The sequence below is a fragment of the Sinohyriopsis cumingii genome, chromosome 2 (assembly GCF_028554795.1).
Source record: "Sinohyriopsis cumingii isolate HCF-2022 chromosome 2, ASM2855479v2, whole genome shotgun sequence".
NCBI lineage: Eukaryota > Metazoa > Mollusca > Bivalvia > Unionida > Unionidae > Sinohyriopsis > Sinohyriopsis cumingii.
In genome coordinates, this window is record NC_142962.1 from 153,338,104 (window position 1) to 153,410,192 (window position 72,089).

General features: G+C 38.1%; 2 protein-coding genes and 1 long non-coding RNA gene across 5 annotated transcripts; 2 read left to right on the top strand and 1 right to left on the bottom strand.

The window, feature by feature from the left end:
- The first annotated feature begins 502 nt into the window (after positions 1 to 502).
- LOC149806129 (gastric triacylglycerol lipase-like) lies at positions 503 to 22,965 on the top strand. Of its 2 annotated transcripts, none has more exons than XM_089951020.1 (8): positions 503 to 853; positions 4,168 to 4,276; positions 4,639 to 4,843; positions 6,707 to 6,950; positions 7,925 to 8,080; positions 8,368 to 8,439; positions 11,275 to 11,346; positions 22,683 to 22,965. In XM_089951020.1, the coding sequence occupies exons 1-8, from the start codon at positions 713 to 715 to the stop codon at positions 22,917 to 22,919; spliced, it is 1,236 nt and encodes a 411-aa protein (XP_089807146.1). In that variant the 5' UTR covers positions 503 to 712; the 3' UTR covers positions 22,920 to 22,965. The 2 variants fall into 2 exon arrangements, with proteins under 2 accessions (XP_089807146.1, XP_089807145.1); XM_089951019.1 differs by having other exon boundaries at positions 518 to 853; positions 4,168 to 4,285.
- On the bottom strand, positions 12,641 to 23,718 carry LOC149806130 (uncharacterized). The gene is made up of 2 exons (XR_016419858.1): positions 23,464 to 23,718; positions 12,641 to 13,019 (listed from the first exon to the last, which is right to left on the bottom strand). It is a non-coding gene; the product is annotated as an uncharacterized LOC149806130 (long non-coding RNA).
- A 5-nt stretch (positions 23,719 to 23,723) lies between these two features.
- LOC149806131 (gastric triacylglycerol lipase-like) lies at positions 23,724 to 41,569 on the top strand. Of its 2 annotated transcripts, XM_089951021.1 has the most exons (8): positions 24,091 to 24,603; positions 26,308 to 26,419; positions 34,765 to 34,966; positions 35,087 to 35,330; positions 36,764 to 36,919; positions 37,572 to 37,643; positions 38,206 to 38,277; positions 41,244 to 41,569. In XM_089951021.1, the coding sequence occupies exons 1-8, from the start codon at positions 24,472 to 24,474 to the stop codon at positions 41,484 to 41,486; spliced, it is 1,233 nt and encodes a 410-aa protein (XP_089807147.1). In that variant the 5' UTR covers positions 24,091 to 24,471; the 3' UTR covers positions 41,487 to 41,569. The 2 variants fall into 2 exon arrangements, with proteins under 2 accessions (XP_089807148.1, XP_089807147.1); XM_089951022.1 differs by lacking the exons at positions 24,091 to 24,603; positions 26,308 to 26,419 and adding an exon at positions 23,724 to 23,826.
- The last annotated feature ends 30,520 nt before the right edge of the window (positions 41,570 to 72,089 follow it).

The window sequence follows — 72,089 nt, forward strand, 5'->3', positions numbered from 1 at the left end:
TTAGTTTAGCGTGTATATAATGAGTTTCCAAGTTACATGGATGTATGCGGATCGAAATGAAGCGAATAGTCGCCATTTAAATACCCGCGTAATCAAATTTTAAAAATGACACCTTTTACAGAAATAGTCGTTACATGACCAGTAAGATTTGTACTTGAACATTATATAAGCTGTTAGGAGCGTGTCGATGTGTGCAATCGCTTAATCTCCTCCAGAATTTCATTAAAATCGGGTAATAACAGACGGCTTGAAAGTCAAATATCTGCAACAAATTGGATAATATTGGTGTCATATTGGTCACACTGTGTATTATATTGCCATTTTTTTCGAGTGAAGAAAAAGTTAACTCACACCATTGCCTCATCTTTTTTCTTGTACCTGATGTTAGCTTACAATCGATTCAGGCCCCAATCATTTTATTTTGGAACGGGGTGAAGGTGGGCGTACGGGGATCTAGGGATTCCAAGCCTAGCCTAATTTTTTGTTGCTACTTAAACAATAGCTTTTGCTACGTATTGTGGGAAATCTTGTACCTCCTCGGAAGATAAAATAGTCGGTATATTTGCTACAGTCAGACATCGCCTCAAGCCCCCCTCCTCCATCCGTTGTACGATATGCGAGTACATGTCATATCAGTTAAACAGGCTATCGTGCTAAGTATCTTATAAGAGTGTAACCTTGAACTGCGGCCAATCATTTGCCACGAGGAACCATGAGTATTGCAGCGATGAATGTAATTGCTTCAATTTTAATAGTGTTGTCAGTGGTTCATAAAAGTAATTTGTTCAAATTAGATAATGAAGATGCTCGATTTGGAAAAGTAGAAGTTGATCCTGAAGTTTCGATGAATGCGGTAAGCAACTTTTGAATCCTAAATATGCATGTACTTTATATATATTATTACTTCCTCAGTCCTTCCTATTTAACTACGTACACACAAACCTACTTTTTTATACCCTTAACTACCTATATACAGATCTATCGATCTATGTTTTTTTTTATTATATATATTTCTCTTTCTGTTTTATACAACTTGATTTTTAGACCACCGTCTTCTCCGTATAGGATCACAACTAAAAATTCCGTAGATTCCGATGACATATTTTAATAAACTATCAACTTTTTCATGCAAGCACCGTCACAAAAGGTAATAAATACCGAAAGAAGGCTGACCAACAAACGCAACATCCGGACTGACATGCGTGAAGCATAAAAATGTTTCTGGGTAGATTAAAACTAAGTTTTTATTGGTCATGCTTCCCGGTATTACCATCCTATTTACAGTGTGTAAACATTGAGAAGTGCAATTGTATTTACAAAGTACAACCCATTTACAGTGCGTGTAAAGAGAGAAGTGTAATTGCTTTTACAAAGAACACAAGATTTACAAGGAGAAGGAGCTTACGAATGACTAAGATTGTCAATCAAAGTTTCAAGCATACTATACCGTCTCTTGAGTTGACTGAGGTGGCCTAAGTTTGAGTTTTGTACCATTACAGTTTTGATATGAACCGTTGTGTATAGAACATCTAATCAAGTGTGTGTGTGTGTGTGTGTGTGTGTGTGTGTGTGTGTGTGTAATTTGGATTTTGAACGTAACTTTAACAATTTTTCAGTCATATTACTACGATGTATGCAGTGTGGCAGTTTAGAATGACGTCTAGCACTGTGGCATCAAGCCTCAGACATGTAGCATGATGTCCCACCCAGTCATATTATTCTGACATCAGGCCGACCAGTCCCAACACTAACCTCTTAATGCTGGGCGCCAAGCGAGGCAGCTGTTAGTACCATTTTTATAAGTCTTTGGTATGTCTCGGCCGGGGTTCGAACCCGCGAAATGCCGCATCCGAGGCGGATACTCTAACCACTAGGCCACCGGAGCGGTTCTAATCAAGTTATTTAGTACACGATAGTACATAGAGACATAAGATTACAATGTCCAATAAATATAGCGTCCAGAGCTCAGCAGCAACCATACAGCTGGATATGGATTGCTATTAGATCAGTTCACGTAACCAAACGGACAACTACGTCATCTAGAGACCAGAGCATAAGGGCTACCAGAGTGCTGCATCTCAACTACAATTTGTTGTATCCAGATAGCCCCAAATACAATGTATTGTATCCAGGTAGCCCAATGAACTACTTTACGATATAGTGCGTAGAGTCCAAGGGCTACCATAATGATGTATATGGGCTGTTATATCTTGTAATTAGGTGACCCAATAGACTATTACATTATAGTGTGCCCAGATCCATGGCGCTACCATAATTTTGTATCTGGGCTACTGTATGTTGTATTCCATTATCCCAATGGACTACTTCTTGATATAGTTCCTGGAGTCCAAAGGCTACAGCAATAATGTATCTGGGGCTACTATGTCTTGTTTTCAAGTAGTGCAATTGACTACTACATGATATAGTGCCCAGAGCCTAGGAACTACCTGAATGATAAATGTAGGCTACTATATGTTGTATTTAAGTAACCCACTGGACTACTAATGATACAATGACGTGTTTTAAAATTTGTGTATATGAGCTCCTTGGACTGTACATATTTTATCATGATTTCTACGCTGAGAAGGTCTTGGATGTTTTGTTTTCTTTTTTTTTAATGACTTTTGGGAGATTCCTGCTTGGTACTATATAGCCAGGATCGTGCTGATGTGCCACTAAACCACATACATACATACATACATACATACATACATGCATACATCATACATACATACATACATACGCTTTTTAACAAAGTTCTTTTCTGACCAAGCATGTAAAATGTGTGCTCTGGATGTTTATCTTATCATATACATAACACGTCCTATTTGTATTGACCTTGAACATTTCGATATTAAGGGAAGAGGCTCCACAGTGGGAACTTCAAACGGATTTTAGTAAATAAAATTGTAACTCATTTCTTAGCAAAACCAAACCATCAAGTAGATAGATAGATAGATGGATGGATGGATGGATGGATGGATGGATGGATATGCCATCATTATTCAGGTCTGCAGCCCCCAAAAAATAAACCTAACCATAAAAGTCATTAGTTTGGAAAGCTGGCTGTAATGAACAAGCAGTCTTTAACTATATGTGAGGATGTACTCTTCAAACAGGAAATGAAAAATCCTTTCTTTAAATTGTATGAGCTACCATTTTGTATCAATGTCAATGATATCACTATGAAAATACAAATTTTGGTGACCATTCTTACATGAATTTTAATTGTACTGTAAAATGAAAAATCTAATTGCTTCATTAAAAATTATAATGACCGCGTCCCTCAAATTTAAGTCAGTTGTATGTTTGTTCAGAGTACGAAAAGTTAATTGCATATTTAGAACAATAATTGACATATACTACTGGACTGAGATGAGTATATTAAGGCCAGTATATTAATTTAGGTTTCACCTCATCAAATCCATTTCCTTTACCTCAAATATAAATATCAAAACAGGAAACAATTAGGGTGTTGTATTTGGTCATGGCTGCAGACTTTGTATTTCAATGACTTTGAGATTAAATATTTCATGCATGACCTATAAGCATGGCCTAAAATCTGAAATTTTTCGAACCCTCCTCATCAACGAATATGGAATCCTAATGTGTAAATACTTATCGTGGGAATACGGAATCATCCTGCGGCAATACTTACTGTGGGAATGAGGAATCATTCTACGTCAATACTTATTGTGGGAATACCGATTCATTATTCTACGTCAATTCTTATCGTGGGAATACGGAATCATCATGCGTCAATACTTATTGTGGAAATGCGGAATCATTCTACGTCAATACTTATTGTGGAAATATGGAATCATCCTACGAACCTCAATACTTATTGTGGGAATACCGAATCATTATCTACGTCAATTCTTATCGTGGGAATACGGAATCATCCTGCGTCAATATTTATTGTGGGAATACGGAATCATCGTACGCCAATACCTACTGGGGACGTTTATGTGTTAGAATAACAAGTTTGTTTGTATCTGTACTACACTTCATGCATCGTTTAGTTTCTGAATGGAATTTTTTATTAAGCCAAGTGCCCTCGAAGTTTAAAACCATTTCTTCAGAAATCACTGTTGCATGTCTATTATCCCAATTTTAACTTGAAAATTATGTGATTTAATTTGAAAGCTTTTTCTTCCATTCTGATAGACACAGCTGATAACAAGCAAGGGATATCCATGCGAGAATCATTATGTCACAACTGAGGACGGCTTTGTGCTCAATCTTCAGAGAATTCCACATGGAAAGAAAAACACGGGTAAAGAAGGTATGTGTGAGATAGATATTTAGACGGATGGATGGATGGACATACACACATACATACATACATGCAGATAGATAGGTCATGAAGCAGACAACAAATGATGGTGTAATGATAGTATGGTAGTAATGGAAAAGAGTGAGAGAGCGAGCGAGCCAGCGAGAGAGAGAGAGAGAGAGAGAGAGAGAGAGAGAGAGAGAGAGAGATGTGAACACATTTATGAATCATACGAAATATAAACGCTGTGGTGTTATAGAAGAAGAAGAAAAGACGATGACAAGTGAAGATATATTGTACTCAGATATGTACGTGTGTGCATGTGTGTTTGTCTTTAAAAATATTTAAAAAATCAATTACAGGGAAGACAACCAAACCAGTAGTTCTCGTGCAGCACGGCCTTCTGGCCAGCTCTACATGTTTCTTGGAAAATTTGGCGAACGAGAGTCTGGGCTTCATCTTGGCTGACGCAGGCATGGACGTATGGTTGGGGAACAGTCGAGGGAACTTCTACTCCAGGAAACACAAGACTCTAAAACCGTCAGATAAGGAGTTCTGGGCATGGAGGTTGGTACAAATTGACAAACTCGTGCTCATTTTTACGCACAGTGAACAATTTCAATCATTTGGTGGAGTTGGCTGTTTAGTTGCATTTTCATAAGCACATTCAAATGTTGTCACCAATGATATTGTAACACGCAAGAGGGTCCCACTGCTGACCGAATCAAAACAACTATTGCCTGAATCTGGCTTGAAGTCCATGTTTTCCCTATTAGGGACCTTAAGACAACAATCGTTATCAAATGAAGGGTTCTTAGGCGCGTAAATACTAAAAATAATTTTTCTTTCTAAGTACCCAGTGCCCTCACATCCCAAAACTTTAAACTGATATTAGCATGAGTTTTTCTTTGCTTCACGTTGGTAAGCCTTTCCAAGCCGACAAGATTGGTACTTTACCTCATGCTTCACAAAACACCACCCAAACACGTTGCACAAAGAAGTATTCATATATCAAATTATTAAATACGTATACGTTAAAATATCCCGAGAATTTCTTACGTTAAGAAACTTCTGAGGGTCCATTTTACAAAACAGATCCTACTGTGCATTATGCTTGTCTGCTTTTAGAAATTGGCTAACTACTCGGTTTGAGAAATATCTTCCCAACACATACTCCCCATAATCAAACAAATTAATCACTAAAATCTAACAAAGCTATTAATAAATGCAGACGTAAATTCATGTAGCACGAATCCTAGGTTTTTACAATATTGTATGCATGCTGCATCCGATTCTTTACTTAAAATTAGATATGACATATATTACAAACTTTCATTGGACTAAAGTAGAACTGATAAGGTCACCACAAACTCTTTCACGCTAAGATCTGACAAGGTCATGTTTTGGTGGTCGCTCTTGTTGCAGCTTTGATAATTTTGGTTGAAATCGAGGTCCATAGCCGTTCGTTTTATTTTGCCAATACATGTCCATCACTGCTGAGAAACAAAGATTGAAGCTGCTTTTAAAAGGAATTTTTTGACTGTTCCATAAACTTCATCATGGAAATAACCAGAACATTATCCATTATATACATTTGCCCAATTTCAGCGTAAAACATGCAGAGATTTGATTTTAGTCAGATTGTTGCTTGTTCCAAAAATTTCGAACATGCCTGATTTTTTTTACGGTCAAGTGTAATCACCCTTAGGTAGAATCATCGATTGACATTTGATAGAGTTTGCATGATTAGAATCTGTTAGGGACCGACCTTTTAGTTTTCAGCCGATTGTTTTTTGGTGGTGAACTGATTTTTTAGTGCAAGCCAGAATATTTTAATTCATTTCAAGTCATGATACTATATTTCCGCTAATATATTCAGTATATGTTTTTTATTTCTGTAAATCACAGCAAGAATAGTTTTAGGTCATTCGAGGACCAGAAGTTTTGCTTGTACAAAATGCAGCCCCACCCTCACGCTCTGAAGTTAAAAATGGTCTGCCCATTCGTATTCTTTGTTGAATAACCAATTACGCTTACTTTACACTGAACTTATATTACATACTCAGTATCGCCATCATGTATTCCAGGAATTCTATTAAATTGCAACACCAGTCTGCTTTGAATAGCTTTAGTTAGGTATATAATGTATGCTACTTATTATTAGCATTGTACTCCACACTTAACAAGGGCGTCGGAACTAAAAAGACCGCTATGACCACAACAAAGTTTTGTAGAGAGTAAATGATGTCCACTCCTACCCCCGATTTTGACAAAGTGCCTCTGCCCCGAAACGGCCATCCAAATGGGCATTAGAGATTGTTTCGAAGCCCTTTAATTAAGTTGATATAATACTAGAAATGCAAAACTATTTTCATTAAACATTTAGTTATGATGAGGTTGGGATTATTATCTGTTATTTTTCTTCTGAAGCTGGGATGAAATGGCCAAATACGACATGCCCGCCAACATAGAATACATATTAGACTTAACTGGTGCCAAACAACTCACTTACATTGGGCATTCTCAAGGGACGGAAATGGCCTTCGGACGACTTAGTGAAGATGCGGAACTCAACAAAATGATCAATCTCTTCGTGGCATTGGCGCCTGTTGCAAACCTTGGCAATATAAAGGGACCTGTTAAGGTCTTTGCTCCGTATTCGAAGGATATAGAGGTAAGCACGCGCGCTTCATGCACACGCATGCATCAAAACAAATAGACATGTAATATTTCGTTTTCTTCAGTTATAAGTCAACGGACAGCTTGTGCATCAAGAGAAACAGAAAAAATACACTCTGGAATGAAATGATTATTGTAAAAATATCACTTATTTAACCCATGTATTAAAAAATTCGGGGATATCGTAATAGCCTCGCTCGCCATCTCTCTCTGTCTCTGTCTCTCTCATTTTCCCCTAAACCTCTTCTTGTAATTTCGCGAAGCTTTGGAGTGTGCTTCCCCAGGCGTCTTTTTCTACGATAGGGGTGTCATCTTTGGATACCTCCTGTGGGTTCCATAGAAGGGGTGACAAAGGTCAAAGATGTGTGTGTGTGTGTGTGATTTGGACTTTTAACACTAACCTCTTAATGCTGAGGGCCAAGCGAGGCAGCTGCTAGTACCATGTTTTAATAGTCTTTGGTATGACTCGACCGGGATTCGAACTCGCGATCTCTCGCATTTTCCAAACTTTCTTACCATGCTTACTACATGCAATCATCGCAGGAAGACACGTTATATATTTGACGGATTTTACATCATGAACTCACTTCTAGTGTGGGCATTTGCGAATGCGAATGCGAGCCATTGCAGGTGCTCCAGTTGTATGATACTTATAATAATTATGTAAATTCGTATGAGAAAAAAGTTGAGACAGATAGATTCGGACGTACAGAGACGGACAGACAGACGGACGTGCATGATTATGTCTCGGAGTCACCCTGTGCCACTTTAAGTGTACAAACTATTTCAAAGCTCGTAGATTCGATATACTTATAGGATATTTGTAGACTCAATAATTTTAAATAAAAGCCTATTTCATTAACATACTTCAGCGAATAATGCAGATGAATACAGCGAAGAAATCCTGACCATATGCAAATATTATAAGGGGCTATGAATAACAGTAAAATGAATTTTAATTTTTTTCAGGCATTTTTCGACACATTAGGAATTTATGAATTCCTGCCGGATACGAAGGTCAACCAATGGCTTGCAAAGAACTTCTGCGACAAAGAAATCCCTGAATTCTTATGTGAAAATGTCCTGTTCTTACTATGTGGATTTGACTACAAGGAAACAAACATGGTATTTTGGACTAAATAATGTATTGGTTCTCAGATAAAAATTTTGGGTAGTCTACGATTACTAAAACCGTTCCAATTATAGATAGTGGATAATCTCCTCATAAATATAAAACAGCAAAGAACATAAATACTTTTCTAAAAAGATGGATAAAGCTATTCTACACAACGCAGAAATTGTGTCAAACAATACCGCTATGAGATTTTCATGAACGTTGCATTGTGATTTCCACGCAGTAAAATATGTATTTTTTTCTTCCCAGGTATCTTTGTATACTTTCAATATTTCAGAGCCGTGTACCAGTCTATGTGGGACATAACCCTGCTGGAACCTCTGTCCAGAACATGCTGCATTATGCACAGGTAGAAAAGAGAGAGAGAGAGAGAGAGAGAGAGAGAGAGAGAGATTTATATATTTAAATGCGTTGTGGGGAACCGGGACCCTGCAACGACTGTTTCTTTTCCTCCGTATTTAATGCGGCCTTGAATAGATGTATCATCAGTATTCAAACGAAAAGTCACGTATTGTATCCAATTTTCATATCTTGCAAAAACAATTTAGGAATGCCTGTAGTGCAGGGAAAGTTAATTAATTTATCATATAAATTCTTTTTGTTTTTATAGTTAAATTTTTCAGAATGTTGATACTTTATCTCAAATTTCAAGAGTTCATCATTATTATGTCCAATTATGGTCAATGTTTTTTTGTTCTACATTATTATGTACTATTATGGTCGTGTTAATTTTGCTCCTCATTATGTTCCTTTATGGTCGTTTTGTTCTACATTATTATATCCCATTAAGGCCAGTGTTAGTCTTTTTTTTATACATTATTATGTCCCATTAAGGTCAGTGCTAGTATTGTTCCACATTATTATGTCCCATTATGGTCAGTGTTAGTCTTGTTCCACATTATTATCTCCCATTAAGGTCAGTGTTAGTCTTTTTGTACGTTATTATGTCCCATTATGGTCAGTGTTAGTTTTGTTTTACATTATGCGTCATTAAGGTCAGTGTTGGTCTTGTTCTACATTATTATGTCCCATTATGGTCAGTGTTAGACTTGTTCTACATTATTATGTCCCATTAAGGTCAGTGTTAGTCATGCTCTACATTATTATGTCCCATTATGGTCAGTGTTTGTCTTGCTCTACATTATGCGTCATTAAGGTCAGTGTTAGTCTTGCTCTACATTATGCGTCATTAAGGTCAGTGTTTGTCTTGTTCTACATTATTATGTCCCATTATGGTCAGTGTTAATCTTGTTCTACATGTTTATGTCCCATTATGGTCAGTGTTAGTCTTGTTCTACATTATTATGTCCCATTATGGTCAGTGTTAGACTTGTTCTACATTAGTATGTCCCATTATGGTCAGTGTTAGTGTTGTTCTACATTATTATATCCCATTAAGGTCAGTGTTAGTCTTGCTCTACATTATTATGTCCCATTATGGTCAGTGTTAGTCTTGCTCTACATTATGCGTCATTAAGGTCAGTGTTTGTCTTGTTCTACATTATTATGTCCCATTACAGCCAGTGTTAGTCATGCTCTACATTATTATGTCTCATTATGGTAAGTGTTAGTCTTGTTCCACATTATTATGTCCCATTACAGCCAGTGTTAGTCATGCTCTACATTATTATGTCTCATTATGGTCAGTGTTAGTCTTATTCTACATTATGATGTCCCATTATGGTCAGTGTTAGTGTTGTTCTACATTATTTTATCCCATTAAGGTCAGTGTTAGTCTTGCTCTACATTATTATGTGCCATTAAGGTCAGTGTTAGTCTTATTCTACATTATTATGTCCCATTATGGTCAGTGTTAGTCTTGCTCTACATTATTATGTCCCATTAAGGTCAGTGTTAGTCTTGCTCTACATTATGCGTCATTAAGGTCAGTGTTTCTCTTGTTCACATTATTATGTCCCATTATGGTCAGTGTTAATCTTGTTCTACATTTTTATGTCCCATTATGGTCAGTGTTAGACTTGTTCTACATTATTATGTTCCATTAAGGTCAGTGTTAGTCATGCTCTACATTATTATGTCCCATTATGGTCAGTGTTAGTCTTGTTCTACATTATGCGTCATTAAGGTCAGTGTTAGTCATGCTCTACATTATGCGTCATTAAGGTCAGTGTTTGTCTTGTTCTACATTATTATGTCCCATTATGGTCAGTGTTAATCTTGTTCTACATGTTTATGTCCCATTATGGTCAGTGTTAGTCTTGTTCTACATTATTATGTCCCATTATGGTCAGTGTTAGACTTGTTCTACATTAGTATGTCCCATTATGGTCAGTGTTAGTGTTGTTCTACATTATTATATCCCATTAAGGTCAGTGTTAGTCTTGCTCTACATTATTATATCCCATTATGGTCAGTGTTAGTGTTGTTCTACATTATTATATCCCATTAAGGTCAGTGTTAGTCTTGCTCTACATTATTATATCCCATTATGGTCAGTGTTAGTCTTTCTCTACATTATGCCTCATTAAGGTCAGTGTTTGTCTTGTTCTACATTATTATATCCCATTATGGTCAGTGTTAGTCTTGCTCTACATTATGCGTCATTAAGGTCAGTGTTTGTCTTGTTCTACATTATTATGTCCCATTATGGTCATTGTTAGTCTTGCTCTACATTATGCGTCATTAAGGTCAGTGTTTGTCTTGTTCTACATTATTATATCCCATTATGGTCAGTGTTAGTCTTGTTCTACATTATTATATCCCATTAAGGTCGGTGTTAGTCTTGCTCTACATTATTATGTCCCATTAAGGTCAGTGTTAGTCATGCTCTACATTATGCGTCATTAAGGTCAGTGTTTGTCTTGTTCTACATTATTATGTCCCATTACGGCCAGTGTTAGTCTTGCTCTACATTATTATGTCCCATTAAGGTCAGTGTTAGTCATGCTCTACATTATTATGTCTCGTTATGGTCAGTGTTAGTCTTGTTCTACATTATTATGTCCCATTACGGTCAGTGTTAGTCTTATTCTATATTATTATGTCCCATTACGGTCAGTGTTAGTCTTATTCTACATTATGTCCCATTATGGTCAGTGTTAGTCTTATTCTACATTATTATGTCCCATTATGGTCAGTGTTAGTCTTATTCTACATTATTATGTCCCATTATGGTCAGTGTTAGTCCTGTTTTTACTTCATTACGATTAATTTTATCTTTCAGTCAGTAAATTCAGGTTTATTCCAGAAATTCGATTATGGTTCTGCAGATGAAAACATGCGACATTATAACCAGGTAGGTCCTAGCAACACCGTTTAATTGCTTACCTCATTGCTGAAATTAAATTCTCAGATCGATGCAAAATAAGGAATCATAAATCCAGATATGCCATTCATATCAATAAGTCCAAGAGAAGGAGGGAATTTCTTTAAAAAACAAAACGCTGACACGATCAAATGATATTTAGAGAATGTCAGTGATGTGCCCGGACTATGCATCAAAACGTGATTTCTTCATATAGACAATGGGCAATAACTCTTGCCTATTATTTTCCTTGCCACCGCCAGGTGCTGAGAGTTATAAGCTGTGCGATATTGAGCATGGATGCTCGTATAGCGGGTGCTGGAGGGTTGGGTTGGGAGGTTTTTAAAGCAATGTGATTGGGTACGTATTGTCCTTGAAACACACTGATGTTAGGAGAATAGGTAATAGGAGGAGGGGATGCTGATCTTGACTTATCTCTCAGGTATCTTTCCAGGAAAATGTTGCTCGGTTCCCCATGTGAACAATAACCGTTTCTCCTTACCGATATACAGCACAGCCTAAGGTCGCATGATTGTGACGTTTATGCTGTTAAGAAGACAGGTATCGAAATATTCTTATCTACAAAATTCACTGTCGAATCCAGTAAAGCCAACAGGCTATGTTGACTATTACATGGGTCTGATGGTCATCTGGGCCGCTGACACAGGATCTACCAGATCCTTAGTTTGTCTCTACGAACCTAAATCTCTGAGATAAAAACTGTATACGGCTGACTCTGCATGCCAGCCAACCGCTTCTACTATGTCTCGGATAGAAATTTTGCGTTCCAACTGAGGCTCACAGAGATCACTCTAATCTCATGAGCTGAAATCTTCATGAGACGACTTTGATCTTGTGATATTTCAGAGTAGGTTCAGCGTAGAACCTACCTCAGCCACGACGACAGGGTTTCAGGGGTGATATCTTGCTTTCATGCTTTCACTGGAAGAAAGAGTCGTTGCCGCGTGCAAGGACTTGCCTTCTTGCGTTTCAAGAATTGTTTGAGAGCACGAACATGGTGTTGCATGGCTGCTGTTCTCCATTTGTCTATGGAGGAGAGAGAAATGTGTATGACAATTTTCTGATTGCCCATTGATTGTAACCTAGTTGTGGCGTTTGATAGGGTTGGGGAGGGGTGCTTCCAATATATTATTTAAATTACCATAGAAGTTCCACATCGGGCTCGATTTTGTAGGGAGTGGAAAAAGTGATAGAGAGAGGTAAGGCTCCGAGCCCCCAGTCAGCAATGCCGACAGTTAAATTATTGAGAACACAAAAGGTGAAATTAAAAAGAAAAACAATTTAATACAATTCAAAATTCAAATGATAATAATTTCCCAATCACTCTTCTTCCTCTCGACCAAGTGATAGCCTATTGCATCCTTTGATTTATAGTGTGAGAACGCGTTTCCACCTGTCCTTGTTTTCTACTCATCTGTATCTCTCCTATCCCACCAATTTCTTCTGTCTTTCCGACTTCCTTCCTAACTTCTTCTGCAAGACTGCTCCTTCTCCAATTCATCTTCCTCGACTCCTTCTCCTCCTTGACTCTGCTCTCCAACTAGCCTTCGATTCACAATCGACTTCTCCACTAATCTCGATTCCGTCTCTCTCCTAGAGACTCGGGACTAAACCACACCGGAAGTCTGTCCCCTAAAAGCTTCCTGTGAAAACACAAGGATGTTAGCATATTTCCTTATCCATCTCGTCTCAAACTAAGCCAACAATCAATCGTCAGATAAAGGCTATTACATTTTTCGGTCACGCATTCGTGCACATCGCAATACCCATAAGTTCTTAAATGGTAAACAACGTCGTAATAAAAGCACAGTATCAACTACTTATCATACAGACATCAATAAATTGCGTCACATCAGTATATATATTCTTAATCTCATTATACTGAACAATAGCACAGCAATCAGACACATTCTGTACATTACACTCTCACAAGTGTACACAAATATTCAGATATCCATATTAACTAATTTTACACACTGCAACAATTTTCGAAAGTTACAATTCAATTCAACAGTTGCAAAATCTAGAATATCATATGATTAAGTGTACCAGTTTACTACGAAGTAAACAAATACTGAATTGCAATATTAAGTCTAACCACGAGCTAGCAATCTACATAATTCTTTACATAATCATAGCTCATTTCTCAAATATGCATGTAAATTAAACACTACAAAGGTAATTCTACGTACTAACGATTCTAGTAATGAAGTATACATACTGCACATAATTACAATTACAATGCCATAATAGTCTGCAACAATGGAGCAAATAATTCACTGACCTTTACGAAGCTTTGTCTTTCCTTAGAATTTCCTAAGTTTTCCCGCCAATTTACGAGTGGCTTTCCGGGAGTTATTGCCTTAATTTTCGAGCACGATGTTTCACAATTACTGAAGTTTCTAGTCTAAATTACTCAATTAAATTCGGATTGAAATAGTGACCACGCCCTCTCTCAATTCCGATTGGATATCGATTCTGCCCTGTTCTATTCAACTTAGCAGACAATGCTCCTACCGTCTGTCAACGTGGTGAGATTTACGACACCAATAAGGGTCCTTTGTTCTTGAACAAAGCTTTCAACGTCCACATGTGATTTTTGACACCCAACAAACCTGGCTCTCGTAACAATTACGAACAGGACCACTATAGCCGCGGAGTCTAACCTATATACATAGATTCTAACCAATTCCTTTGTCCTTGACTTACGTAATCACGGGCATGCAACGTGACACTAGTCTTGGATACAAAGCCTGGTTTTGTCACGACCACCACTGAACCATTCGGATCAGAACTGAAGATAGTTCGGATCAACTGAAAAGGTATGTAATTCGTTCACCCTATATATTGACGTTAAGGAAACATGTTTTGTATGATAGCTGCTTCGGCGAAGTGCGAGCTAAAGGCTCGAACTTATTTGAATTGAGTCATGTTTAGCTCCCAGAACAGATTCCGTTTGGGAAACAGGGTGAGTGGAGTTGGTCGCCGATTTTAAAAGTGGTTAACAAATCCGATAGATCTGTATCATGACCGATATAGTAGCCTTTGATAGTAATTGGAATCAAGTTTTCTCCTCGAAAATCCAGAGAAAAAAGTAGGTCAGTTGGACAATTGAGACATTAAAAGAGATAATGTTATTGATTTAGCACAATTCCTTGAACACCTGCATTTTTTCCCTCACAAGCCTTAATATAGGAGGGCCATCTTGCTCGTGAGATTCTCTCCACAATAGGTTGAATTATTTGTTCCGCATGGCTCTCCGAACAAGAACCATGCATGAAAAATAAGATGTTCCGGGTAGGGATGGAACACTTGCGTCTGTGGTTGCTTGAAAAGATTCGGCCTGGCCGGAATCTTCCTGGGTAAATCTATGTCTAGATATAATAGATCTTTGACTCAGTACTTGTCCCATCTGAGAGTGTCTATCGGAATCATTTTGCGATTCAGACCGCATAACTTCTGGAATATTTTAGGTACCAAAACTGTGGAAGGGTAGGTGAAGGCCCATAATCCATAGCTTATTGACAATGCGTCCACGGCTCACGCGTCTGGATCTGGAACTTTGGAGACGAAGATGAAAACGTGTAGTTCTACCATGTCGCAAATAAGTCTATCGTCGGGCGCCCACAAAGTGCGTAAATCCAAAAAAAGGCTTACGGGTAAGAGACCATTCTGTGTGAATGATTCGACCATTCCTAGTCTGCTGAAATATATCGCATTTGTACATTTATGTTGACTACTTCTCACCAAAGAAGAAACTACCAAATCAGAACACACAGGTCGGGTGATTTGGTGTCCCTACTAGGTAGGTCACTACTATCGAGTTGTTGGACATTAGGAGGAACATTCGACTTGAAAGACCATCCTTCCAGAACTAGAAGACAGAAGACGTTGATATCAGCTTTCATACCTAGAACGTTGATGTGGAGGAGCCGATCCCCTGGCTCCAACGTACCACTGACAATAGTTAAGTCTGACATCAAATGGAAGTCTCAACAGTTTGTACTGGCATTGGTATATACCGTCATTTCCTTCTGTGGCTTCTACAGAGAGACCCCTGACATAAGTCAATTCAGGCTGTGCCAATGACAGAGGAATTATCATTCTGCGGGTGTGATCATGACTTGTTGATCGAGGAAATCGGAGAATGTGCGTCACTGAACTAGCAGTATCATCTGTAAGGGGCGCATAAAAAGATGGCCGAGCGGAATCAAGTAATATTGTCGCACTGAATAAGCAGAGGATCTGCAAAAATGCTTTCGCTGAAATTCAAGTCTTGTTGGAAAGGGACTACACCAGTTCGACGGTCCTGCTAAAGCGATCGAGTAGAAACCGTAACCGAATGAGGTTGGTGAGAAATTAACCCAGGTGGACAAAACACAGGGACGTTGAAGGTCGGATTTGTCCCCATTCATAAGAAAGCCTAGTGACGCTGTGTGGATAGGTATCTGAAAATAATAGTCGATCAGATCGAGACTGACGGCATACTCATCCTTCCTGATGAAGAGATGGATTTATCTCACAGTCTCCATCTTGAATTTTGGTGGTAGAATGTATTGATTGAGGTGACTCGGATCGATGATCGCTCTCAAATTCCCGTTCGTCTGCTGAATGAGAAAAACCCTGAATTAAACCCATGGTGATTATGGTTTCTGTACAATCTTCACCGCCCGATTGGCGATAAGTGTCCGTATCTCCCTTTGTGAAAAACATCTTTCAACCCGGTCTGACGGTATTTACATATGAAGGGGTGAAGGAGAAAGGGGAGGGGTTGGATAAACGAAATCTGAAGCCCTTCCGAAACGATTTGGATTACCCAATCATCCTGAGGGAAAAGAGTTATCCACTGAGCGTGAAAATGTTGGAGACGGTAGGCTGGCTACGGGTGGTGGGGTTAGCATGTCAGCATCTGTCAATGGGAGGTTTGAAGACAGAGAAACTCGGTTTCTTGCCTCCATGGTAATTTTGATTAGACTGTTTTCTTCTGTCATTGGGCTGGAATCTATACAGAGTCCTTGACTATAGAGATCCCTTGTCCCTATTCCGCCTAATATCCCTCTTTTGTGGTTGTGACGGATTGTTCCGAAATGCCGAAGTGGGGTGGGAGGCAAGTTGGGGGTAGTTCCTGAGCTTCCGGCCTCCGAACTTATTCAATCTTTCCTTCAAAAAGTAAAGGTGGCACATTCGGGGTAGTTCTTATCACCAGACTGTGGTGTGGCTTAAGTGACATGCAACGTAAGGCACGCGTAATGTGTGACCAAATCCAAATAGGCGGAAGCTGTAAAAGCATTTCCCAGAGAGTAGTGAGCTGCTCTATTGATTACTCGAACACTTCCGGCTGTCACTTTCTAGGCGTGGTCGTTGCCTGATTTATCTACCAGTTGGAAAATGGTTAATGATGCTAAGTCAATCATAGAGAAAGTAACAACTACATTCCTGACTAGCTTGGAAGTATCCCTAAGCACATATTTGTCCACATCATACAACGTTGGCAGGGACATGTGTACTGCCACCATATTTTTGTCTAGTGCTGGGACGTTTGTACAAAAGGCATCTGACTGTGTCTCGTACCAACGGTATGAGGATGCCACTGATACTTGGCTTTCTGTAAAGAAAGCCTTGGCATTAGCTGGATCCCTAATCCGATCTGATAGACGATCATTAATTTCTTTTATTTTCCAAGATTAGGGAAGTACCCAGAAAGGCGGTGTATCTTCATCGTCAGTGTCTATAGACGCCTTAAACTTATAATTCGTTGTGGCTGTAGGGTTTGGAAAGGCGCTCTGGATCCGGTAACAGACTAAAACTGTAAACTAAATTCCGTCTTTTCCATATTGGGACCGGAATATGTCTGGTTTGGAGTCAGTTCGACGTAATCGTTTGTAAGTCTTGATCTTTGTCAGCCTGCATTTCTGGGTATACCATTCCAGGAGGTAAAGATGACGATATTCCGTCATCTCTATCTAGTTCACTGATTCTGGCTTGAGGAAACGCAGTGAATGTTGGGATGGCTGGATCGGTCGGTCGCATTTGTCTCGCATGGACCGACGGATGTTTTTCCGGGCGAAACCATTTTGCACGGATGCCGGCTGTTAAAATGTCCGTTACGGGATTAGCCGGTACCGGCATCGTCAAAAGCCGGTCTGGTATGATGGAATTTCCAGTAAAATCTCCGTCGTTTAAAGAATATGTTGCCGAAGGTGCGGAAGAACGGCAGGATCGATCACTAAAATCCCCGTAAATTGTATACGGCCGGTCCGGCGTATGAACCAGTTCCTTAGCTTGAGACCGCTGAACGCCAGGACGTCAAAGACAGGTCCAGTTTCTGATCCATTGGATCTAGTAATGGTCACATTCGCCTGGACTTGCAGACTCTAAGGCCATGTTCAGACATGAGTGGGAACTTAAGTCCATCGGGGTTCCTAAAAGTGTGTGTGTGTGTGGGCACATTTCCCTAAAGCGTAGAAATTCAGATTCAAGGAAGGGAAAAGAGGCCAAATTTGCCGACACTTCTGTTCAATGGTAAAAGGACGTAACCACTCTGATAAATTTCCCTAAATTTATATTGATGCCCCGTAGCTTTTTGACGTCGTAAATTAGGTGATAGGGTGGGGTAGTGACCCCGCTAGCGTCCTCCACAAGGCTCGCAAGAGATCTTGATTTAAGATGGAGACTTAAAATATCAACCTCCTTGCGATTTGTGGTTCTTTTATCCATTCCTTTAGTTGCTTTTTGTAACACCGTTGACCAAACGTGGTAGACGTTACACACGCTGCATGTTAGAGAAGAAGTGAATCTTGTGCAACCCAGGTACATGTCGTAGTTGTCTTGACTGGTCTTAACTTTGTGTACAATTAGTGCATTTGGTCACCATTTCAGACATAAATGACACAAAATTAAAGAAAATTAGCACGAAATATTATAAGAAGCAATTCAGCGTGTAAATATTATGAATCTACACTAAAATGTTATAGTAAAATTTACATTGGCACGCTAAGTCAACAATACAACAACAGGGTGGACGCCATTTTGGTAAAGTGAGTTTAAAAGAGAAAGTCCGTAAATGGCAAATTTATCCAAACTGCTGAAGAAAATATAAAAGTAATGCATACCACTAGGTAGCAATGATTAGGGAACACAGTACTTTCAAGTTCAGCATTAGCTTGTGATAAAAACGTAGAATATTGACTTTAATATCAAGATGTAATATCAAAGCGAAGCTTAAAAGCTGGCGACACCTGGCGGTGAAAAGGTAATGCACAAGAGTTATTGCCCTTTGTCTATATAAAATAGACGGGAACGGATGAGTTTGTTCTTTTGGTATGGCTGTAATCGGGAGGTAGTAGGCTTATATCCAAACGTTAATGTCATTGTTAACTATTCTTGAAGAAACGTAATTGAATTTTGCTTTCTTTATGGGTGCGTTTTCGCACGAATAATCAAAAATAGGTTTTCATTTTTTTAAAAAGTGATTCGCCGTTCTGGTGACCATGATCATGAGATAATGGCGGCAGTATACACTATTTTGACAAGAATGTAACGGTACCTTTATAACCTTAATAAAAGTTGCCAGTATGGCGGTTAGCTGAGAAAGCATTTCGCAGGGAAGACGTTTTACTATTCGATTAGGAATAAAGGTTTAAACGTGTTAATCTTATAGTAGAATTAAAAGTAACGAATTTTAAAGAAAATTAATTATTCGTGTAGAATGAATGTTCCGTCATGTAATTCAAACTTTTTATTTCTGAAAGTGACACATTTTCATGAAATGTCACTAAGAACAGGTTTAACTTTTGAGTGTGGTTGAACATTAAGCGAGACCATATAATTAACAATCAAATGCGCTAGCAAACTATTCACAATCTGGCTGCAGTTTCTCAAACATTCTCTAAATTTTTCACTAAATTGAGATTTTGCATTATCTTCCGTATGATTTTAATAATACTGGGAAGTTTGCGACATTTATATATTAATATAAGAGATGTAGCACTGTCCTTTTTTTAAAAAATGGTATACCTGGAATTCTTTTATTCTTGAAGAAAAAAGTTGAAGAATTCAATAGATTTGAGGAAATCCCCTGTTTTTCAGACATAAAACAATACTAATTTTCGTAGAATACACGATATCATAACCGTATTTAAACCTAATCGCAACCCAATGGTCAGGTAAAACCATACCTCCGAACTAAGCAATGAGAAATAAAATTAATCACCTCACTTGCGGAAGAAAATATGAGATATTTAGTTATGCCGAACCTACTCAATCTTTCAAAAAAGTCTCAAATTTGAGGAAAAATTCAGCTCAAAATTTAGTGCTAATTATTTATGAACTTTGATGGAATAACTTTGAATTATATATTTTGAAGCAAGTGTGTTATTTTGGGCTGATAAAGATGGACACAATTTTCATTTCAAAACGTTTTATATAAAGATCACCAAGGTTATGTGCAATATGCCTATTACCAGCCCCACCCACCTGTCAATCAATCTATGTATGTTCGAGAACCGATGGTTAACTTTCCAAACCTTTCACACGCTATCTGGAAATCATGAGCCAATCACTTCTATACTAAACTTTTGTCGAATATCCGACTTGAACTTGTCAGATATCAGGGTAGTTTTCAAATTCATTTTGTCACATCCTCGATTTTCTCATACAGTTTTTCAGGATATACTTAGGCTGTTCAGTTTTTATGACGCATTTAATAAATTTATTACACTGATTACATTGTGAGTAGCACGATGTGCCTTCAGTACCGTCGACTTATTAGTATACGTGCGCTTGTATGTACGTTCTTGGCACATTCTGTAGAATAGGGTATATAGAATAGGCCCGATGCGTCATACTGCATTTCGTAAGTGGCGTCTGATGTTGGAAGGAATGACGGTGGCACAGTGGTTAGCGTGCCGGACTTTCGACCGTTCGAATCCCAATGCTGAATCAGCCCGGGTCAGTTAACGCGCTTACGAAAGAGGCATTTTACACCATTTGACTCGGCACTGAATAACCTATTTGTGTTGATGTACCGTAAAACACCAGATGAAACCTTATTTTGGTTTAAATGTTAGATTATGTGCCTGTTTATGTCGTTCTTTAGATTCCTTTGCAGTTTTGTTTTCCCTCCAGCACAAAATGACCAACCATGTAAATAACCCTAAGCTAGATTAGTAAGTTATAATTGTTTAGTTGCCTCCTGCAGTTTGAGGTTTCTTATTTAATGACATCATATGTACACATGGGAAAAATATTGCGACGACTGTTTCTATATGTATCCGAGTCTTTGTACGTGTTTCTTTTTGTTAGTTCTAAGGTAGGTTCATCCAAAATGACAAGTCTTTTATTTCATTTGAACTTGACCAATCTTTATTAGAGGTATTTTTGTCAAAAGAAATTGCTTTCGATATGGAGAATATGGTACCATCGCCGAGGCAGCTCTTTTCTAATGGGTGTTTGACTATGTCCCTTACTAGCTAGAATTAGTGTTGGGTGGAAGATTTTTTGTTGTTGTTGCACTTACCCCATTTCTTGTATGACACTTTATTTAGTGATTTCGCGACTTGGAATATTACAAGTCAAGTCCTCTTCTCTGATAATTCGGGGACTAAAATCCCTGCCAATCAGTCAGACTTTACCTTGTGCAGAGGCGTAATGTACGAGCCTTGGCGTAGCAAACTACACATAGAATACAAATCACGTGGTGAGCAAGTCATTTCGTGTGCATTGGAACCAGCAAGGGTTCGCCTTTGTTTGGGATTGATTAAGATAATTGTACCAAACAAATATGACTGAGAACAAAAACTTCAAAACTGGTTGTTCTTATTTTAACTAGCCTGGGTTCTTTCGACTCTAATGGGTTTTTGTCCAAGACAAATACAAAATTGAGACATAAAAGACAAACAATAACAAATACGAAAGCTCAGAACTGACACTGATTCTTTGTGAGGCCAGAATAAGGTGGTATGAAGCCCTGAACAATTTCATAAAATCCACCCAGACTCAACCCAACACCCGAAATAAACAACAAAAAAGACTAAAAGAATAAAACACCATTTAACTGGGTTGCGGCCCCCTCTTAAATTTCTCAGTGCGGAGGACGCTTGGTTTCAGGGTTCAGGTAAGATTCTTTTTTTTAAAATTTTTTTAATTATTTTTTTGAGGTCTCAGATCTCCAGCTGCGGTTGTGGGTAACTGTAATTAGTATAATGTCACTGAGAGTATGGCCAATTACTTGAGACGTGTTCTGCTACTGGACTGCTGTCCTAATTTCTCTTCCGATCAGATCTGTGACTATGGGTCCTTTTGTGTAGATTTTCAGTTTTTCAGACATGCTGAAGCTGCAAATTTTGCATGTGATGATATAAATTACATTCTTAATTTTGCAATTTTGTTTTGCCATATATGTTCAATTTTTCGTTCGTCACTGTGCTAGAGAAAGTGTTTTTTTTTATACCTATAATATTTTAACCTGTTTTGCACCTTTTATCAACACCACAAAGCCCAGATATACCATTATGGTCGTGGCATGTGATTGATGTTGACTTTGCTCTTAGATATCTCAGCAGTTTTTGGTCTGCGGTAGACTAATGCTGGTTTGTTCGGGAGGATTAGCTTTGGTGTGTCACACGATTCCACATGTGCCAGCACTTCTGGATAATTTGATCAACATTGGTATTGCATGTCTGGACTTTAGACTCGAAAGACAGAAATCTGTTTGCTCTGTCTGGGCTTTTGACTCGAAAGACAGAAATCCGTTTGCCACGTCTCTAATGCAAATTAATGGATATTGTTTGGGATCCGTTTTCTTTCCTTTAGAGGGTGGTTGCTGTGACTGGTTAGTGTGCCAGACTCATGACCAAAATGTGCTGGTTCGAATCTTACCATCAGACAAGCCTGGGTCAGCTACCATGGTGTGTCCTTGGGAAAGGCACTTTAGTCCAATTGCCTTGGCACTAAGTAACCTATTTGTGTTGCTGTGCCGTAAAGCACCAAACCAAACATTTCGTTTATCTTAGATCCGAATTATACACGGGTAAATTGAATATGTACCAAATTCCTGAAAAATGGAATTTTTAAACACGAAATATCTGTTTCCGACTTTTGGGAACGAGTGATATCACAAAGACACAACCAGCCGAAATTGGCTTGAGTATGTATGAATATGTATGTTTTTGAAGAACACATGAAAATTAGTGTTGATGTTCCGTAAAGAAATTGAAGCATCCAGTTACAGAACTCTCGAAGTGTTAAGTACTATGAGATTGAAATGTTTGCTGTGTTTGCGATTGTTTCTCAATTTTATTCTGCAGACAACTCCGCCATTATACGATGTGAAAAATATAGAAACACCGATAGCACTTTTCACGGGACCAGAAGATTGGTTGGCAGACCCTACTGATGTCAGCAAGCTCCGTCCCCTCTTGAAAAATGTCATATACGATAAGGACATTCCAGGCTGGAACCACCTTGACTTCATTTGGGGAATGAACGCACCCCAGGCCTGCTACAGTGACATCATTAGATTGATTGGACGCATACAGCAATAAACTGCTATAAATTAATGAAGTTTGCAATAAATTTAGAATGCTAAAATATGATTTTGTATATTTGCAAAGGCCGTTATATATAAAGAAAGATTTAATCCTAAACGGACACATTCTGAGACCAAAAAACTGAATGAACAAAGATGCACGAAAACAACTACAAATGCGTAGCCTCTAATCATCCCGCTTTCTGCAATTAATGTCTGAATAAAAATCACTATCAGTCTCCATACACATACACACACACACACACAGTGCCAGATTAAGGCCCTCGGGCCCTGAGCGCTGAAAATATTATGGTGCACACACATCCTTATGAATATGTATATAAATAACTGTGGATTTCGGTTTAGTCCGACAATGTGAGACATAGCACATGTTGATTTTGTTTTAGTGCTATGTCTTACCATCCAAATAACGGCCTTGTATAGCGTGTTCCAATGTCGTTGACATCGGAACGAGTAGTCACAGTTTCAGGAATATCTCATACATTTGTCAGCATATATCGGCACTCTTCCGCTAATCTATGTGTAATTAATATACTTACTGTGCTTTTATTATCCTGGGGGAATGAAAATATGACGTAAGCAAATGGACGCATGTTTATGTTCCGTTAACATACATTTGAATCTGTTGCAATGCGACGGTAGTCGAGATATGCCGAAGTATGTTTAAGTAGATTCATGTGGCGGATATGTTTCTTGAACGAAACGAAACGTTGCTATACAGTTACAAAAGGTAAAATATATTTTTATTCGTTTCGTTAAAGAATAATATTTCAACTTAATCCGATTTCGGCATTCCCGGCTTTCATCGCTTTCCAGTCAAATGAAATGTAGGCCAACGAAACTTGAAAAGCGGTTCCATTTCTTTTGTGAGAATTTGAATTTATTAGAGAAAAGACGTCAGAGTAAGTAAAGTCTGTAAAGCGCCGTTATTTAGTTGCCAGTTGTGTGAGATATTCAGAAAATTTGACTTTCGTTATGATATTAGTCAACATCAAAACACACTGCACAGCGCTGTTAATTAGGCAGTAAGACCCTGACTCCCAAAAAAATAAATATCAGCGTCAAGGTCTTAGATGTAGGTCTATATTTCGGTTATGAACGTGTTCGGTGTTTCATTGACAATCTCAAGCACTGTGCGCCTCGTTTTGAAATCGCGAGATTTTGCGAGATAACCCGAGAGCGTTATTAACAGGTATTGTGAAAGTGGGTCCATTGTAAAGATTACTTGGAAGTGGGGAGGGAGGGGGACATTTTAGAAGGTACAAAATGATACTCAGTACCAATATGCTAAAAGAAATAAAAAGTCCCGAAACACCCGGATGCGTTCTCCCCTATCTAAAGATGACATCGAGCGTTTCTAATAATCTCAAGCCCTTTGGTGACAGTTGTTGATTATGTCGGCATGAGACAGTGAAACTGAAAATCAACTTGATCTTTGACCTCTTATCAGCAAGTTTCCGTCAGGCGGTGTTATCGAGTGACCGGTATACATTTATAGATAGTGTTCGATAGTTTTTACTCCTCGTCATCGTTCCTCTTTAATCAAAATGACAACAAAACTCTGTTGTACAGTTTGGATATTACTAATTGTACAATGTAATACGTTATTATTAGGTTCGCCTTTAAAATTTAGGAAGAACCTGGATGATCCCATTGATCCAGATGCCTACAGAAATGCAGTAAGTGTTCTGCATCTTTCCATCTGTCTGTACATGTTACCAATTGTACATGTTCTCGATCAAAAACACCATACAGTATAGTATACCCCCCTCAATATTAAAAACAAAAAGCTTCAAGGATATAAAACAAATGAACAAATATTAGTTATTTAATTCTTTGATTTTTATTTTCTAACTTGATTATCGCCAGGGGGTCCCAAATACTGTTATCTTGGTGTTTCGAATCAAACGGGAGTTTCTTTAGAAACACTGTCGCCATATTTGCTAAGGCGAGTCTATGTTTTCAAGCAGTTCACCTTCGTTGATAATCGCAATAATTCCGTACATTTTAGAGTTACATCTCTTTGAATACATAAGACTCCCTTCTTTTTATTTGTTCAATTTATTAAAATGGACTAGTCTTGAAACCACACATGTATAGGGAGCAGGCTGCTTGTTTACATCGAGAGTTTCCGTTTGCTTTGAAACGCAAATTGACTGTATATTTAAACAGGAAAGCAACTTTATATCTAGCATTTTTTTGTTGTTGGTTCATTGCAACATAAACTTGAGTCTCTCTCCCATCTCTCTATGTATGTATGTATGTATGTATGTATGTATATGTATGTATGTATGTATGTATGTATGTATGTATGTATGTATCTATATATATATATATATATATATATATATATATATATATATATATATATATATATATATATATATATAGGAAGGAAACTTTTCTTAAGGTTGAGACATTTCTCTCTATGTATGTATGTGGGTATATATATATATATATATATTCATTCAGAGATACCAGATCTGGTAAACGGTGTTGGGGAAAATAACTAACTTCACAACATTGTGAACTAAAAGCCAAACTTGTCTTGCGGGAACAATGAAATAGAGAGACAACAAGCACAAAAATGACAGGTGTAGAAAATTAAATGTTTATTGTTTTACATGTGTCAGCTTTTGTGTGTGTTGGTCTCCTTGTATTTATTGCATTTTTAGGATACTTTGCTTTTGGTTGAGGGGCCCCGAGTGGCCGAGTGGTCTAAAGCGCTCTTCGTTACGGATCACTGCCATCTCACCTCTGTCTGCGGCGGTTCGAGTCAAAGATTCAGCCAATGTGGGCATGTGAGAAAGCTTGCCAGTAGCTTCTCGTGGGTCGGTGGTTCTTTCCGGGGTTTTCTGGGTTCTTCCTCCACCATTAATACTGGCCGCCATGTATAGCCTATCATGCTGAAAAATGGCGTTAAACCCCACAACAACAACAGCTTTTGGTTGAGACATTTCCTGATTTTCTGATGCCATTTTCCAAGTTTTGTGTCATCATAAAATATTTGTGCTGATGGTTGCATTCCCAGTTTGTTTACAACTCCATGAGAATCAGCTAGCAAACAAGTATTTTATATATATATATATATATATATATATATATATATATATATATATATATATATATATCTTGAGAGTTTTGGATGAACTATTTAAAATTAAGTAGGTATAGGTTTTATTTTATCTAAGTATCATAGAAAGGCTCCTCCAACTAAAAAAAATCCCCCCAGAAAGATAAAATGGTCTCTTTGACATAAGCGTTTCACCTGTGGACACATGGTGAACTCTGCACACCTGAAGGCACACAGAAGACTCATTTAAAAAACATCATTTTGTGGTAGACTGGCTGTATCTGTCTTGCTGTGTTCTTCATGTTTTCAGTCTCAGTTGATAACGAGTAAAGGGTACCCTTGTGAAGAGCATGAGGTGCACACAGTGGATGGGTTCATTCTGGGTTTGCAGAGGATTCCGAAGTGGAAATCCAGTCTGGCTGGTGAGTGAAGATAGGGGTAATCCTGAAAACATTTCTCCTTCGCGAGTCTCAGCATACATTGAATTGTAATATCTTGACAATCTTTGGACTTTTGTAAGAGAGTAAATATTCAAGCTTAACAATATATACTAATTAATCCTTATATGTAATTAAGAATTTCCTGAAATTTGATAAAATCCTAAAATTTGAAACTGCTAATTTTATGAAGGGCAAATATACATTCTTTAAATAAAAATCCTGTCGTAGCAAGGAAGTAGTTTAGAAGAAAATATCTGTCAGTGTATATGTGCATTTAAATATTCACTATTTTCAAAATATTTGATGTGTTCATTTTGGTGATTTACACTACCACAAAAAAAGGCAAGCTCTCCTTTCCTTTTTTCATAAACTTGAAATTGAGGTAAAAGACTTTACAAATTTCATGAGACCGATTTCAATTGTTTTTTTCAGCATGTGTTCATATATACTGAACATACAGCTGAAAAACCTGGCAGTATTCCAGGTTTTCAAGTGCTACACTTTTTGTCCAGACTGGATGCTCACATGTGAAAATAATTATAGTTACCTCCATGGAGCTGTGGGGATATTGTAATGCAGTCTGTGGGGATATTGTAATGCAGTCCATTTGTATGCACTTGTATGATGTAATTGATCTACTCCTGCACTGTTAAAGAAACACATGAAACTTTATTCATTGAGAGTCTTATGATTGCAGATTGTGGCAGCACATTTAAAATTTTGATGAGGCATTTTTCCAACCTCTGGGACTTTGACCCTGGGTCATAGACTTGAAACTATTGAGTGTCCCTTCATATACGATATAAACACTTGTTGGATATGAACAGACATATTTTTGCATTTAGCATACATTGGTCAAGGGTCCATCAATTCCCCAGGGATTTAGCCCTTTGGTCACAACTGGGCTACATACACATAGTGGGTATGAAAAGACAAATTTATACTTGTAACTGATATTGATACTGGGGCCCATTCTTACTTGGCATGAAACAAAAAATACACGTACCTCATTGCATATGCCCAGTAGCAGTCCTTACCCTCAGGAACTTGCCCAAGGATCTCAGACTTCATGGTTGTGGTCAAATGGGGAAATTGCAGGGATAAGCATCTTTGATGATACATTATTCATTTTCACAAGCATAACACATGTTTATGAGAACAAACTATACATTGATTGTGGTGGTAGGGTAGGTACACAATATACATATTCAGATAACATTGAGGACTTAGACCATACCTGGATCCTGCAGGTAACAGTGGGGGAAAGGAAAGACTGATTATATTTATAATGAAGGAATCAATTTATTAAATGCTATATTTTTTGTGCAAACCCACAGACAATGACACTTAATGAGCATTCCCTCAATGTTAAATATATCTACCTCTTCTCTATTAGATGTAATAAAATATTTCCTTATATCTACTCTAGGGAAACTAGGATTTATTTTCTTTTTATTATACATTTTTGGGAAATATGCTTCAATTTGTATTGATTTGTTTTGCCATTATGTGTCATTGCAATGAAAGCAGCAAATAATTTCCATAATTTTCGGACAGCGACATTTTCCAAAGTTGTATTGTGCATATAATGCTTGAAAATTTGTATTTTCTCAATTTATTGACTTTTTATGATTTTTATTTTTGTTAACATGTTTTTTGTGTGGATTGCTACAGTTAACATTGCTGGGGTGGTGATACTTTAGCAAGAAGACAGAATGGTCCAGTCGACTTCAGAACCTAAGATAACAAAAAAATGTTTATTGATTGTGAGGTTAACAGTAAGGATTTTGGTTGATATCTTTGCTTATTTCTGCGTGAATTTTTGTATGCTGGCAAGCTTGCATTCAGTTTGCAGTAGACACTATCATAGATGCTAATCAGTGCCTGATTTCTCCATCATTCTTATGCATGATTATGATTGAAATAATAGTTAAAATCATTACTTAAATTTTTTATTACTATGTCAGTATGTGTGATCAAAACGTTTTCTTAGAAATGTGTACTATTTGTCATTGAAAATAAAGGTATGATATTTTATGGGTGGCACAGAATATCAAATAGAAACAGGTCATTTAAGTTCAGTCTCTGACAATTTGCATGATTAATGTGGAAAACTGGTTATTTAGAAGTTAAATCTTTAAGCCTACAGTTTGTTGTTTGAGGTTCATTTTTAGGCATTCATAAACATTTACTCAGAGTCATATTTTAAGATATATGCATCTTGATGGAGAGGGACAGAGAGAAGGAAAAGTGGAAGAAAAAAGAAGAAATAGGCTTTAATTTGGATATACAGGACTGAATAACAGAAAAGGCTAATATATATATACTAAATGAAAGAAGAAATCATACTATTAATTGTTAATAAGTCACAATCAAATCAAATCAATCAATCCTCTGTGTGCCGTCTGGTGCTTGAGGCGACAGCAAGGGAGCACCATTTTGGTCTGTCGGCTGCTGTTATGGTGGCGGTCTGCAGAGTGAAGCCTCTGTTCTTGAGTTCTTGCTCCACGGTTCAATGCCAGGTCTCTTTGGGTCTGCCATGATTCCTTTTCCCCTGTGGAGTCCATCTCAGTGCCATCCTTGGTAGTGAGTCAGTGGGCATTCTGCAGACGTGGCCGAGCCATCTCCATCGACGAGGTGTGATGGTACTTGCGCCTGCTCTGTGCCGGAGTTCCTCGTTAAAGATCATGTTTGGCCAGAAGATCCTCATGATCCATTGCAGGCACTTGGTCTGGTGTTAGCAGTGGTCTTCCAACACTCTGACCTGTACAAAAGGACGCTCAGCACGTTGCTCTTGAAGATACGGGTCTTCGTGTGGGCGCTGAGGTTTGTTGTTCTCCTGGTGGGCTTCAGCATTGCGAAGGCCTGGTTGGCCTTGCTGATTCTTGTGGTGACTTCCCTTGTGCAATCTCCATCCGTGGCATCCTTGCTGCGGAGGTATGTGAATTCGTCTACTTCTTGCAGAGGCTAGCCATTGATGGTAATTGGGTCGCCCACTCTAGTGTTCTTCCTCAAGACTTGTGTCTTCCCTATGTTGACTCGAAGACCTATGGTGCTTGCTGTCTGTACCAACTGTTGTGTCTTCTGTTGGATATCCTGGTGTCTGCTTGCCAGCAACCCGTTGTCGTCGGCATAATCCAGGTCATCCAGCATTGAGGTCAGCGTCCACTGTATTCCTTGCCTCCTGCCCTCTATGGTGCGGCGCATTATCCAGTCAATGGCCAGTGAGAGGAGGATCGGTGAGAGAATGCATCCTTGCTTCACTCCGGTTTCTACCTTGAATGGTTCAGTGAATAGGTTGTTGTGGATGACTCTGCACTCAAAGTTCTCGTACAGGGGCCTGATGACGTTGACAAGTTTCTGGGGGATGCCGTAGTGTCATAGGATCTTCCACAGAGAGGCTCGGTGCAGGCTGTCGAAAGCCTTCTCAAAGTCCACAAAGACCATATAAAGGGATCCATTCCACTCATGGGACTACTCAAGGATCTGTCTCAGAACGAAGATGTGGTCGATGCAGGATTTGCCCTTCCTAAAGCCTGCCTGTTCCTGGCGTAGGATGCTGTCCACAGCTGTTGTGATGCATTGGAGGATGATGTGACTGAAAATCTTACTGGAGATGGATAGTAAGGTGATTCCTCGCCAGTTGTTGCAGTTCCCCAGATCTCCTTTCTTGGGAAGTTTGACGATGATTCCTGTTTTCCAGTCATTTGGTGCTTCTTCACTATCCCAGATCTTTTGGAGACTCTGGCAAAGAAGCTGTGGTGTCTTTGTGTCTTCTGCCTTCAGCATCTCGGGACATACTCCATCATCGCCAGGTGCCTTCCCATTCTTCAGCTTGTGGACGGCCTGCTTGACCTCCTCAACAGTGATGTCGTCGCACTTGATGTCAAGGTCCTCCTCTGCTTCAGGAATGTCAGCGAGTACTGGTGGGTCTGGGTGATTCAGTATGGACTTAAAGTGTTGCTTCCGTCTCTTCAGCTTCTCTTCCTCCTCAGTGACAAGAGTTCCATCTTCATCACTCACTGGAAGGTCGTGGTGCTGGCCATAGTCGCCCTTCAGCTTCTTGGTGTTCTGGTACACCGTCTTCATGTCTTTCTGCTCTGCTGCTGCCTCTGCCTCCTTTGCCAGTCTCTCTGTGTATTTTTTCCTGTCTCTCCTTGCTGATTTCTTCACCTCCTTGTCTTTTCCTCTATACTCCTTCGAAATTCTCTCTTTCAGTCTTGGTGACTTGGAGTCCAAAAGCCTCTTCTTAATCTGTCTTCTCTCGTCTATGCGAGTCCACGTCTCTCCTGATATCCACTCTGTCTTCTTACTATTCCTATAACCTAAAACTACTTCTCCTACTTCCCTCATTACTCTGTTGAAATTGTCGATGGTCAGAGCTGTCTCATCTTCTAGAACACTAAACCTATTCCTTAGGGCCAGCCTAAATTCTTCCTTCACTTTTGGATCTTTCAGCTTGGCCACATCGAAGCGCTGATTCCTGGAGACCCCTATTCTAACTTTCCTAAGCTTCAAAGTCACCTTGGCCACCAGAAGACTATGGTCGCTGCCGATGTCAGTGTGCCGCATCACTCGCACGTCCTGCAGGGATTGTTTCCATCAGCCATTGATGATGATGTGGTCAATCTGATTCTGAGTTCTGCCGTCTGGTGACGTCCATGTGAGCTTGTGGATGTCCTTGTGCTCGAACAGGGTCCCTCCTATGACCAAGTCATTCTCTTCACAAAAGTTGACCAGTCTTTCCCCATTGTCGGTCATCACATCTACTCCATGGTGCCCCATGGTCCTCTCTCTGTCTTTATTGTTGCAGCTGACCCTAGCGTTGAAGTCATCAAGTAGCAACAGCACATCATGTCAAGGGACGTCCTCTAAAACGGTTTGAAGAGCGTCGTAGAAGGTGTCTTTGTCCTCTTCTTCTGCGTCGTCTATTGGTGCATAGGCCACAACAACAGACAGCTTGGCGTACTTGGAGTTTATCCTGATGCACAGCAGGCGCTCATTCACTGGTTTCCACTGTAGAACGGTATTGGTCTTGTTCTTGCTGATAATGATGGCGACCCCCTCCCGGTGGTCATAAGTCACAGAGACCCTTAATTTAAGTGCTTTAAGTATATTAGAGTTGTCAAATGGTCACGTTTTAATAATTTAATATATTTAAACATTGATTGTCACTTCCAATAGTAATTATTAATAATTTAATATATTTAAACATTGATTGTTACTTCCAATAGTAATTATTAATAATTTAATATATTTAAACAGTGATTGCCACTTCCAATAGTAACTATTAATAATTTAATATATTTAATCAGTGATTGCCACTTCCAATAGTAATTATTAATAATTTAATATATTTAAATATTGATTGTCACTTCCAATAGTAACTGTTAATAATTTAATATATTTAAACATTGATTGTCACTTCCAATAGTAACTATTAATAATTTAATATATTTAAACATTGATTGTCACTTCCAATAGTAACTATTAATAATTTAATATATTTAATCAGTGATTGCCACTTCCAATAGTAATTATTAATAATTTAATATATTTAAACATTGATTGTCACTTCCAATAGTAAGTATTAATCTGTGCTCTCTGACACAGAATTTTAGTTGATTGTTGAAAAAATTTCAAGACATTGAAACAGTTGCAGTTGTATAATGTGAAAACAACTTTAATGATTAATGTCTGATATAGGCAGAAGGTAACTAATAGACAATGCCACTTCAAGTAATAAATTACAAGTGAAATATAAAGCCTGAACTTTTAGTCTTGCAATACCTGTTATGCTTGATAGTTTCATGTGTGTGTGTATGTGCAAATGCTGTATTGAAAAGGCACATACTGAATAGTAATCTCTTTACATGGTTTTAACGGGTCCATTATCTCATGCATATAGTAGAAAGTTCCCTATTTTTGATTGATGGGAAGTCATTGCATGAATTTGAATTACAGAGATATGGGGGATAGTTAATAAGATCTGAATATTACAGTGCCTTTAATTAGTGACCAGTAAATCCTCTTAGATTGCTTCCATACACTTCTTCATGTTTTGTGTCTTTTTATCAAGTTATAAAATGCCATTTTGTATTCGCTTTTGGGTATGTTGTTCAGACACTGCTAAAATGTACTTCCAACCAGATGATAACTTTCAAATTGTCTACCATTTGGCGAATCTAAAATAATGGCATTCAGCCAAAAAAGACTCAGAGCTTGACTGTATGGAGATGTGGCAGCAAAGTTTAGTGCTCCTTCAGAAAGTCTGCTGTCACGATGACATTTAATCGGCAGTGCGTTGTAATGGAGTATGTGCAGGCAAGTCATGTTCCACAACATTTGGTACCACTTTGGAGCACATAAGACACTACCAGAGTGGTGAGTGGCTCAGTAGTGTTCCACAACACTTGGCACCACTTTGGAGCACATAAGACACTACCAGAGTGGTGAGTGGCTCAGTAGTGTTCCACAACATTTGGCAACACTTTGGAGCACAAGAGACACTACCAGAGTCAGGCACAGATATCTAGATGACTGGCACTTTTGCATGCAAAAATAATGCGACAAACCATGCTGACAGTCTCACTTCATAGAGCAATTTGTGGTCTCCTGCCCTTTTTTCCTAACCAAACTGTATTGCCCTTGGGTGGATTTAAAAAATGTTAATCCATGTCTCATCATCAGTGACAATCATATTCAAATGTCTCTAATCACCCTTTTCATATTTAGCTATTAGTTGTTCGACAATTTCAACCTATGTCTGTTTTTTGTCAACTGTCAACAAATCCATGACCTGTCATGTACAAACATTTCTGAAATTCAAATAATTCTTTGGTATATTGGTAGCAGCAGACAAATTAGTTCCTGTGATAACTAAGATATTGTATATCAAACATCTTAAGCAAGTACCATTTACCACTCACCAATCACAAACAACTGCCTTCCAGAATGTAGGTCATTTTCCATTGAATCTGGCCATGTTTCAAATGATAAAACCACATGAAAATTGTAGGATATGACAGAGAATTACATACATACAATTTATTCAGTTTGGCCTTGAGATCCGTCAGAGATTATCCTAAGAGTGCCTGATTGTACAGTGTGCCCTTTGCATAGAAGTAGAACTGTTTCTCATTCTCCAGCATTTTTATGTTAACATCATTTACCTGTTATGTCACATGCCCGTTTCTGGAATGCTGTACATGTAACTGTGCTGTGTATACTTGTTGAGAGCATTTTTTGTCTATAAATCAGCGTTACAATTATTGAGAGGTTAATAAACCAAAAGAAAGCATCAACAAAATAAATTTTTTTATAATAATCCGTCCTTCTCTGCATCACCCAATGTCGATCATCCATTTGAATCATTACCATACATTACCTAATTTGTAGACCACGCTTTATTTATGAAGATTATACAAACATATTAAAAATGTACTGATATAATTTTTTTATTTTGACTTTGTGTGTGTGTGTGTGTGATTTGGATTTTTAACATAGCTTTAACATTTTTTTAGTCATATCGCTGCGATGTCTGCAGTGTGGCAGTTTACAGTGATGTCTAGCACCGGGGCATCATGCCACAGACATGTAGCACAATGTCCCACCCAGTCACATTCTGACACCAGGCCGACCAGTCCTAACACTAACCTCTTAATGCTGAGCACCAAGTGAAGTATCTGAATGTACCATTTTTGTAAGTCTTTGGTATGACTCGGCTGGGGATCGAAACCACGACCTCCCGCATCTGAGGCGGTCGCTCTAACCACAAGGCCACTACTTTTGTGTGCTAGTGTGATGACTGAAGATTTTGCTGAACAATCAGTGGATCACCTTTTTGTTAAACGCCTTTTTTATCTGTAATAGAGGAATGAAGCTTATTATGGTATATTCTACACAGATAAACATAGCTTTTTGTGTAATCTCCAGTTCTAAAGTGCTGTCTCAGGGCCTTGTTTGAAGCACTGACTCAGGGCCTCATTTGAAGCAGTGACTTTAGGCCCCATTTGCAGCACTGACTTGGGGCCTCAATTGAAGAAATGACTTCAGAGCCTCATTTGAAGCAGTGGCTCAGGGCTGTATTTGAAGCACTGACCCAGGGCCTTGTTTGAAGTGCTGACTTGGGGCCTCATTTGAAGCACATAAGCATATCAATAGGGAGTCAGACATAGGTTCATAAAAGGCTTACATATCACTTTAGTCTATTACTGAGAATAAAAGAATGAATTGAACACACCTCACATTATGGTATGATTTATTAATAATATTAGTTACGATATTGTCAGTATCAGCTAACATTGGATCACTGTAATGTGCTGCAGACACCAATCCACCGGTAGTACTTGTGCAGCATGGGCTTCTCGCCAGTTCCATGTGCTGGCTGGACAATTTAGTGAATGAGAGTCTGGGGTACTTATTGGCAGATGCTGGCTTTGATGTTTGGTTCGGAAACAGTCGTGGCAACGTCTACTCCAGAAAGCATGAGAAGTATAGTCCGTCACAAAGGGAATTCTGGGATTGGAGGTAAGGCAGGAATAGTCAGTTGTAATAATAATAACAGTAATAATAATAATAATAATAATAATAGCAATAGCAAAAAATAATAACAACAATAATAATGCACATACATTGTCCTGTTTTCAGCTGGGATGAGATGGCTAAGTATGATCTGCCTGCCACCATTAACTATATTCTGAAAATGACCGGTGCCCAGCAGTTGTACTACATAGGTCATTCTCAGGGAACTGAGATTGGATTTGCCCAGTTCAGTCAGGACCAGGATCTGGGCAAGAAGGTCAAGCTATTTATTGCTCTGGCCCCAGTTGCCTTCTTGAAATACATCAAGAGCCCCATTCGATATTTGCTGCCATTTGCAAGTGATGCAGAGGTATGTACAAGTACATGTGCTATAGACTGATGCAAATTATCACACATACATACATACATACATACATACACACATACATGAATACATACATACATACATACATACATACATGCATATCTCTGTGTGTGTGTGTTAACTGTTTTGTATTTGCAATGTAATATTATAAAATGAGACCAATATACCAGGTAGAGAGAAAAGTACTTAATCTTGCATTCCACATCACATGTTTGGATACATGACTAGATGAAAAGTAGTGAGTCATAATTTGTTTCAAGCAGACACAAACCCATGCTGTGAATGTTGATAACAATTACCAAGGTCCCATACATCAATACCTGAACCAATACGGCTATGCACTCATCCCCAGAAAAGGATGGAACTAGATCGGTGGTAAGGATTTGAGGTGTACAAACAGAATGTTAACACTTGGCTCTCTTCACAAAAGGCCAATGAGTTTCTGTTGATAAATGCAAGGTTATTAATATAAATCAGCATCTACATACTTAGGGGGGCCCACATAATAATTTTTGGCAGGTTGGGGGCAGACATATAGTAGTCAGCTATTTTACAAATGTAGGTCAAAACATGTTTAGAGGTGGGTGGGTGGGGGGCAAGAGCCACCCTTGACATTGTGTGCAGGCGCCCACAAGTTATAGCAAAAATTTGCTTAGGGATTAAAAGACATTCAGATGCTATTGTTACAACACACGCAAATACTGGTGGAGCATCAGCACTTGGGTCTTCCTCCTGTGATTTCATCTGTAGTTTCTTCATTTCTTCTTTTCCTTGTTCATTTCTCCTTAAATTGAAAGTATAACAAAGAAACAAACGTGCACACGCCTGGGGGATCAGCCTCCTCACAAACACTTGGAGGATCTGCCCCTTAAGGGGCTGTCCATTTAGTACATACACATGGAGGGGGGAGGGGGTTATAACCCAAATGCATATGTTTGCATATGGGGGGGAGGGTCAACTGATAATGTACGTACACATAGAAGGGGGTGAGGGGTGAAACCGCGATAATAATTTGTCGAATAGGTAACCTGTTTGACTGGGTTCAGTCAGCTTTGAATTTTAGCAGACACTAGACAAACTTTTTTAAGTTACGCAGCTTATTTCTTTGATGCAGCCAGACATCCAACATCAGTGGACTATCTGTTTTATTAAACACATTAATATTATTAATCCTTTATGGTTTCTGCATGGATTAAATATAGGACATTCTATAGAAATTTGGGTGGGGGTGGAGGGTGCATCAAGCATACATACTCAGGTGGGGTGTGTAAAAATGTATGCATGTGTACAGGGAGGGGTAAGGCTTTGCCAGATTTTTGCGTACATACTAAATGGATGGCCTCTAATGAGTAATATGTTTCTGCTATTTCCAAGATATCATGTGATCATTACTTATTAGATTGTTCTATTTTCTGCAGGAATTTTTGGCACTTTTTGGAGAGTATGAGTTTCTACCAAACACCAACATCAATCGTTGGCTTGCACAGTTTATATGTGGCTTCAAAATACCTGACTTCCTGTGTGAGAACGTTTTCTTCATTTTTGGTGGGTTTGACTTCAAACAGATGAATATGGTATGATGCATGTGTAATCATTTTCCAATCTTTATGCCATCTTTTCCAGGTTTTCTCTACACAAAAAACTAGGGTATTTTTGTAGGGGTGAGGTGGCGGGGTGAAATAAAGAAAAAACGAGAATGTGCAATTTCATTTTGCCTTGTACATACCTTTGTAAGAGGGATTTATGGAAACTGCATATGGGTTTTCATCTCAGGTGAATAGTCAGTTTTTTTTATCTCAGTTGGCCATTACAATGTCTGTAAATATCTTGATATCTAGATGGAGGGCTGGCATATTGCCAAACACATCACCTAGTTAAATATGTTATGAACAAATAATACTAGGCATGCCACTTATGAGAAATTCTATAAAGTACTAATGTCGGTTCCAAGTAAAATCGTAGGCTTATAAACAATTTGAATGGCAAAAACTTTCAGTCAGGCTGCTTCATTGAACCTTTATACTTACATAACTAGAATATGAATTTCGTTGCTGTAGATAATTGCAGGACTCTGTAGATAATTGCAGGACTGACTTATTAAAATTTCAAGAATAACATCAAAACTAATATGTAGTGTTTGATAAAACCTTGTTTTAATTGTATAAAGGAGACTACATTCAGTGGGATTTTTGTTGCTCTAGCGATGTAAAACTTTGATTTTTACAGAGTCGAGTACCTGTTTATGTTGCGCATTCACCGGCAGGAACATCAACTTTCAACATTATGCATTATGCACAGGTAATCATTAGGTAGTAACAAACACAGTGTTTCCCTTTTTGGGACATCTGTTCACTTTCGCCAGTAAAAAGAATGTAACATCTCTCAGATTACTGGTGGAAGCTATTAAATTTGTCTCTTGGGCAAACAATTTTGAAAATAAAAAAGGAAAATGAACTTTAACCTCACTGGTTAGTCAGTTGATATATATTATAAGAGTCATTTAGTAGCATACAAGAAACATCTAAAAGTCTTTTTCCTGTTCTTAAGATTTTTATCAAGCATGAATTTTATTCTCATATACTATTATATATTTGTTATTTTGCTATACTAATTACCTGAATAGCAGAGGATCATTTTATATTTGACTGTTAATAATGGTCAAAGAGTGAACAGTTCATTTTATTTTTTTAACTAGTTTCATTTTGCGAAAGGTAGTAATTTATCAAGATTACAGTTTTGTGATTTAAGAATAGGTCTGTTATTATCTGAAATTATACCCAGCGCAGTCATAGAATTTTGTGTGTAAGATGTTGAAAGTTACTAATGCATAAGTAACATTCAAGTTTTTTTTTTCTTCCAGAGTGTTACCTCTGGAAACTTTCAGATGCGAGACTTCGGTTCCCCAGAAGAAAATATGAAACATTACAATCAGGTTAGCATCACAACCTTTAAGGTCCCAACGAATTCAGTGGGGAGGGGGGGCTGGAAAATATGTCCAGCCCTCGAATAGCTGAAAAAAATTATTTGAGTCAGGAGGGAAAAAATAGTCTGATCTAAAAGAAAATCATTGCTCTCCCTCCATTAAATAGTCAATTTAACTGATTCATTGAATGTCACTATTAAAGCATTGGGAGATTTTATTTTAGGAGCCAAGCAGTGTGGGAACTGCTTATTATCGGCCACTCCATGAACCTACTGGTTGATGGAAATAACCTCTTTGGAAGGAGCGGGGTAACCTTGGAGACCTACTGGAATTTAACATGAGAATGGAAATAACCATATTTTTTTGTTCCACTCTGAGGACCTGTTGGAACCTTAACATGAGGGTTTGCAGTATGAGGTTCTAAGGATATAAGCGTGGCAAGAAAAGTAGATGAATATACTAGGAGAGGAAACAACAAAGATGCATCATCGTTGCAAGAAAGTCACTGTGATGATTTGTTTGGAAAAACCCTTGGCAGATATGTTACAGATAGATGTATCCTATCATAATTTCAGGGTGGCCAGTAAGGAATCGAAAATATTAAAGACCAAAGGGTATAACGAATGCACATCCATATACATGATTTGTTCTCCTTGAGATTCCTATGCATCATGCAACAAGCATGTAGCACTGATAGTCCTTGAATAAACTGTCATGAAGCTCTAAAAGTTTGATGTTTAAGATGAAATTCTGTGTCAGCTTTAAGAAGTCATTCGTATTCATGCTTCCACATTTCTGCCAAGTGGCATCCTAGACTTCTCAGTTCTGACATCGTTGGTAAGTTCTTTCATAAAAGTATTCCATGGTATACACAGCATTGGGATTTTCAGGTTGAGATAACACATGTCACATCTGGTTCATGGACATCTCCGAAGTTCATACACTTTTGGGATTTTTCAGGTCTTGGCTGGGAGAACACATGTTACATCTGGTTCATGGACATCTCTGAAGTTCATACACAATTTGTGGGTTTTCCAAATCCTAACAGTGGACTGTATAATGACCAGTCTTCTTTTCTGGCATGTTTGATCTATTTTTCTTGAGTTTCAACCAAAGCCTTTGCTGAATAATTATGGCTCACCGAATGCTAGGTTTGAGGTGGTACAATAGTTAGCATGATATCAGGCATGAAATTCTTTCAGTACCCAAGTCCACAAACTTTCATAATGAATGAGGCTTCCTTCAGGGAATCAATAACACTGTGCTTGAGAAACGACTTCGAAATTGTCCAGAACATCATAGAATATCTACATTAGACAGACTATAGTGGAAGCATGTATTGTTGAAAATCAAAAGGGTGAGAAGAGCGAGTCTGGTACCATGTGTTGAAAGCTTGCCACTGTTATTTTCTGGATCATGATACAGTGTATTGTGTATCAGTCATGGGAAATAGTATGATGCATTGATTTTTCGTGGTGCTGAGAAAGTGAGGAGAATATCCTTTAGCCATTTCAGTCATTAAAAAACATGTTAGGTGTCTCACTCAAAAACATAGCAAAGTAATTAATGAAATCTTTGAACCATACAGGTCTCATTTTTATATAAATGATCTTGGATCCATTCATGGTCACTTGTAGATATTCCCGTTCTTTTTTTGCAAAATGTAAAACAAAACTAAATTACAAATCCTATGTGTCGTACCCAGGTGAATTGTGAGCGATCACTGAAGCATACTGGTGACTACTGTTGTAAAAATCTACATCTTCTTTGTTGGTGGGGACCAAGACACACACACACCGAAATCATGTTGGGTGTACAAAATATCTTGACTCAACTGCCCAGGTGCATGCTACAATTCCATCGGTGCCATGAAATGTATTTCTGAATGGAAGCATGAGGGGATGCACAACAGGTGGCGGTGTAAATGCCAACAGGTGGGGGTATAAATGCCAACAGGTGGGGGTGTAAATGCCAGTGTCTTGTGAACATTCAGAAATAAAAAGATAACATCTACTGGATGGTTCCATTTCTTTTTTTCAGGTTCAGGTTATCCATTAATTTGTATTATTCCTTGAGAGCTGAATGTAACACCGGTGATTAAGATAGACAAAATGATGATGAATAGGACCAAAATAAGTCCTGAGCCCTTTTCTTCTGTTGAAACTCCTTCATTCTATGTTGATTGTAACAAGCTTGACTCACAAAATGATGTATACAAGTGTAACACCTACTAATTAGTTATCCCCAGGAAACAGAAGGACTCGATGCCGAACAGCAACTACAACTCTTTCCATAATGTATATGTTGCTCTCGATGCTTGAATCTTCTGTCACATTAATCACAACAGCTTATGAATCCGAGAGATGCAGAATATCCTGGAAGTGTTAGCCTCTCAGTACACTGTGTGATACATGGAAATTTCCTGGTTCTAGGCCCAAATGATCCAGACAGAAAATACATTCACATTTATCCTCACCAAAATAAGTCCGAAATAAGTTTGATGCCATTACAAATATCAAGAATTCTTGTGAATGGTTGATGGTAGAAATGCAAATTTGTACGTGCAGAGAGTCACGCCTCACATCATCCTGACTTATGATTGGTGGATACAAAACAATAAGTGTATGAGACGAATGCATTCTGATTAGTTGGGACTAGAACAGGACATGTTACAGCTAACAACATTCCAAAACTCAGCTTCAATCTATCAGGCAGAGTGTATTCCAAAATCAAAACTTAAATATCCCACCTCATTCACTTTGTTATGTGTGACTGTATAGGTATATGAGTGTACGTGTTACTAGTCCTGTGTAATAGTGTGTTTGTATAACATTATGTGAGTATAAAACAAAAATAGACCCTTTTCCTACTTATTCATTGTATGTATGTATGTATGTATGTAGAATGCAATACAGAATTTGAACATTTAAGGTCCAGTCATTGTATTTTTGTGAACAATTACATTTGCTTTGCAGACGACTCCACCTCTGTATGACGTTACCAAGATGCAGACTCCAGTTGCGTTGTATTCTGGAACAAGTGATTGGTTAGGTGACCCACAAGATTATGCCAGGCTATTGCCACTACTCCGCAATGTGAGGAGGAATAAAGTTATCAAAGGATGGGAACATTTAGACTTCCTCTGGGCAAAGGATGGACCTTCAGAGTGTTACCATGACCTCATTGACTTAATAAAAATAGACAGCAAAATTGTGTAATTGGAGGCTAATTCGGCAGTCTCCAGTGTCCATGGAATATGTCTTTAAAATCTGGATATAATAAATTAAAACTTGATGTGAAAGCTTGACTATTTAATAATTCAAATCCTAAGTAATTATTTTCAATAATAACTTAGCCTGAGGTGGGGTGGTGTGGGAGCTTTCAGAGTTTGCAAAAATTGCATGCAGTAGCTTGAATTGCTTAGACAGCATTGGAACAAAGTGCTGAAAGTTTCAAGAATTCAAGACCAAGTAGATTTGAATGTTGATCCGGCTGACTAAAAGGATCAAAGGTGTAAATGTGATTTCACTAAGCTTCTGGATATGAAGTTGATTGTCAACTCAAAATTTACAATTCTTTTGCTAATACAATATCAATGAAAGTTTTGATTTTCAGCAGGACAGACATAATAAACTGTAAAAAGTTTTCAAGAAGAAATTTGTGGACTGGAGTATGTAAGAAGACTTGTGTGTTATGTACAAGTGGGATCAAACTGGATCTTATCAACATATTTTCATTTGGATTGCAAATTACATATTGAATCAAGCAATATGATGGGATGAAATTAAGTCTGATTGCTTTTATCAGTCAGATAACTGAAGTATTGAATTTAACTTTAAGACCTATTGTCCGAGTGGCGACTGAAGTTACTATGTAAATCCTGCCTGTTTATCTCACATGATATGACCTGATATCCCCTTATGTTATACCTTGACCTTCTATGTACAGCAGTGATAGCTGTGGAGGAGATTTACATATTTAATGGCAAGATAAGAGCTGACTTGTTTATGAGACTAGAAATGCCCTTTTTCATGAGAGAGAGACAAAATACAAGGAAAATATTGTGGAAGAGTTCTTGTATGATGAATATATATATATATATATATATATATATATATATAATAGAGCCATAGAAATACACTATATCTGTGTACATGCATGTTACCATGATAATAATTTGTTTTGCAAGGCATTTGTCACCTTAAAGCAGTGTTTGAAGAAAAAAGATGAGTCTTCTTCCAAATATGTTAATAACTAACCAGTAGGGACACCCAAAAACATCTAGCTATAGTGAAATTATGTTTCTATTCTTAGCACTATACTTTCAGGGATATTTGAGCTGTACATACAAGTTCTGAAATTCATTTTGTTCTTGCTTCCATTTGAAAAAAATCCATATCCCCAGTTAAGTAATTGTTTGGTTTTTTTAAAATTTTTTTGTTGAATGAATGAATCTAGTATTGACATATCACCAGATTAGAGAGATTTTGAGATAAAATAGATTTAGAATTTGAAGATAATACTGTTTTTTTAATTAGAATACCAATAGAAAATATAATTTCTTCAAATAGAACATGATAGACTTAAACAGAACCGGTTAATTTAGTAATAAAGTAATTGGTCATGATATTCATGATCAGCATACAAAATCAAAACCATACATGTTATTAATAAAGTTAGATTTGAATGGAGACAGTGTTGTTACAAAACCAAAACCATACATGTTATTACTTAATAAAGTTAGATTTGAATGGAGACAGTGTTGTTACAAAATCAAAACCATTCATGTTATTACTTAATAAAGTTAGATTTGAATGGAGACAGTGTTGTTACAAAATCAAAACCATACATGTTATTAATAAAGTTAGATTTGAATGGAGACAGTGTTGTTACAAAACCAAAACCATACATGTTATTACTTAATAAATTTAGATTTGAATGGAGAGAGTGTTGTTACAAAATCAAAACCATACATGTTATTACTTAATAAAGTTAGATTTGAATGGAGACAGTGTTGTTACAAAACCAAAACCATACATGTTATTACTTAATAAAGTTAGATTTGAATAGAGAGAGTGTTGTTACAAAATCAAAACCATACATGTTATTACTTGATAAGGTTAGATTTGAATGGAGACAGTGTTGTTACAAAATCAAAACCATACATGTTATTAATAAAGTTAGATTTGAATGGAGACAGTGTTGTTACAAAACCAAAACCATACATGTTATTACTTAATAAAGTTGGATTTGAATGGAGTGTTGTTACAAAATCAAAACCATACATTTTATTAGATAATAAAGTTAGATTTGAATGGAGACAGTGTTGTTACAAAATCAAAACCATTCATGTTAATACTTAATAAAGTTAGATTTGAATGGAGACAGTGTTGTTACAAAACCAAAACCATACATGTTATTACTTAATAAAGTTAGATTTGAATGGAGTGTTGTTACAAAATCAAAACCATTCATGTTATTACTTAATAAAGTTAGATTTGAATGGAGACAGTGTTGTTATAAAATCAAAACCGTACATGTTATTACTTAATAAAGTTAGATTTGAATGGAGACAGTGTTGTTACAAAATCAAAACCATTCATGTTATTACTTAATAAAGTTAGATTTGAATGGAGACAGTGTTGTTACAAAATCAAAACCATACATGTTATTACTTAATAAAGTTAGATTTTAATGGAGAGAGTGTTGTTACAAAATCAAAACCATACATGTTATTACTTAATAAAGTTAGGTTTGAATGGAGACAGTGTTGTTACAAAATCAAAACCATTCATGTTATTACTTAATAAAGTTAGATTTGAATGGAGACAGTGTTGTTACAAAATCAAAACCATACATGTTATTACTTAATAAAGTTAGATTTTAATGGAGAGAGTGTTGTTACAAAATCAAAACCATACATGTTATTACTTAATAAAGTTAGATTTGAATGGAGACAGTGTTGTTACAAAATCAAAACCATTCATGTTATTACTTAATAAAGTTAGATTTGAATGGAAACAGTGTTGTTACAAAATCAAAACCATACATGTTATTACTTAATAAGGTTAGATTTGAATGGAGACAGTGTTGTTACAAAATCAAAACCATACATGTTATTAATAAAGTTAGATTTGAATGGAGACAGTGTTGTTACAAAACCAAAACCATACATGTTATTACTTAATAAAGTTAGATTTGAATGGAGTGTTGTTACAAAATCAAAACCATACATTTTATTACATAATAAAGTTAGATTTGAATGGAGACAGTGTTGTTACAAAATCAAAACCATTCATGTTAATACTTAATAAAGTTAGATTTGAATGGAGACAGTGTTGTTACAAAACCAAAACCATACATGTTATTACTTAATAAAGTTAGATTTGAATGGAGTGTTGTTACAAAATCAAAACCATTCATGTTATTACTTAATAAAGTTAGATTTGAATGGAGACAGCGTTGTTACAAAATCAAAACCATACATGTTATTAATAAAGTTAGATTTGAATGGAGAGAGTGTTGTTACAAAATCAAAACCATACATGTTATTACTTAATAAAGTTAGATTTGAATGGAGACATTGTTGTTACAAAACCAAAACAATACATGTTATTACTTAATAAAGTTAGATTTGAATGGAGAGAGTGTTGTTACAAAATCAAAACCATTCATGTTAATACTTAATAAAGTTAGATTTGAATGGAGAGAGTGTTGTTACAAAATCAAAACCATACATGTTATTACTTAATAAAGTTAGATTTGAATGGAGACAGTGAAGTTACAAAATCAAAACCATACATGTTATTACTTAATAAAGTTAGATTTTAATGGAGAGAGTGTTGTTACAAAATCAAAACCATACATGTTATTACTTAATAAAGTTAGATTTGAATGGAGACAGTGTTGTTACAAAATCAAAACCATTCATGTTAATACTTAATAAAGTTAGATTTGAATGGAGACAGTGTTGTTACAAAACCAAAACCATACATGTTATTACTTAATAAAGTTAGATTTGAATGGAGTGTTGTTACAAAATCAAAACCATACATTTTATTACATAATAAAGTTAGATTTGAATGGAGACAGTGTTGTTACAAAATCAAAACCATTCATGTTAATACTTAATAAAGTTAGATTTGAATGGAGACAGTGTTGTTACAAAACCATACATGTTATTACTTAATAAAGTTAGATTTGAATGGAGTGTTGTTACAAAATCAAAACCATTCATGTTATTACTTAATAAAGTTAGATTTGAATGGAGACAGTGTTGTTATAAAATCAAAACCGTACATGTTATTACTTAATAAAGTTAGATTTGAATGGAGACAGTGTTGTTACAAAATCAAAACCATTCATGTTATTACTTAATAAAGTTAGATTTGAATGGAGACAGTGTTGTTACAAAATCAAAACCATACATGTTATTACTTAATAAAGTTAGATTTTAATGGAGAGAGTGTTGTTACAAAATCAAAACCATACATGTTATTACTTAATAAAGTTAGATTTGAATGGAGACAGTGTTGTTACAAAATCAAAACCATTCATGTTAATACTTAATAAAGTTAGATTTGAATGGAGACAGTGTTGTTACAAAACCAAAACCATACACGTTATTACTTAATAAAGTTAGATTTGAATGGAGTGTTGTTACAAAATCAAAACCATTCATGTTATTACTTAATAAAGTCAGATTTGAATGGAGACAGTGTTGTTACAAAATCAAAACCATACATGTTATTAATAAAGTTAGATTTGAATGGAGAGAGTGTTGTTACAAAATCAAAACCATACATGTTATTACTTAATAAAGTTAGATTTGAATGGAGACATTGTTGTTACAAAACCAAAACAATACATGTTATTACTTAATAAAGTTAGATTTGAATGGAGAGAGTGTTGTTACAAAATCAAAACCATTCATGTTAATACTTAATAAAGTTAGATTTGAATGGAGAGAGTGTTGTTACAAAATCAAAACCATACATGTTATTACTTAATAAAGTTAGATTTGAATGGAGACAGTGAAGTTACAAAATCAAAACCATACATGTTATTACTTAATAAAGTTAGATTTTAATGGAGAGAGTGTTGTTACAAAATCAAAACCATACATGTTATTACTTAATAAAGTTAGATTTGAATGGAGACAGTGTTGTTACAAAATCAAAACCATTCATGTTAATACTTAATAAAGTTAGATTTGAATGGAGACAGTGTTGTTACAAAACCAAAACCATACATGTTATTACTTAATAAAGTTAGATTTGAATGGAGTGTTGTTACAAAATCAAAACCATTCATGTTATTACTTAATAAAGTTAGATTTGAATGGAGACAGTGTTGTTACAAAATCAAAACCATACATGTTATTAATAAAGTTAGATTTGAATGGAGACAGTGTTGTTACAAAACCAAAACCATACATGTTATTACTTAATAAATTTAGATTTGAATGGAGAGAGTGTTGTTACAAAATCAAAACCATACATGTTATTACTTAATAAAGTTAGATTTGAATGGAGACAGTGTTGTTACAAAACCAAAACCATTCATGTTATTACTTAATAAAGTTAGATTTGAATAGAGAGAGTGTTGTTACAAAATCAAAACCATTCTTGTTATTACTTAATAAAGTTAGATTTGAATGGAGACAGTGTTGTTACAAAACCAAAACCATATATGTTATTACTTAATAAAGTTAGATTTGAATGGAGAGAGTGTTGTTACAAAATGAAAACCATACATGTTATTACTTAATAAAGTTAGATTTTAACGGAGAGAGTGTTGTTACAAAATCAAAACCTTACATGTTATTACTTAATCAAGTTAGATTTTAATGGAGAGAGTGTTGTTACAAAATCAAAACCATACATGTTATTACTTAATAAAGTTAGATTTGAATGGAGAGAGTGTTGTTACAAAATCAAAACCATACATGTTATTACTTAATAAAGTTAGATTTTAATGGAGAGAGTGTTATTTCAAATGAAAACCATTCATGTTAATACTTAATAAAGTTAGATTTGAATGGAGACAGTGTTGTTACAAAATCAAAACCATGCATGTTATTACTTAATAAAGTTAGATTTGAATGAAGACAATGTTGTATCGATATTCAATATGAGAGTCTTCACACTGCATCAAATAAGTATATATAGATTTTGCCATGATTACAAGTTGCCAAATTTAAAAAGCAAAAACTTGAAAATAAGCACCACTGACCAAATTTGCATCATGTCTTTAAGACAAGTTTAGTGAATTTGCTAAGGCATTAAAATCGTTCAATGTATTGATCACTGATAAGGTTTTTGTTTACAAAATTAAACACTTAGGCTCATCTATTCTATATTAACTACCCCGCCAGAAAAAATGCTATAAATGGAAGATTTCATATATAGGATGCTTGTATTTACAATGCATGTGCAGCATTGTTGGATGAGATGTATCGGTGTGGTTGTATCCATATATTAATATCTAATTTTACGCCGCGTTGATGCCTTGGTGTGTTGTTATACTTGTACTTTTTCCAAACTTCTCCCAAAACAAATGACTATTCTGCATCTTTTAGTGACTGAAACTATATAACTTGTATCCCCCGCCAACTATTCCAAGAATAAGATTGGTACTTTCAAAAGGAACCAAGGATACAAGAGTAATGGTAAGTAACAAAGCTTTAACTGAGGTTAATATACATGAAATTTGTGAGAAGGAAGGAATTTATTTTGTTTCGTGCATAATACCTTCGGTTGCATGATTTGTTTCAAAGGGTATTGTTAAACATTTTTTTGTGTATGAAGTGATGGCGCTGTGTTGTATAGGACATGAAAGTTTTATAATCTCATAAAGAAGAGTATGATGGAAGCAGAAGTAAAAGGAAAAATAATTGCTAAAGGGGTAGGTAACTGTTACCTACATTGCCTTGTAAGTGATACATATTCCAAAAGGAACACAGTGATACAAATGAATGGAAGGACTTGTCATATGTACCTTAGAATAAATAACAATAGAAAGCAAAGATGAAATACAGGTAGATCTGTTAGGTATCAAGATATAACTGGAGGGTAAGGTATACTGCTTTTACATCAGATTTCACAATTGTAGTTTATACAGTATCAATACTAAATGAGCTGTGGTTGTTAAATGTTTATAAGGCATGGTTCATCAATTAAATATAGTAGACCCAGATGTTTGTACCGTTCTTTCATTAATGAAACTATTTATTTCAGTAAAAGTAATACCATATAAACATTTAAAATGCATTATGATAACTAACTGCTCATCACCTAATGTTACTGATTTGATAAATGAAGTAATATCTTGAGTTTTAGCCCGCGATGACCAACCTTAGTTCCAAACACCCAGATTTTCTCAACTGAGGATTTTACAATCATGCGTGTCCATGCTTTTAAACCCGCTTGAGCCCAAGCAGAATGTTCATGGAGTGACCCAGCATTTTGCCTGTAGGTAACATAAGGCAGTTTTATACAGTTCTGTGAGCTCACAGGCAGATTGTTGCATATACCAAAAGATCGATATAGGCTGGCAGTGCATAATGACATGCTATTAGAGAACTATATAGAAATATTATGTACATTACTAATAGAAACTCTACCATTTGACACACACAATATTGTAAATGACTCCACATCTGTGGCTAATGTGAGAATTAAATTAAACAACCAATGGTGTGTTAACATCTTAGAAAAGATTAACTAGCTGTTAAGCCTGAGTGTGTCTTATTATCTTAAAGGCCCCAAATATCCTATATAATTTATTCAAATATGTATCCAGATCGCCTTGATAAATTAACTGGATTTGGGATTGTGTTGGAGTGAGTATGGCGAAACATAGCAAAGAATATAATAAAGTGTCAGAAAAGTCATTACTTAATATTGTACAAGTAAACTTTTAGTGCCTGTCTTTAACTGAGTTGCCAGTAAATGAAGACATTGAAACCTCTAGCAAAAGGACTCAAAATGTCCAGCGAAGACAACAATGATTTTGCAATATCTAGGAAAGATGATGAAGATTAAGAACGAAGATCTTCATCTATCACTGTCAAGGACAAATTAATCAGAGAAATTCTTTCAAGAATAAAAATACCAATGGAGGTTACACAAATGCACGACAATGTATTTACTTGCAGCAAGAAACGGTATCAGACAATAATAGACAACGCATGTGCAGGCAGGAATATGGTCTCATATCTGTTAAAGTATATTCAAGTGCAAAGACACAAGTACTACTGAATCAGTACACAAACACTGCAACACATTTGCAATTATTGGGCAATAGGTGGTCACTTACAAGCTGATGTTATTGCATAGTAGTGGCAATTATACAGTGATTTGGCCTAATACCACATGAATACAATTTTATATGAGCAACAAAATATATTCCCAGTTAGTCTGCAGTCTTTGAAGCCTGGTTTCAAAGCTTGTTTACAAAATGCTACCCTGATTTTTATTATAGGTGAAAGGTATTTTAAGGCTGATGATCATATGATTAAATACTATCTACTGTTGTATACTCTGAAACATGAAGTTGTTGTTGTTATAGGGTTTAATGCCTTTTTTCAGCACAAGATAGGCTATACATGGCAGCCAGTATTAATGGTGGAGGAAGAACCCGGGAAAACCCTGGAAAGAACGACCGACCCACGAGAAGCTACCAGCAAGCTTTCTCACATATCCACATTGGCCGCACCCGAGACTCAAACCCAGGCAGACAGGTGAGTTGGCAATGATCCGTGATGGAGAGCGCTTTAGACCACTCGGCCATTTGGGGCCCCCGAAACATGAATTAGCGCCTGAAATAAAGGACAGGATGCGTAGCAAGTCACTCAGCTACGTTAATAATCCTAATCATACACACACAACTTTATAAACACTGGCACTGAATACTATTTCTGTGGTTGCCGGTGAAAACACATTGAAACGAAACACTAGACTTCGTCATGTATTAAGAAATAAATACAAAATTGCTCAGTAGAGTGTCCCATAGATGGGCACCCATGACATATCCTGGGGGACCTGAGTACTCGGCAAGGATGTCCCTCTAGCTTAAAAATAACCTGTAACCCACCCTAAAACCAGATTAATATAAATAGATGGGCACTTTTGATACGCCCCTATGGACCTGCATACTCAGCAAGGGTCTTCTTAAATCCCAAATATATCCTTAAAAATCAACAAAAATAATATATATTTTTTTAAAAAAATCTTCTCTGCTCTCTACATAGCCCTAACATGAAAGACAGCCAAGGACACCACTCCGGTGGCCTAGTGGTTAGAGCATCCGCCTCGGATGCGGGAGGTTGTGGGTTCGATCCTTGGCTGAGTCATACCAAAGACTTACAAAAATGGTACTAACATCTGCCTCGTTTGGCGCCCAGCATTAAGAGGTTCATGTTAGGACTGGTCAGCTTGGTGTCAGAATAATGTGACTGGGTGGAGCAGCATGATGCCCCAGTGCTAGACATCACTATAAGAGAAGCTAGTAGAAGCAGCTAACTACATTTCTACTCTACATAGCTACCATTTCCCCAAAATTGCCTGAGATGAAAAAGGACTGCGGAGAAATGTAAAGAAGCAGAAGAAAAACGGAGAACTCTTGCTTAAAAGCCCTTCTAAGGGCTACCAATATTACCTCTGATCCAGGGAACCATTTTGGCTTGGTATCCCATTTCGATAAAACTATTATGTACACTAACTTGATCCTTCAGTCCACCGCTTCAAAATTCAAACCTTTTATGACCTAACAGTGACCAAACTTTTTATATGTCGCTCAGACATATTAGTTATTAAAAATTTGTAGGGCATCTACAACATACACTATGTACTAAAATTTGTACGATTGTTAGGACGTAGGAAAATTTTACAACTTGTTTTGATTTGACCCAATTACACAGGTGGCTAACACATTATTGGCATTTTTTATTGTCCATTAGTACAACTAGACTAAATCTGACTAAGTATGGGCTGGCGTTCGTGGGAGTGTACAACATCTATGGCTGGCTTGCCGAGTTCCTTGCCCTCTTGCCTCTCTCGGACATAGTATAACAGTGGAGATGTGGAACAATTTCCACCTGCCCAAAACTAGGTGTCCCGATGTGATGTGGTGTTACATACTGCTCGGGTCGACACCTAGTAGTCAATAACGGACTGAAATCAACTCTTTGTTAACATGAGTGTGTGTTGGGCCCATTCCCACTCATGAAAGCCCTTCATTCAGGTCGTTAGGGACATATAGTCCTACGACCTGATGGCTAAATTAGCAGTGCTTCTTGAGCACATAAACGCCTGGGGGATGTGGCACTAATTCCTTCCCCCAGGAATATTTAGCATCCTGCTGTGCGGGAATAAACTCGTCACACATGCCCTTTTGAGCGCACGCGACATAAATCCAAGTAATCAATCAAATTAAGTCCCCATTAATTATCACTTGGACCAAAGCATCGTTCCCAGCCAAGGATCAGAACTAAATAAAAGCCCAAAACAAAACGCCTACGATGCGAACCAATACAAAATTATCCAATTCGTTTAAACCACGCGCCATGGGCATCACAACAGCTCTAGCTATATAAAAAACAAACAAAGGTCACACAGGTCATGTAGGCATTCAACACAGACTATTTAGTAATGGGTGTCATTTTTTAGAATTTGATTCTTCATACCTTTAGTGGCAAGTATTCAATTCATTTGGATTCATATACATCCATATTCCTTTGGAAGGTCATTACTTAGGCGCCCTGAGAGGTGCATACGGCAAAATCAATGTAAGTAAGTAGACATTTTTGGACGAAATGAACCTAAAGGTGTGATCCAGTACAATCTGGATTGAATGTCGCACACTGTGATGTCACAAAGAAAGTTACGAATATTGATAAACAAATTCGTACTACCCTCAATTGTGACAATTCCTCTCCACGCGCTCTTATTTTGACCCAAGTTTAGTACATGGCCACCATTGTAAAAGTCCATAGCGATATATAATTTTCGTCTGGAAGTTTCTTGGTGACAGTTAAGGTGCAGAGTATTTAATAATCAAGATTGAACAGACTTTGGTTAAAGAAAATTAGTGTTAAATTTTAAAAGAACATTTAATATTTAATTTAAAATGAGTAAATGCGCATACATTATTTAAAAATATGCCATTCGCCATGACCAGTAACGATGTGTTCCGTCTCTATGAGCTTGGGTCAGCTGAATACATTACACGTGGGTATCATAGATAGATTTGATACATTACACGTGGGTATCATATATAGATTTGATTGCATCAAGTATTTTCATATTTAGTAAATTCAAATTGTAATCTTTTCTATTCCATAAACAGTTGCCTGCCATCCTCTTCCACCCCTTCCCCCCAGTCGACCTGGTCAACTACAGTACGCTAGAAATGCTCTTTGTAAATGAACTAAATGTATGAATACTAAACCCTGAAATGCTTTATTTAGGTTAAACGTTTAATTTTCATTTCATACGCGAGCACAATAAACTTTTGAGGCAAATTTACGAGAAAGGGAGAGAGATCCAAATCTTTGTACAATGATGATAATGGCATGAGTGTTTTCTGATAGTAAAATTACTTTTTGCATGGTACAGTTGCAATAAAGTTGTTGTTTTTTTACATATCAAAATGCACATTCCAAAAATACATTTACTTACAAAACTCTAAAGAAAGAAATGAACTTCTGCGTGTAGATAACAAAGTTACAGTATTATGTCAATACAATTTTATAGATATAGAGGGTGAAAAAAAGAAACACAACGAAAATAACTAGTAAATACAATTTGTAGGGATCTCAATATCACTTGCCGAGAGAACAGCACGTACAGAGGAAAATCAAGAAACAGGTTCTTAGATATTACTGTAAAATCCACTGTAATTATATTGGGGAAGAACTTCATGTTGTTTGCCCATGATTATTTTGTCTGTAACATATTTGTTTCTAACACTTAATGCTTAAATAATAGTTGTGACATTTCATTATCAGGATAGTATGATTAGAAAAACAATACAAGAATCAACTTAATTGCGGCATTAGGTCTTGGTCTTGTCCACATATGCGGATTAACCAAGTAGACCTGTTAAAGGTAATTTATTGTAAGGTACTTTACTGACAAATCGTCAGACTCCTTCGGTAGCAACTATATACTCAATAATATAAATATTGTTGCTACCTCTACCTGTAACCAGCAGAATGTTTTTATTAGTATTGCTTCAAAATAGTATAAAACCTGCTTGATACCTTTGGATATGAAATTAATGTAGTAGTAAAAAAGATTAATACAAATTTATGCTTGTGTCTTCGCAGATGAGATGTGATTGTTTTCTGTTTGAAGAATAAGACCCCCCCCCCCCCGTAATAATTAAAAAAATAACTTTTGAAGTTTTTAAGTTTACTCACAGCTCAGGCTGTTGTAGCATCCATACACCCTGCATAAACATCCTCATTTGTATGTAATGGTATCGTTATTTTACATTGTTTAAAAAATAAGTTAATATTGTTATGACAAAAAATGCCAGCACAATCCAACTATGCAATCGAGCACCTGCAAAATAAATAAATAAAAAATAAAAAGTATATACTAAACATAAGTTTCACAGGAATTATTAGAGAAAAATAAATATTTTATGTAAACTCTCAGTCATAAAACAATATTTTTAGATGAATTAGTCTAAACAAATTCTAATACAGGTAGGCATTTAAAAGAAATAAATACCTGGATTGTCTTGTTACATTGCTCTTATAAATTTATTTTGAAAAGTAAGGAGGCATATGTTACCAATCCCTTTTGTTTTTCACTTTCACATGAATAAAACATGAATAAAAACAAGCTTTACACATAATTTGGCTTTTGGATTGGACATACATTCATAATTGTAAATTCTGAGTAATTAAAGCTGTGAATTCTGGATTGGCTGATGCACATTTCCCCAAAATTTCCTTCTATATGCCACATACATTTGTAAAAAAAAAGAATGGATTTGTTTTCATGATATACACTGTAAAAAATTCTTTTTTTTTGCAGGAATAAAATAATATTTTTGCACTTGTTATGAACAAAAACCATGAAAAGGAGTATACGTTATTTGCTAATTTGTTATTTCTGATGCTTTGACCATCTCAAAAATACTATATTTATTAACCTGAGATGAAATTTTAAATTTGGCCTGTAATCCTTTCAACTTCTATATGGTGATCTGTTTGAACTGAAGTACCGTTGTACCGGCTTCTTCAGTTTATTAATGTATAGCATCATGTTTACGTCGTTGTTACTTTGGTTTTCATTCAAATCATAATGTCATGTAGCTGCATACAAATGAACATGTATCTAACAATTACATTAAAGTATCTGATACTAATGAACATTCTTATAGTAGTGCATCCTCGAGTTTCCCTTGATGTGTATTATGAAATGATCTGTAAGAGTAATGTCCCGTGCGGGGTCTGGCAAATATAGACAGTGAATAAACGTGATTTAATTCGGTGGTTAAATCTGTCATTCAACCCTTGTTTAGAAAGGGTCATTAGCACCAAAAAGGCTACAGACCAGCAACGAGGACATTCCTTTGAACCCGTGAATGTTGGAAATGGATGGCATTCCAGCATTCGATTGCATAGGAGACATCACAGGGATTACTAGCAAATATAACCATTGGAAATGGACATTTTAACTATTTATTGTTGGAAAAAGACTTAGTGAAAATAAAGAGAATCGCGCCCTTCTTTCCACTGCTCCGGCACTGATGCACAAGAAATGTTTAATCCTTTAGACGAAACTGGTGAGGACAGTGATTATCAATATGCAATACAGAAAACTGGACGAATATTTTGCCCTCCCCACCTATCAGACATTCAGTATGAAAGACACCCATTTAAAGAGATGAAACAAGGGAATTCCGAAACAGTCGATCAGATCATCACACAATTAAAACGAAAGCTGTCCATGTGACTTTGCAGAAAAGAACAAAGCTAAATCAATCTACAACCAATGCATCGACAGGTTCAAGTTACGCGTTGTAAGACACTTACGTTGAAACATGTACTAGAAATAGCTAAGGCTTGTGAAGATGCAGAGAACAAGACCTCGCCGATCGAAAGGTCACCAAGAGGTGGGGTACATGCAGTAACAAATAAGATGAAAATGAAGGGAAATGAGATTGATGAAAAATGATGAGTTATGCTAAAGGTGAGGCAGGCGATGACATGATAGCATAAATAACAAATATACGACAAGAGGAGAACTAAAAAGCTCATCAAAACATTGGTAATTTTGGTAAAGTGTGCAGAAAAGAGATGGGCAAAAAAGGAGAAATTAAACAGAGCAGTACCAAGAAAAATAACAATATTAATTTCACGAGAGTGATTATGATTATGTTTTCAGTATTAACATAAAGCACGTGGACTGCCTTGCAAGAATTGAAATTATAAATATTCCAATAAAAATGCACATAGAATATGGTGTAAGTTGCAACATCATTGATAAAAAGATAGCAGATCAAATATTTCTTGGAATGAGTCAACAAGACGTTATTCCCATATGGAGCTCAACATGTTTAGAAAACTCCAGACAAATAATCAGAAGAGTGTGCTGTGGACAAGCCAATGTTTTGTTATTGACGGACAAGGGATTTCCCTGTTAGGAAAATAAATTGCAGTTTTACTCTGTATTCTTAAAGCTGGCCTTTGTGTGACTTTCGTCTTTATAACATAAACGTTTTGCAAAATACACGAGTTACTTTGAGGCAGTGGGAAAGATGAAAGGTCAGCAAGTCAAAATGCACGTAAACGAATGTGTGAAACGAGTTGCACATTCAGATGGAAGAATTCTGTTCTCTTTGCAAGAAAATGTAAATGATGAGCTAACAGAACTTGACCATACCGACATCATTAAAAAAGTTAACGGTCAATCGCCATGGGTGAGTCTAAAAGTTGCAGTGCCAAATTGTTGGAGAAAGATGTGATGTGGTGTGATTTTGGATTTTAACGTAGCTTTAACAATTTTTCAATCCTAATGCTACGATGTCTGCAATGTGGCAGTTTATAGTGATGTCTAGTATTGGGGCATCGTGCCGCAGACATGTAGCATGATGTCCCACCCAGTCACATTATCCTGACACCAGGCCAACCAGTCCTAACACTAACCTCTTAATGCTGATTGCCAAGCGAGGCAGCTGCTAGTACCAGGAGAAATTAGATTTTGTGATGGTATGAAATATGTTAATCAATTATGAGAGAGAGAGAGAGAGAGAGAGAGAGAGAGAGATCAGCATTCTTCAGCAGGCTACATTTAAAATGGGGCTGCAACCACAGTTAGTGTAGCAAAGAGTGGTGCGCCTTAGCGACATTTATTACTCATAAGGGATTACACAGATTCAAGAGATTTATGTTCCGGATAAACTCCCAAAATTAGTAGCACACTGAACAGGAATGTCAAGGTTGCCAAGGTGTCCGAAATATGTATGAAGACATCAAACAGGAATGTCAAGGTTGCCAACGTGTCCGAAATATGTATGAAGACATCAAAAAGTACATGAGAATGACTTAAAAGGACGAAAGACTTTGGCCACAACTGGGAGACTAGGAAAAACGGGGTTGACAATTAGGAAAGACTTTGGCCACAACTGGGAGACTAGGAAAAACAAGGTTGACAATTAGGAAAGACTTTGGCCACAACTGAGAGACTAGGAAAAACAGGGTTGACAATTGCGAAAGACTTTGGCCACAATTGAGAGATAGGAAAAACAGGGTTGACAATTACGAAAGACTTTGGCCACAACTGAGAGACTAGGAAAAACAGGGTAGACAATCACGAAAGACTTTGGCCACAACTGAGAGACTAGGAAAAACAGGGTTGACAATTAGGAAAGAACAATCTTTTCTACGGCCCCTGAAACCGGAGTATTGCGGCTCATATTGTTCGAAAAGATAGCTGATCATCATGTAGTCAAAGTCAAAGCTGTATCGGATGCTGGCAGACCGGAAACAGCCTCAAAATTGGAAGTTTCTTAGGACTGGTTAATTTTAACGGTAAGTCGTATCAGAGTTAATTTCACCGATCTCATTCGCAAATTGACACGGAAAAATAACATATTCCTCTGGAGAAAAGGCAAAAGAAAACATGGTGTACACTGAAAGACAGACATTCCCCAATGCAGAAAATCTTGGATGCTTTAACTAAAATTTTGATACTCTAGTGACTGCTGATGCAAGTTAAGTAAGTCTAGGAGAGCTGCATGCGCAGCCTCACCGATGTGTAACGCGGTTATTCACAGACTAAACAGCTCTCGCTCTAGTTTCGAATTGTAAGAGATTTTATCTCTACCTTTTAAGAACTGAATTTGAATTAGTGACTGACCACCCGCAAATAGGGACTTTCTACTCACAAAAATCGAAACGGTCAGATCACATAGAAAGAATTTGTCCATCCTTATAATTTGAAAGCTAAATATACACCTGGACCTCAAGATGTAACAAGTGCGCTTTTCGATATTATCTTCAAAATCAATGGGGAAAAAATACATTTGTGGTACAAATAGCAGTTGGGGTGTGTGTGTCATAATCATATAAGAATAAGAGCAGGAATCTGCGTGCGAATGACGCAGAATTTTGAGGCTGGTTAGGCATATTATCAAGACAGGTAATTTGTCAGAGTGTGACGTCACATGTCAATCAATCATTGAGGAGTTATGGAAATGTGGACGGTTGTATTTAGCATACTCTTGTCTCTTTCCGTCTCGATTCGAATAACTCGTGAGTAATCATATATATATATATATATATATATATATATATATATATATATATATATATATATATATATATATATATATATATATATATATATATAGGAAGGTGTTGGCGGACGACCATTTTTCTGGATACGAAAAATAATTAATAAAGAAAGATAGGCGTTGTAAATAACATTTAATGATGTGGCATCCATGAATTTTGAATTTCTAATGATATTCTGGGGGAATCGTTCAGTTACCATATTAGAAACTATTGCTTACGTTGCAGCTAGTAATAATACTATCACTGTGATGTCAATGAGGTCATTTATGAAATAATAATCACAACGGGCACGAAGGCAATTCAAAACAGCCACTATATTCATCGGATATCTATATTACATATCTTATTTTTATAATATTATTTTTATTTGAGTCATTTAGGTTCCTGACAATATTTTTATGATTGGTATTCTAACACTACAAAGCAGTTTAAAGGTGAGGTTACGTCGCGTATGCAGAATACATGAAAACTACGTTGTAAATTTTCCATTCATAAATTAAGGTCGAACTGGCAAGTTCAAATCAACAACTAATTCGGTCAAACAAGGCCAGGAATGAGTTGAATGCGGGTCACGATATCACGTGATCCTAGGAGAACATCTGGACTCCAGAGATGTCATGTCATGACTCACAAGGTTCCATTTGTAAATAAATCTTCCTCTCAGCTGGGTTTTGTTAAGAAACCAAGTTCAGTCTCGTGTGAGTACTTGCAAGTGTCAAGCTGATATAACTGAAGGAATCAAATTTCTGATAAAACGGATAAAAAATCTTTATCTTTTCTAACGTGTACTTATTGTAAGAGGAAAGGCACGTTATTTCTGATAGGGTGAAAAATAAGCAACACAATTATAACAGACCTATTCCAAATGCTGTTGTTTTTAAGAAGTCAAGATCACGCCATGCATTGAAAGATATACTTTTGTTGGTTCTTGCAAAACCCAGTCTGAATTTGTTATGGAGAATTACGAATCATTCTTGTCGAAGGGTTCAGTATCTCTTGTTTGTGATTTCACTTATTGGAGTTTTAACCAAAGTTACTTCTATTGAAATATTGTGAGGCACAGGAGTTTCTAAGAGTTTATTGTTGTGGAGTATTTTACCCTCTTCTTTGTTAATGTTCGTCTCCATTATGTTGATGTGACACCAGACTTCGTTTTAGGACCGGTGAATGTTGGAGTTGTAACCTCTTTGCCCAGTGAGGGTGTTCAGCTGTCACTAGGTAATGATCTAGCTAGAGAAGAGGTAGTAGTTAATCCACTTGTAGCTGACAAACATTGTATGGATCAAAATGTTGATCCTATTGAAGTAGAAATCCCAGGTTTATATCCAGCTTGCGCAGTTACTAGAGCTATGGCAAAGAATGCTCTTGAAAATGATGTTGATCAAGAAGGTATACCTTTTACCTGACATCTTTATGGGTCAGAAATTTACTGCGGCCACTTTTGCTTCGTTTGATTAATCAGGAAGTATTGATTATAGTGATACTCTTTGAGTTGCACATTCTCTTAATTCCAACCAAGATGATACAAATAAAATCACTAGGTGTCTTACAGGAATAAGGCCCTGATATCTCGTGTTTGTCTCAGAGGTTTTTATCAGTGATAGCCCATGCAATTTTGTTGTCTGATCATTTAGGATTCAATAATACTTATAATATCTTAAATCATTTTTATTGGCATAAAGTTAGAAGTGTCGTTTCTATTTTGTTTAGGTCAATCTTGTCACACTTTTCCACTGGTAGGAAAACTCAATCAAAATATACCCAAAGCTCATCTGCAACCTATTCCTGCGTTTGACGAACCGTTTAGTAGAATAATGGAAGATCGTGCCGGCTCTTTACCTAAGACCAAAGTTAGGCATACTTGTTCACGATCATGTGTGCGTTCACAAGTTTCCCAGAAGCTATTCGCATGAGGAATATAAAAATAAGACTTTAATAGAAGCTTCGGTAAATATTTCATTTTTACACATTTTGAGATAGATGAAAGGATGCACACATATAGATAGAGTAAAGGGTGAACCTGATTGAAAACAGTCAGAACAGCTCGTGTTGAACGATTAGACTGGTGACAAAAGAACTGTTTAAGTTTCTGATAGTATACGGAAAAATCTCCCATTCAACAACGGGAATGTGACCTGAAGAAACTGAGACTAAACTTTTGGAGAACAAAGTTTAGGCGAAGACTTTTAATGGCCATTGCCCACATGCACGGAAAGATGATATTTTTGTTGCGGGACAAAGTTTTATGACAGCAGAGTGTAATATGTTTGTAGCCGGGTCTAATTGGATCTCGCGAAGACATTAAATGCAATTACGTAAATGAGATATTTATTCATAACGCATATGAATGATGATTGTATCTGACACCTTACACATGTGCATGAGTAGTGAATGGGGATACCCTAGGGACAATGGGACTTAGCATTAAAAACACCCCTGGGACAATCTAGGGACAATGGAAATTTAACATGGAGAAAAATCGTGGGTCACTGTAGGGACAATGGGAATTTAACATGGAGTTTGGGTTTGTCTAGGGACAAGGGGAATTGAACATGGGATTTTTTTTTAAAAAATTTTTTTTAAAATTTAAATTTAAATTTAAATTTAAAAAAGGGGTAGGCAATTGAAAGGCTATCTCTTTTCGAGAAATATGGGTGGCCCTGAAAAGGGCCTTTGGGTTTATGTTAATGTATTCATTAACATAAAGGGCACCGCATTGGTCTTCTTCTTGTCCTTAGGCTGCGTCTCACTGTTGGCCCGTAAATCAGGACTCTTTTGAGGCATCCTTGCCTCTCCACGTAAATCCTACGTATCCACAGACTGGTGTTTGTCCTGTGGACAACGGTCCACTTGGATCGGACATACATGAGCATGTCCGTCCTGAACATCATGGAAGACACAAGCGTAGAAGATTGCACATCGGTCCACATCTTGAAGCGACGAGAACAGGTGAATCAATGCAGTGAACTGCGCTTATTTATAGGTAGAGGAAGGATTGAAACGGATTGAGTTCATTCACCAATCCAAACACGCGTTACAAAATTCAGTCAGCCCGCATCCAATCCGAAGAGAGCAGTCTGTGACGTCACGTAGTCTATATAGATTCGCTAGCGCTTGTGTGCAGTCAATCTATGCAACAGTGATTCAACATGACGGAAATTCAGAAAACGATCCATTGGGGTGCACCAACAGGGGAGACTGCCCAAGGGAACCCGGACTTACTTTCAGAAGAGGTGAATTGGGATTTTGTGGATTTTCTCTCCTCGCAAGAATTTGTTCCGGAACCTTCGTTACCTTCTTCATTACCGCAAGTGGAGAATGTTAGACAGAGACAGAAAGAAGAATTGGAGAAATTTATACAACGACAAAAGGAAGCGGAACAGGTTTTTCTCCTACAGCAACAGCAGCAAGAAGAAGAGGTAAGAAAAAAACAACAGCAACAACAGCAAGAAGAAGTAGCAGCAAAGAAACAGGAGGGTGAAAATCAAACGGTCACGGTACTGTTGGACATTTTAGCGGAGTTAAGAAGTCTGAAACAAATGTATCAGACTTCTTTATCACGACCGAAGAGAATACGACCTTCCCGAGCTAAACACGTCAACCCTGTGACTAAGCCTACCGTACCACCCTTAGTGATTTCAACCCAATCATCATCAACGTTACGCAGTCCAGAAGTAGGCCTTGGCCGTGGCAAAGGCTTAAGGCAGTTAAAGTTGATTGCTTAAACTCACCCCTACACCATAAAGAAAAAAAGGCCCTTTTCAGGGCCACCCACATTTCTCGAAAAGAGATAGCCCTTCAATTTTGCCAATAACTCAACAAAAAAAAATAACCCACCCATTTTACCCTTATAGTACGTGTCTTTTTGTATGAGTGCGTGAGTGTAGCTTCTTATTTTAAAATCAAAACTCAAAGACACTTACCTTATATCATTCACTTATTCTTTTCTCCATTGTTACAATACAATTCACAACACAACACTTTAATTAAAAGTTCATTAACTTCTTCTGTTTCCTTGTTTAGTCTCTCTGTTTTTTGAATTTTTTCACCGTCACACTCTTTTCCTCTTCTTCCTCCTCCTCGCTTTCTTCCCTTCTTCTTTTTTTCTCCTGTTTCTTTTTCTTCACCTGTCTTTTTTCTTCCTCAGAAGAATCCCTCTCTTCCTCTGAAGAATTCCTCTTTTCTTCTGACTCCTCTTGTTTCTTTTTTGGGCAATCTGGAGACCAATGTCCTTTTTCTTTACAATAATAACAGGTATCTTGACTTTTGCCTTTTTTAGCCCCTGTTTTCTTTCTTTTTTGACGGTCTGGACACTCTGAAGACCAATGCCCTTTCTTCTGACAGATATAGCAAGTATCTTGACTCTTATCTCGAAAGGAAGGAGAGTAGTCCGTGGGCTGGTCTGAAGAGAATTTTCTAGTGACCCCTCGCAAAGCTCTGACGAAACGTTCGATTTGGCTAGTCTCTTCCATCGTTGTGCTCGGCTTGAGAGTGAAATGAATAGTGAAAGGACAAGACACACGCCCTTTTTATATACGCTGGTCTGCCATGACTATAAATTAGTCTATGGTGTTTAAACTTGAGTCATTTGACGTTTTGCACTCAAGATGAAACGATCCTATTCATTCGAGAATAAAGAAGAAGAAGAAAGTAAGAGGCAGAAACGTGATCTATCGCCTCGAACCAGGGCTGAAATCTTGGCACAAATTCATGCCAGTGATTTTGAAGAGGACATGAGTGAACCGGAATTTGAAACCTCTAAACCAAGTTCACCACCCTTAGTCAACCCTGAAAAATACTATTCCATTCGAGAGACGGAAAAGCGCTCCTCTAGAAAATTTAGAACCACGGCTTACACCTACACGGTGAAGTTTAAAGATTTCAAGGCCGACGTACCCTTGGAGAAAGCAGAAGGGTTTATCACCGAGATGTGGGATTCTTTGCTTACCGCACTCAAACGACAATGTCAACCCAAAGAAGACGATCGCTTGACACTATCCATAGATCACGACGGTTTGAAATCCCCTGTTTGGATCGAGTTTAGCAGACCCGCAGAACTAACCCCTTCCAAAGTCATGGACAAGATTCAACACGTACAACAATCTAATGACCAGTTTGACATCACCGATGGTAAAGCCACACTGAAAATGGCCCACTTCTCTCCTCCTCAAGGGACTGGACGCAAAAAGATGTTATTGGTGGACGACCTTCGCAACACCAAAACAAGTCTCGTCCGAATTAACAACCCTCAAGACCAGATGTGTTTAGCCCGTGCCATCGTGGTGGGACGAACCTATGCCAACAAGAACGACACGGTAGAATGGAAAAGAACCTGGGAGAACATTCGAAAATCGAACCGAACCAAACAACGAAACGAAGCAGAACTCCTCTTGCAACAAGCTGGCCTGTCCAAAGACACACCCTGTGGCATTCCTGAGATGCAAAAATTGCAAGATGCCCTAGCTCCACGCTACACCTTGAAAGTGCACCCTCAAGAAATGCGCGGGCCTCTGTTGTTTCGAGGCCAAGATTTTAAGGACGGAAAATACATTCATGTCTATTATCACGATGAACATTTCGATACCATTACCAGTATCACTGGATTCCTGGGATACGGTTATTATTGTGAGAAATGTGACTATGGTTATAATAATCGAGAGCAGCACAAACATTGTGGATGGAAATGCTCAGGATGTTTGGCCTCTCCACCCTGTCTGAGCGAAGAACCAGTGCCTTGTTCAACTTGTCTGCGCACGTTTGTCAGCCCTACCTGTTACCAACAACACTTGAAGACGCAAGGTTCACAGAAGAAATGCTCTTGTCAACTGCTGAGATTGTGCCCCGCGTGTAGACAAGGCATACGTACCAATAGTACCAAGGCACACGTATGTTCAGGAAAGAAAAAATGTCACATTTGTCACCACATCGTGGACTTGGAACACCAATGTTACGTGCAAAAATACCAACCCCCACCAGAGAAAGAGGACGGTCACAAGAAGAAAGGCAATTTCATCTTTTTCGATTTCGAATGCATGCAAGAGACCGGCATTCACATTCCTAATTTCTGCGTGGCTCATCGAGCGTGCGAGAAGTGCATTCAAGAACCTATCTTCAGTCATTGCCCTTACTGCAGCAAGATTCCTGGAGGGCGTGAAAAAATCTTTCGGGGACCGAACACGTTAGCCGATTTTGCCCAATGGGTTTTAGACCCCATCGACAAGACGTGGAGCCAAGAGGACATCGAACGTTACGGAGATTGTCATCGTCATGCCACGGTGATGGCTCACAATTTCTCCGGATACGATGGACAGTTTCTTTTGAGGTACTATACGGAACATGGCACCGAACGTCCTAAAGTGACTTTGAACGGTGCCAAAATCATTTTCATGCAAGTGGGACAAGTACAGTTTAAAGATTCGATGAGCTATTTGGCCATGCCTTTGAGTCGAATGCCTAAAACGTTTGGAATGACAGAAATGGCTAAAGTGTACTTTCCACACTTTTTCAATACGGAAGCCAATCAACATGCCGTTCTACCCCATTTGCCTGAGGCTCACTATTACGACCCCGACAACATGCGTACCGAACAACGAGAAGCTTTCTACGCTTAGTACCAGGCTCACGCCTCGGACCCCTTCGACTTTCAGGAAGAAATGCTAAAGTATTGTCGTTCCGACGTGGACATTTTACGACGTTGCTGTGGAAAATTTCGAGAACTGTTCATGGAACACGGAGGGGTCGATCCTTTGAAAGAAGCTTGCACCATTGCCAAAGCGTGTTCCTTAGTGTACCGACAACGATTCATGCCTGAAAACACTGTAGCTGTCATCAGCCCACAAACGACCCACTATGTCAAGCGTCAATACTCGGTCAAAGCCCTACGTTGGTTACATTACTTGTGCGACAAGGAAGACAAATGGATTCAGCATGCCCGCAACGGAGGAGGCGAAAAGACCATCGGAACGTATTCGGGCGATGGCTGGGACTTAGAAAACCCCAAGATCGTGTACGAGTTTAACGGTTCCTTATTTCACGGATGTCCCGTCTGTTACCCTGACCGTGGCACTAGAAATCAGTTTTTGCAACGAACCATGGAAGACTTGTACCAGGACACTTGTCAGCGACGCCTAAAGTTGGAACAGCAAGGATACCAAGTGGTGGAAATATGGGAACACGAGTACGATCACCGTATGAAAACCGATCCCGAGTTTAAACGCCTCGTGGAAAGTTACCAGTTCATGGACCCACTGAACCCGAGGGATAGTTTGTACGGAGGAAGGACCAATGCCACCTGTTTGCTGTACCAAGCCGACGAAGAGAAAGGAGAAGAAATCAAATACTTGGACGTGTGTTCGCTGTATCCCTACGTGTGCAAATATTGTCGCTTTCCTGTAGGGCACCCGCAATTGCTGACGGAACACATTGACCTGAAAAACATTCGACAATACGAAGGCTTGATCAAGTGTAAAGTTTTGCCTCCCACGAACCTATACCATCCCGTTTTACCTCACCATTGTCAAGGCAAACTGATGTTTCCCTTGTGTCGTACTTGTGCCGAAACGTGCAACCAAGACCAACCTTGTCAGCACACCCAGGAAGAACGGGCCTTGACGGGAACCTGGGTCAGCGTAGAATTGTTCAAAGCTCTGGACATGGGATACCAACTGTTAGAAGTGTACGAAACTTGCCACTTTCCCAAGACACAACAGTACCACAAGGGTGATCCCAGTCAGAAAGGCATTTTCGCCGACTACGTGGATGCCTTTTTGAAACTGAAGCAAGAAGCCAGCGACTATCCTTCCTGGTGTCACACTCCCGAAGACCAAATACAATTCAAAGAGAAATACTACGAACAAGAAGGCATCACTTTAGACCACATCGAGAAAAACGAAGGCAGACGGTCGTTTGCCAAAGTGATGTTAAATTGCTTGTGGGGTAAAATGGCACAACGCACGTGTTTACCCAAGACGGAATATTTGACAGAACCTTCCCGCTACTTCCAGATGATTCACGACAAAACCAAATACATGAAACACGTGGACGTCGTTCGAGAGGATTTGATCTTGGTCAATTACGAAGAAGATCTGGACTTTGTACAAGACGACTCTTTTGGAAATGTCATCATTGCGGCTTACGTGACAGCCCATGCTCGCTTAAAATTGTACGAAGCTTTAGAACTGTTAGAAGAACGCGTCCTGTACTTTGACACGGACAGTTGCATTTACATCCATCACCCGATTCAACATCACCCTGACATCGAAGGAGACCGTTTAGGAGCCTGGACAGACGAGCATCCCGACGACAAGATTCTAAGTTTCGTCAGTGGTGGTCCCAAAAATTACGGCTACGAATACCGGGACAAACAAGGAGAAGTGCACACGACGTGCAAAGTGAAAGGACTGACTCTGAATTATCGTACCAGTCGAGTGGTCAACTTTGGGGTATTGAAAGAAGCCTTGCAATCGGGAGAGGATGGAGACTTTAAAGTGACCACCTGTCAACCGAACAAGATTGTACGTTTACCCACTCACCACATCGTCAGTCGACCATTGCAAAAAGTCTATCAAATCGTGTACCAGAAGCGAGTGAGACTTCCCAATCACTTTACGTTGCCGTACGGTCACGTCGGTATTGGTCTGTATATAAAAAGGAACCCTAGGCAAGATCGATAGTTCATTGTGACTACCAAGACCGAGCGAACAAGATGAATACTTTGAAAGAGACATCGTTCCAGTTTGGGGATTGTAAAAAAGTTGTATCTTCCTCTAGTGTGACTAATACTGGATGGATAAGACCCAGGCATTGCGACGGAAAATGTCCGGAAGGAAACTGCGATTGTCCATGTGGTTACCATTGTAATTGCGTAACGGAGTTTGCAGACGAGTGCGATTGTGAGCCTTGCGATGGGTACGATGCTGTACGTTGTGACCTGAGCGATGCCGTAAAGCATCATGGGAACTTTAGTGTCACTACCCCTATCATGGAAAGTGATGCTGTGCGTGTCAAACCTGTGGGATGCGAAAGTGATGCTGCTCGTCCTCTTGGACATTTTACTGGGTTTAAAGGGGAATGTTCACCTTCACGTCTACCTCCCTACGGATGTCATCCAGCCCTGAGCAAACTCCTGTTCATGTCACCCAACCCTCATCGAAACGAACCTGTGAAAAACGAATATTCGTTTCCTGTGCGTTTGTCGGAATACTGCGACTTTGAAAATCGTCTTCAATCGTTCAAAGGAAAATGGCCTAAGTATCTAGGAGGACCGACCCCCGAAGAATTAGCCAGAGCCGGATTTTTCTACTTGGGCGAAGGAGATAAAGTCAAGTGCTTCAGTTGCGGTGTGTCACTTCACCACTGGGAACCGCAAGATTCGGCCTACGTAGAACATGCTCGATGGTCACCGAATTGTCATTACTTACCCTTAGTGGGACCGAGACATTGAAGTAACTTCTTACCATAATCTGTTCATGGATACTTTACAAGAGAACATTCGTGCTTTGCCTGTGGAGTTGAGAGAACGCATTTACCGAGAGCTGGTCAAAATACAAGTGAAACGTAAAGAACAATTGCATCCGTTACGTCACCGGTGTTTGAACCACTGGTACCTTCAGGCTATACAAGGACTGATTGAGTTGAAAGTGTTCCATTGGACAGACATTGATCAACGACCTCCTGGTTATAAAAAGGAATGGTTTGGTATTGACGATTCTATCTACTACATTGTAAACGTACTGCATCGAATTCCAGAGAAAGAGTTAACGAATTACCAACATCTTGTACGCAATGTCAATTTGGTGAAAGAGGAAACTTCTGAACGAATTGTAACGTGTAAATTAGTAACTAAACGATTTAGATTCGACAATGAATTGAAACCATGTTTGTGCAAACAGTACATTTCTTGTGTCAGACCAAAGAGGATTTAGTATGACCTATTCATGGATACTTTGCTAGAGAACATTCGTGCTTTGCCTGTGGAGTTGAGAGAACGCATTTACCGAGAACTGATCAAAATACAAGTGAAACGCAAACTGAAAGTGATTCATCCGTTTTTAAATTATGCTCTGTTCCAAAGTACAAGAAGACTGATTATGAGTGGATATTACATTAGGCACAAAGTTAAACGAGGCTATTGGTCACCACCCAACGATTCCAAAAACAGTGTATATACTTATGGATACTTTACAAGAGAACATTTTGGGCTTGCCTGAGGAGTTGAGAGAAAGGATTTACCGAGAGCTGGTAAAAATACAAGTGAAACGTAAAGAACAATTGCATCCGTTACGTCACCAGATCTTTAACCACTGGTACCTGAATGGTATAAGAGAACTAATTCGTCAGAAATTCTTTCAATGGTCAGACATTGTTCAAAACTTTGAGGTCGCTAATGATCGACATGTTCATAATTATGGTTACTTCGAGATTCACCTAGTGCAACGCATTGAGGAAGACAAGTTAAAGGATTACAAACATATTTTACGTGGAATCTACTTAGAGGAAGAGGAAACACCTAAACGAACTCTGACGTTTCGGTTACAGTATGCAAGATTTAGATTCCCTACTGAAGAACGAAGATCTCTGGCTAGAAAGTACGTGTATTGCATCCGAAAAAAAGAGAATATAAAAACAGGCTGCCATGCCACGGTTTATGTCACATGTCATCCAACAGATTCCGTGGAAGGAACTCAATGACCATATTCAAACCGTGGATCATTACCATCGATTATTACAAGAACTGTATCCATTCAATTTGGGACGACAAGTGGTGTGTGTTTTAGTGACTTGTTTTCTGGGATTTCGTTTACCAGCCGATTCTTTGTGGACTCTTTACGATCAGTATTTACCACCTCAATGGCCTTAAATGGTCACGAAAAACTTCTTTTGCTCAAAGCCTTGCGGTTTCATCTGGATACTTCTCGACCTCTACGGGAAAAAAAGATTCGTCAACTTTTAGCTACCCAAGACGTGTATGACGATGTGTGTGTAGCTTGTGACTTACATCCCCAATGGACAGATGTCCGTGCCTGGAAAGAATGGGATTTTGAGGCTTGGACCCAAGAAGTGGCCCAGTATGCACGAGAGTTGTTCAAGGAAAAAAGTTACTTTTCAACCCGTGTTAGTGACGGTGCCAGAAGAACCCGTCACCCAGGACAGGACTGTCGTGGACAGGCCTGAAAGACCCTTTCGGGAGGACACTTGTGTGACCTTACCCCCTACTATAGAACTGGTTAGAACATTACCCAAAACATGTTGTTGTACAGACACTTGTTTTTATTCCACGTTCATGGTTATCATGTGCCTTTTATTCTTGTACTTAAGCCTTTGGCTTTTATGCATTTTTGTCTTTCGTATTCATGTTTAAAAAAAAACATTCAATAAACGTGTTCTGAAAAATTATATAAACTCTTGTCTTGTTTGTTTTCGTGTCACAAGTGACATTTCTCACACAATGGCTACCTCTGCTGTCTCTGCTCCCTCTTCCTCTACTGTCAAAGTCATCGACGAACACTTAGATCGTGCCAGTTGGGAGGCTTTGTATCTTCGCCATCCCTTTAACATGCTCATTGCTGGACCTAGCGGTTCTGGCAAAACCGAATTCGTCAAACGTTTGATCGAACATAAACATCATTTGATCGATCGACCCCCTCAGCGGATCGTGTGGTGTTACAAAGAGTGGCAATCGGCGTACAGCCTCTTGCGAGAAAGTCAAGGCGATTCCATCGTGTTTGTGGAAGGCATTCCTAAAGAAGACGACGGCGACGTCTCTGACTCCCGTCAAACCCATTTGGTCATTTTCGACGACATGTTAGGAGAAGACGAAGAAGAAATTAAACTGTGGTTCACGCGCAAAGGGCATCACCGTAATGCCAGTGTCGTTTACATCACCCAAAATTTGTTTCAACAAAGTAAAGCCCATCGCACCATCAGTCTCAATGCGCATTACGTGGTCTTGTTTAAAAGCCCTCGAGATAAATCGCAAGTGCAAGTCTTAGCCAAACAGTTAGGAACGCCTTGGCTGACTCAGGCGTACGACGATGCCACTCAAACACCACACGCCTATTTACTCGTCGATTTGAAACCTACGACCCCCGAGGATTTGCGATTTCGTACCCACTTGTTTCACCACTGGTGCCAAGACGGAGGGCCTGTCCTGTACACGTCTCCGTCCTCGACTTCATTTCACTCCCCATAAAAAAATCTATAAAAACCTCAGACCCTTTTTCGTCTGTCTCACATAGTGTGAACATGACGTCCCTTCAGTCGCATCTTCCGGTCAAATTGATTCGTGCCTTGTATGGCATCAGTCGAGAAAAAAATCCACAAACACGAGCTCGTGTCTTAGAAGCTAGTCTCAAAGAAGTCTTACGATGGTTCACGGTGACGGCACGTCAATTACTCCAAGGAATCATTCAGATTCCTCATCAAACCAAACGCTTTTTCGATCGAAACAAAGTCGCTTTGGTCCAACTGGCCGATCCCTGCATCGACACTCAAACCAAAAAAACAAATCATTTTGAAACCTGGAGGGAGCGGTACTCTAGGAGGGGTCATCATTCGCTCACTCTTAAGATGGGATCCTAATGCCCCCAAAGTTATCCCCAAGACAAAAGTCCAACGAAGCCCCAAGAAGAAAAAGAAAAAGACCAGGTCCCCAAGGAGAACTTCTCCAGTGGCAGGACCCTCCTCTGACCAGACACCACCATCCCGGAAAAAGAAAAGAAGCCCCCAGAAAAAGAAACAGAGAAAAAGTCCCCAGAAAAAGAAAAGTCCACAGAAGAAAACTAGTCGCAAGAGAGGCACTTCGGCCAGGACGCGACCTTACACTCGCAAACCACGATCTGCCACGGCAGTGACTACGTCTCCGGCATCCTCACGTTTGTCCACTTCTCCGTTGATGACACCAGGAACTGAAGAGTACTTGGAGACGTTGATCACACCAAGAACTTCTCCGTTAATGACCCCCAAAAGAACTTCCCCAGTGGCAGGACCCTCCCATTTAGCGGCAGTGGCTGCTGCTCACAAAGTACCTTCTCCCAAAATCAAAGTGCATGAAAGATCGGGCATGTTACAAAGTTTACTGGATTTGTCCAAGCAAGAACTGGCTCGATTTAGTCCAGAAAACCCCAAGGAAAGAAAAGGAAAGGACTACCACCACGTTTAGCCAAACATGGGGACATGTTATCTGTCCTGTCCAAAGCTTCTCCACCCCTACGAAAAAAACTCATTCAAACGGCCTCCAAAGAGGTCATCGATACCGTGTGCGAATGTTGTTTGAACGTCTTGAAAGGCACGATCCCTTTGTCCAAACACCAGAAACAATGCTTAGGCAAACATCGTCACGTTCCTCGCCAAATGATTCAAAAGAAAATTCCCATTCGTCAAAAAAAGAAGATGTTAGTGCAACGTGGAGGCATTTTACCTCTCTTGTTAGGCCCCATACTGAAAGGAGTCTTGGGAACCATGTTGGGAGGACTGGTGGGAGCAAGATAAAAAGGCCCTCGGAAGTCCCAAGATCTCAGAATCGACCCCTGACAACCCCATGGAAGGACGAAAACTAGCTTTAGTGCCTTACAAACGATGGATGGAATACCATCGGTGGCAAGAACAACGCACCCCGCATTTACCTCCCAATCCCAATTTTGAGCGAGATGTCCCAGTTACAACACGAATTGCAGTCCTTGATGGATCGCCAAGATTTGTCCGAAACAGAAAAATCGCACAAGTACGGTCAACTCTTGCAACGACTGCAACTCTTTCACCAGAAAGCTTTAGACGAAACAGCTCTACCCACTCTGAAAGATTTTAAGACCTTGATGAAAAGTCCAGCACCATCACCAGTACCAGTACCACCACTACCCGTGACCAAGACAGAAAAAGAAGAAGAAGAAGGGTTTCAAACTCCACCAGAAAAAGTACGCAAGTTAACAACACCACCTACCTCCAGAATTGGATGGATTAAAAAGATGATGGCCACCCTTCTTCATCACAAGAGAAAAAGAAAGTGAAG

Excerpts from the sequence above, each read along its gene's own strand:
- LOC149806129 (XM_089951019.1), top strand. The coding sequence starts at position 713 with ATGAGTATTGCAGCGATGAATGTAATTGCTTCAATTTTAATAGTGTTG. Across the intron at positions 854-4,167 it reads CTGAAGTTTCGATGAATGCG|ACACAGCTGATAACAAGCAA; the intron begins GTAAGCAACTTT and ends CCATTCTGATAG. Across the intron at positions 6,951-7,924 it reads CGTATTCGAAGGATATAGAG|GCATTTTTCGACACATTAGG; the intron begins GTAAGCACGCGC and ends AATTTTTTTCAG.
- LOC149806131 (XM_089951021.1), top strand. The coding sequence starts at position 24,472 with ATGACAACAAAACTCTGTTGTACAGTTTGGATATTACTAATTGTACAA. Across the intron at positions 24,604-26,307 it reads CAGATGCCTACAGAAATGCA|TCTCAGTTGATAACGAGTAA; the intron begins GTAAGTGTTCTG and ends TCATGTTTTCAG. Across the intron at positions 37,644-38,205 it reads ACATTATGCATTATGCACAG|AGTGTTACCTCTGGAAACTT; the intron begins GTAATCATTAGG and ends TTTTTCTTCCAG.